The sequence below is a fragment of the Marmota monax genome, unplaced genomic scaffold (genome assembly GCF_021218885.2).
Source record: "Marmota monax isolate L192 unplaced genomic scaffold, Marmota_monax_Labrador192_F-V1.1 WCK01_AAM20220418_F8-fsc00011, whole genome shotgun sequence".
In the NCBI taxonomy this organism is placed as follows: Eukaryota; Metazoa; Chordata; class Mammalia; order Rodentia; family Sciuridae; genus Marmota; species Marmota monax.
The window spans coordinates 19344171-19416259 of record NW_026693082.1 but is presented as its reverse complement, the minus strand read 5'-3'; the positions used below and the strand labels follow the sequence as shown (position 1 = coordinate 19416259).

Genomic DNA, 72089 nt, shown 5'->3' with positions numbered 1-72089 from the left:
CAGTTTGACTTTTCTTTGTTAGCTCTCTCATCATTAAATCAGCTACACAGTTGAACCTCTTCCTGAGAGAACTACTTCCTCTCATGCGCAAATTCATATGCGATCCAGTTCTTGAATTCTATTGGTCACTTCGGCACCTGGGGAGTATTTTCAGATTCCTGTGTGCTCACCGTTACACAATGAAATGCAGGGAGTATTTTCAAATTCAAGCCAACACTGTTGATTATTGCAAGGTGGCCAGCACCTCACTAGGGTAATTCTTCCTGCTCAGGAGAGGTTAAGTCACCTGAGAAAAATATAGTCTGAAGTAATTAATGAAGAAATAAGAGACAAAGTCAGAGTTAGTTTTTAAAGCAGAGCCTAATAGATTCTTCCAGTCCTGGTAGGAGCTGGAACAGAGCAGTTAAAAATTGGCTCCTATTCTTTATTTAAGGGAGGGCCTTAAGCAGGGATAAGGTTTCAGCGGGTGGGGTCTTGCTTTGTAGTGTCTTGCAGTCAACAGATTGACTGGCATCTTAGCAAGTCACACCCATCTCTGGGAGGCTGTGTGGCTAGGTAGCTGCAGCAGGTCACCTATCTCTGGTGCTGTGTGGAAACTTCGGGCAGAACTGAATAGGAGCTCACATGTATCTGGGCAATCTCAACCAGCAGGATCAGTGCTGGAAGTTCCCAGATACTAGATTTTCCTATTCACTGGCTAAGATGCCATTTTGGTACATACACAGTTCACAGATGGCTCTCAACAGATGATTTTCCATATGCATTTATTTTTTAATTATTAAATATTTGAAACATTTAGATAAATACAAAATAATACAAAAATAAATGCAACAAGTACCTAGATTACATTGTTTCACCCTGTTGACATCCCGATACTGTACCATATCTTCTTCAGATTATTTTTTTTTAATCAACAAAATTAGGCTCTTTGTACTTCCCTTCCTTCTCCTTTCTGCTGTATCTCACTACAAAAATAACAAAACAAACATAATTCGGTGTTGATCAATCTTCTTCATATTTGTTTTACTCTCTATCTAGAGTTCTTTTGTGGCTATATAAACTTTATATACATGCTCAAATGCAATATGCAATTTTCTATAATGCTTTTTCACTCAATACCATGTTTGGAATTTATTTTCACTGCTATACGGTATTTCATCTTCCGAATATATTCTAAATTATGGTCCCAATCTCCTCTTAATAAATACAGAAACAACCTATGTACTATCACTAAAAATGACAGAGTAAATATGCTTATATCCTTCTCCCTGGCCACACACACCTAAATATTACTAGGATATATTTCTACAAGTGGAATTGCAGAGTTGTAGAATATGAATACCTTCAGCTTTAGCATACATTGCAAATTACTCTTTAAAAATAATTGCAAACTTCTTCTGCTAGATAGATGGATGTGATAGTTTTCGTTTCTGTACATTCTTCCCAGCAGGTAGGGAGGTCAAACTACTTTTTCCCATTTTATTGATGTGAAATGGTATTATATCATGGTTTTAATTTACAGTTCTCATTGCTAATGAATTAGAACTTCTTTTCATGTTTTTTGATCATGTATGTTTCCTCCTCCATGAAGCTGCTGATTATATGGAACTCGGTGAATGTATTATACTACTGCATGGAGAATATATATCATTCACATTTCAAAGTGTGTCGCTTAGAATTAGAAAACAGCAGACTTTCCATCTTTCATATTAATAGTAAAAGATGGTCCCTAAACTAATAGACACTGAATTCATCCACTTTTTGCTACTGCAACAAAATACCTGAATTAAGCTAATTTTATTTTTAAAAGAGGTTTATTTAGGTCACAGTTTTAGAGGCTAAACGTCCAAATAGAATAGTGGCACATCCAATGAGGGCACCACAGCAGATGGAGGGAATGCACACATAGAAGCAAGAGACACACAGCCAAAACAGGAAGCTAGAGAACTCCTGGGACCCCAGGATCCCTTCTTAGGTCCCCAGTTGATCTAATGACCTCCCACTCAGCTCCACCTCTTAATGTTCTCACCTCCCAAAATCTTCATGCTGAGGACCAAGCTCCCAACACATGAAACCTCTGGGGACTAACTAATGTCTGAACATCTCGGGCACCATTTCAATTTCCAATTCAGAAGAAGTATGAATATAAACAAAATGTAAACAATACCATCTCTACCCATTTACAAAACATAATAGCCTTCCATGAATCTCTACAAACAAGACCTCTATTTGGCCTCACTGATCAGAATTATGCCACATGGGCACACCCGCAGTAGTGAATATTGGGTACACATTATTTACTACTATGTAATGCAATGAATTACATTAATATAAATATAAATAGAAGACATTAATGCAAATAGAAATGTTAGTGATATATTAATATAAATAGAAATATAAGTAAGAATGGCTCCTTCTTTCAAGTTCATCTGGGCCAGTAAACTCTGTCCCAACACCTCTATGGATCTTATGAATGCATTTGTATGTAAAGACATATCCACAAATTGTTACTTAACAGTAGGTACATTGTACCTTAACTACTTTAACTTTGTTATACGTTTGTCTTTTCTCCAGCTATTCACTAATATAAATATTGCTTTGGTGAACATACGGGTAAATACAATTAATTTTAGATACAGAGGTGACTATATCCTTACAGTATACAGAGATACTTTTGCACTAGTTATGGTCTATAAGTCACCATTAACACTAAATTAACAAATTCTGTGACAGTGCTTCTGGGCAAACATAGGACATACAAGATTCTAGGCACTTTTTTGACAATGAATACACAATCTTATTTTCTGTGTGTTTCTGTTTTAAAGACACCTTATTGACATTGAATTCATGGCCAGTAGCACTACAGTTCATATCTGAAAGAAGTTCATCTAACACACACATCTTCTCTGTAGGGCACAGCCAGCTTGAGGGGCCCTTTTAAATATTAAAATCACCACCAACAACAATAAAAATGCTACTAAACAGAGCATGGAAAGGACATTTGTTTACAGTATGAAAGTTAAAATAAGAAGACAGTATCACCTTGTTCAACTTCCATTGGGAATTTTCCACCTGTCTGTACATGTCCATAAATGACCAGAAAGCAGGATGGGTTTTGACTTGGAGCTTACAAATGATTTTAATGAGTATAAGAAATCACAGGTTTAGAACCTGCAAATAATGAACATTATTTGTACAATCAAAATGATTATATATTGAGGTATGAATAATTTTGTACTCCATACCTCCATTAGAATATTTATGAGTTATGTTACTCAGATTGTTAATAACAGAAACCAATATTGAACAGGCAAAAAGAAAAAAAAAAGAATACTGATTCTAGTAAGCAAACCCTGGGAAGGGCCAAGATGCTTAGATGCAGAAACCAAATTTGTCAGGACCCTCTATTTCTTGACTCTGTCTGCTTTGAGATCTCCATTGTGTCAAACCAGCTTTATGGTATATGGCCAGGGGCATGCCTATACTCAGCTCTGAACTCTGAACTCACATTCTATTACCAAATATTCCAGAATGAAAGGAAGCTATTCTGACTTTAAGTTTGAGAAATGTTAGGGAAGGAGCTCCGTAAACCTGCCCTGAGTCCTGTGTTATCGCCTATGTTTTGCAGAGGCAGGATTTATTACCACAAGGTTAGAGGCCCAGTTTTGGCCTCTACAGAGGTGCTATCTACTGTCTACCCAACATCGTATCTGTGTCATTTGTTCTTTCCCTAGTAGACTGATTTTTTCCTTAAAGCAGAAGGCATGATAATATTCACCTAATATTTTCACCACCTAAAAAGGAACCGGGAGTCAGTGCTTAATGTTTATTAAATAAGTATTACCAGATCGCACTCCACAGGAATGCTTTCTTAATATTTACCCAGAGTTCTGCCAACAATGAGTTATATCATTTTAATCCAAATTTTCTAAATACTAACAAAGAACACCTCCAATAGAAAAAGAGCTCCAAAAGATAAACATACCATAAGAAGATCACATGGGAGTAAAAATATGAATTTTAGGCCTTGGTTATAACACTTATTTAAAAAGAACAGTTCTGTAAAAACCTGAAATTTTGGATACTTTATGTGCAACAAAGAAAAACAACCCGGTATAATACCTGTTGACTTTCCAGATATTAAAGTGATTTAAGAAGTTTTTCCCCAAGCGTTAGTAAATGTAAAGCTTTACTGTTTAGAGGACTTCCTATTCTAGAAACACCACTTCCATAGTCAATCCTTGGACTTGTGGGTCTATCTATAGTCAATTAAATTAACAAGCTGCCTTCAAAATCATCAAGTTCAGAAACAATTCCCTTCTTCAGCCACTCATTTGTAAACACCCAGGGAAAACAGACTATGAATGATGGATACTATTCCTGCCTAGCGGAGATAATCACAAAATGTATTACAAACTGGTTATTAATTGCTTTCCCATTATCACTGCTTCCCACATCAGAAAGAATAATTAGAAATTAGTACATTTATACAGACTTTCATACCTTCTAAAGTACTTCCAGATGGTATCACATTGTTATAGAAGAGAAGCCTGATATTGTTCCTGTTTTATTTAAGATTCCATCTTAAGGCCATATAATTAAATTTATTAGCATGAGGCAGAGGGCCCCCGGATCTTACCAAAATATACCTTTCAAGGGCATTTAAAAGGACATTCTGTAGCCAAAGTTATTAGCCTTAAGCAACCAAGCATTCTGACACTGCTTGTCAGAAGTCTCTGTTTTGACAGTCAATCCTGTGGTCTTCATTTAAGGAGGAAAGAATTCCCTAGGAAGTTTTCACTTGAAAGGTGTTCAGTACAGTCATGGTGTGATAGGAGGAAAGGGGCACAAGGTTTGAGTTTGAGAGCTGAATTCTGTTCATACTCTGTTGCCTGGGAGACCTTGACCAAGTTGTTCAATTTCCTTGGGATTTTTTTTTTCTTTCTTTAACAAATGGTGAAATAATTTGAAATATATAACTCTATTACAAAAGGTTCTTATAAAGATTAACTGAGATAATGCATGTGAAAAGCAGAATTATAAACTACTATTTATAATTACATGACAACTCTATTTGTGTACCTCACTAAAAACTCTACTAGACAAATGCTTCATGAAGATAGATTCTGTGTTTCTTTTTTAAATCTTAATTATTCCAATTAAGGTAGATCATCATAACTGTTATATATATTTCTAGTAAATGCTGTCAGTAAATATTTATGTAAAATAATTATGTAAAAGCAGAGGAAGTAATCTAAACACAGGAGAAACTATTTTCCCAGTATTCCAAATTTAACCCTGGAAAGGTTGAGAAAAGGCTTTGGAGAAGAGAAGCTAAAAAAATTTTATAAATATGTTCCAAGCACTATTCTAAGTCTTTGCAGAATTATCTTATTCATGAGAATATAACTAACAAATAATAATTACCCCTGTTTTTATAGGCAAAGCAACACCCTGAGGCTGATGTATTTGCTAATCTCACCCAGTATGGTTCAAATCCAGATCTTCTTCTCTTCAAGGCCCTTTCTGTTTGGATTCCACTGCCTTTCCCTAAATGCAGTGGATTTCCTTGGATCTATTAGTCATGATTAAATAAAGGGAACCCACTTTCTATTTGGCCCAAGATTGAGGCCTGCTCTGTCAGCTATCTGTCCTTATGTCTGCAATCATCACTGTTAGTTTGAAGTTTTTAGAGCAGTGTGTCTCAAATTGTGTTCCATGGAAAAGTGGTTCCATGCTGTGCTCCAGGAAAAACTCACATATTATATCTTTCCATGGACAGTCAGAATATTACTTTTAATTTTTTAAATTTTTATTTGTTCTTTTTAGTTTTACGTGACAGTAGAGTCTCTTTTTGACATATTTGTACAAACATGGATTATATCTTATTCTAATTAAGATCCAGTCATATCTGGATGTACACAAATGGTGAGATTCATTGTGGTGCATTAACGTATGTACATAAGAAAGTTATGTCAGAGTCATTCCACTGTTTTTCTTTTCCTATTCTCTCCCTTCCCTTTATTTCTCTTTGTCTAATTCACTGAACTTCTGTTCTTCCCCTCCCACCTTGTAGTGGGTTAACATTCACATATCAGAATATTCCACCTTTGTTTTGGGGGGACTTGCTTATTTCACTTAGCATCATAGTCTCCAAATCCATCCATTTGCCAGCAAATGTCATAAAATCATTCTTCTTTATGGCTGAGTAATATTCTATTGCATATATTTACCACATTTTATTTATCCATTCTTCTATTGGAGGATACCTTCCGTAACTTAGCTATTGTGAATTGTACTGTTATAAACACTGATGTGGCTGCATCACTGTAGCATCCTGATTTTTAAATCCTTTGTATATATACTAAGGAATGGTCAATTGGTGTTCCATCCCTAGTTTTTGAGGAATCTCCATACTGCTTTCCATGATGGTTGCATCAATTTTCAGTCCCAACAGCAACGTATGTATACGTATATACGTATGTATACGTATATATGTATATATACATATATATATGTATATGTATACGTATATATGTATATATACATATATATATGTATATGTATACGTATATATGTATATATACATATATATATGTATATGTATACGTATATATGTATATATACATATATATATGTATATGTATACGTATATGTATATATACATATATATATGTATATGTATACGTATATATGTATACATACATATATACATACATACATATATACATACATATATATATACATACATATATACATACATATATATGTATATATACATATATATACATATACATATATATACATACATATATATATGTATGTATATATATATAAATAAATCAATGGATGAAAGGGGGTCTGGGAAGATGGCTCAGTGCTAAGTGCTCCTCGGTTCAATCCTCAACACCAAAATAATAATAACGATGATGATGATGATGATGATAACAACATTTACTCATATTAGGAAAGAGCTTTTTCTCTCCCATTCAACAATTTGTTTTCTTAATCTGATTTTGGCAATCGTATTATATATTCTGGGAAAGTGGACAAGTAAAATAAAGTTGCTCAACTAGAATGACATCTTGGTTCTGTACACTATTTTTAACAGACTCACAGGCACTAAGTTTTTAACAACAAGCTCAGGATCTCTTTTTCTGCTCTATGAGAAGAGAGCTCATGCCCAACTTATGCACTCACTCTCTCTCTGGTACCTCTACTTTATGGGACACTAGGAAATATGTTGAATAAACAAATCACAGGAGCATTATCGGCCACCCTTGGGTTAGTTGCTAGTCAACTCCTGGGCCTACAACACCAGGGCCTACAAATTCTACCTAGTTCTCTTCCTTATTCCTGAAGTAATATTCCCAGAGAATGTGGCCAGGAAAATGATATTCTTATGATAGGGTTTGGGCTCAAATCCCACATAGTTCCCTAAAGAGTGGAGTTCGACATAGTGAAACAACCAAGATTTCTGCCTAGGAAGGGCAGCCCTAGGGACACTAGCTCATGATGCATACCTTTTTGATCCCACCCATTCCAGTTATTCACTCTAACACAATTTGCAGGAGTGGTTAAGAGAAACAGAGGTGGAGGAAAGTATTAATTTATCCCCAAATGGGATCCAATCTGTGAACTATTTCATAGTACCAATCCCACAGACAAAATTCAAAAGTGGATGTAAAGATTAATTTTATTTTCCAACTTGACTGGCCTACGTGGTGCCCAGATATTGGGTTCAACCTTTTTCTGGGTATTTCTGTGTGGATTTTTCTATAAGAGATTAACATTAGAATCAGAAGGATAGACTGCTCCCTTCAGCATGGGTGTCCCCATTCATTTCACTGAAGTCTTGAATAAAATAAAAGCTAAGAATTTGCTCTGTCTTTCTGACTATCTTCAAGCTGGGATATTGACCTTCCTCTGCTTTTAGACTCAAACAGACTGAAGTTTACACCTTTGGCTCTCCTGGTTCCCAGACCTTCAGACTTGAACTAGAAATATATCACTGTCTATCCTGAGTCTCCAGTTTATCAACTGCAGATCTTAAGACTTCTCAGCTCCATAATTATATGAGCCATCTTTTAAAAAAATTAGTGGAGGGGGAAAGGAAAAGGAAAGAATAGAAAGAGAGAGGGTACATGCAAGAATACTTTCTCAATGGTTCTATCTTTCTAGAAAACCCTAATACATGGGCCAAGAGCCAAAGGACTCCAAGTGAGAGAACACAACACAAATTTTTTTTATCTCAATCAACACACAAAAAATGAAACCTTCCAGTACCATGCCTACCTTATATCCATGTTCTTGAATCGCACCAAAATGCTTAGTTTCTAATAAGGTTACCATTATTAGCCTAGCAACTGGAAACCTACTGCTTGGCCCTTAGAAGGAGTTAGAAGCAAATGAGGCATTACCTCTATTTGGGAAAAATAAAACATTCCCTTCAGCTGACTGGTTCAGCTCAGGCTGCTTACGCTATATGCACAGAATGGGACTCTTCACAAGGGAGCTATTACATTGCACAAGGAGGATTTCTGACAGGTCTACTCCCTTACGACCACGATCCTAATTAGAATTACTAATTTGTAAATGTAACAGGTTGGACTTAAGGAATTTTAAGGTTCCACCAAATGTCATCAAAATATATTTTCTTCTGTTCAAAATTGATTTAATTTGCAGCTATTTAATTCTAATAGAAAAGAGTCCCATATCAAAGTCTAAAACTAATACTGGTAATATGTGTGGCAAATTTTTTTAGTCATGTTTAAAATACAGATATTGCAAAGCATTTTGATGCTTTAAAGGAAGATTTAAGCTTTGAACACTTTGATGTCCTAAATACAGATCTATGCTTTTTGGAGATGTGAGGAATTACTAAGATAACACTATGCAAAAATAAATCAGTAAGACAGTATTTGAGAAGTAATTTTAGAAAAAGTAGTAATTTTCAGAAAAAGAGAACATCTTAGAGAATATCCATTTCAGTATTTCTACCTGCATAAATTACTAAACACCTTGATCCCTCAGTTCTTACAAGTTCAATAATAATAATAAATTAGTCTATCTCACAATTTCTTCTGCAATGGCATTGTAGGAACTCAGTGATACCTTATCTTATGGTCCACATCTCTTCTAAAATATTTTAAACCTTAAGTTTTAAAAAGATGGCCTCTGATGGTTTGGCTGTTCTTGGGATCTTTGAGGGTGTCTCCATTGGTTAAGAGATAATGTTCTGAACATACTCTGTAAGTTTCTTAAAATATTGCATCTCCCTTTGCTTAATCTAGCCTAAAAATAGGTGTGTTAGTACATTGCACAGGGCCATTTTCGTAAGTGTGGGAATTTCCCAGTAAATTTAGGATGGTAAGAGAATTTACAGTAACTTTAAGATTTGGAGATTTCCCAGATATCTGGGAGTGTCAGGCCTGGGGAAAAACTGACTTAGGGAGAAAAGGGATGTAGCACTTTAGCACAGGCTTTCCCATTAAAGTTAATCTCCCTGTTCTTCCTTTTTGTCTCTCTTTTACCCATATTTTATTTCTTTTCTATCCTGCCTCATATTTATGAAAAGCCAGTGTTTCTGAAGCAGCCAATTAAAGATCTGCTTTGAGCAGTTTCTTAAGATGAAATGAAAACTTCAAAAGTACTTTTTCTTTTGTAATTGTTCAGTTACCATTGCCATCTTTCCTTTTAATTCTCTGCTTTCCCATTAGAGATAGTATGCTTCTTCATGGTCTAATTCTTATAAGTCTAATTATCTTCTGATTTCTTTATTCCCTCCCTTTATATCTATTCAGGGATGCACTCCTAGTCTGGAACTAAATTTGGGAACTCTTCTCATGTCCAGGGTGTTTCCTATTTTCCATTGGGTGGACACATCTTTTCCATTAGGTGTTCTGTGTGCTCTGATGACCCTTAAGAATCACAAGCACAATTTCAGAATCCATGTTGAATTGCAACTTATTAAATAAATGACTCTTCCTTTCTCTCTCCCTCCCTCCCTTGTCCCACCCCGTCTTAGTGTAAAACTTGGTTTTCTTCTTGGCTCTGACTGAGTAATCTTGTGTATATTTTATTTTTTTTCACTATGCTTTTTGTTTGTTCTTTTTAGATATACAGGACAGTAGAATATAATTTAACATCATGCATACATGGAGTTTTAAAAGGATAAAATAACTAGAAGACAGTTTATATTTCAGGTAATAAATTATCTGGAGTGCCCCATTGGAGGAAAAAAAAATGAACAGTAGGATCTGCGGGTGGAAAGAACCCTAATCAGTACCATTCATCCTCCTGTCATAACCCCACTGAACCATCATAAAACATGCCAAGAGGAAGGATTCATAAATTTGCTAGGTGATAATTTTAGGGTCCTTTCATTATCCAGGGTTCTTACCAAAGGTCTCACCTGAATTCCACAGAATGTGACTTAAATTTTAAATTTCTTTCACTTTTGGTTGAACAACTCTCTGAGGGACAAAGACCAGGAAGTCCTTCCATCCCAAAAGCAAGGAGACATTGGTTTTCCATTTAAATCCCATCTACTGAGTTGGAAAAATTGGGACGATAGATGCAAAATACTGTAAGTTGTGAAAAATGCCAGCCTCAAACAAATCGAAATTGTTTTCTTGAAAAAGAAAAAAAAAAAAAAAACACTTAAAACTAAACCTTTCTTTTTCTAAAAAATATGTACAGTAGCAAAACTAGGGCCCTGCAGCCATTCTTCCCAGCAAAACCAATTATACCCTCTCTCTTCAAACTTCCCTTTCTGGAGAGCAGGAGCAACAATTAAGCCCTTTGCAGCTGCATCATTAGCAGCTCAATGTCATTATCCGTGGAGTACAGTGTTACCGGAAATCTTCCATCTTAGGTTGTAAAGGGATTTGGGTTTTAATTTGCACCTGTGCATTTTTTCAATAAAACAATCTCAAATTAAACAATGACAGGGTTCAGACTGCACAGGTAGATGAAACTTATTGCGTACAATGCATTGTCTACTCAAGAGCCCCCTTCTCCAGCAAATCTGTCCTCATGGGACCAAGGTGCTATAGGTCATATAGTCAGAGGAGATGGCCATGTATGTCACATGATCAAAGAGAATGCAAGGGAAGCAGATGGTTTAAGCTATTCTGATTTTTAAAGCCATAATTTTCTGTTCTACGTTGAAAGAGGTGGCTATAGTTTAGTGAACTAGGTGGAAGATCTGACTTCAAATTTCTAGTCTGCTGATTGCTCAGACTTCCCTGAGATTATTTTCGTCATCTATCAAAACTGGGAATAATGGAAGAAAAATAGACACAAGATAAATGAATCAGAACAGTCAGCTGAGAAATACCTTCACACAAACATAGCAAGATAGATCTTTGAAAAAGGTGCAGAGTCAATTCAATAGAGAAAAGTTAATCTTGGTCTTTTCAACAAATCATACTGAACAATTGGACATCCACGTGTAGAAAAATGAACATGGTCATAGCCTTACATCAGACACAAAAAATTAATTCACCAAATGGATAATATGTGTAAGTGTAAAAATGAAAATCCCTAAAACTCCAAGAAAATAAAGGAGAGATTTGGGATGTGGCCCAGTGGTAGTCTGGTAGCTGAGTTAGTGTTTAGCATGCACAAGGACCTGGGTTCAATCCCCAGTACCCCCCCCCCCAAAAAAAAAAAAGAAAGCAAAGGAGAAAATTTAAGTGACCTTTACGTGGGCCATGAGTTTTTAGATAATAACACCAAAAGCGCAATCTCTCTGCCAAAACAAAATGATATGACTTTAGTAAATGAAGAACATATTCTTTTAATGTCTTTCACAGAGCAGATTGGTAGAAAATATTTGCAAAAACAAATCTGATAAAAGACTTGTTTCCAAAATATAAAATCAATGAAATTTATCTCGTACTGATGTTAAATGAGATTACAATTGTTTGAGAGATTGGAATTCAAAAATGGTTTTATTAAACTTAATTGCACATGTACAGAGGTTGTGTTGTAGATATGAAACTATATGCAAATATCCACATATATTTAATTTTCTAAGCACTTCATACAGTGACTCATAAGAAACTGTGGAACTAATATTGGTGGGTGTTTTTATTATTGCCTCAATGATCTAGCATTTTTTCCTAAAGAAAGAAACAGTCCCAAAGAATTCCCAACTTACAACAGATTTGATTCTGTGCCTACTCTAAGACTAAATTAATAATGATTCATTCTTTCTGGAAAAGACAGAAAATGACAATAAATGCTTATGAAAAACACATTTAAGATTACATACAAAAGCATGACTTAGACAAATGTAGCAAATTGTTCCAAAACTTATTACCCATGAAGCCTAAATCCTTTGCACAAATAGGATGAAGGATAAAAATTTACTTGTAGAATTACTTAGTAATATCTGATTATAACTTTCATGATTGAAGAAAATCAAATTGATAAAATTATCATAATGTATTTCTATCATGTTCTAACCCCAAAGTAGTAAGTTAAAGGGACGTTTTATTAATATCTTAGGCTTTTCCTTTTGGTAGTATGTTGTGTTCTAAAGTATTCTGCTTTGTTGACTTCTGTAAACACAGGCTGACTGATTTGCATGAAGGGACCCAATCTACTCTGATCCATCTCTTCTCTGAGCAGCTATCACTGTTTATTTAGAGCTAGCTCCAAGCAGACTGGACATTTACTATTTAATGTGTCTAAGCTTTCTCTTCCCTGATGAAATACAAATTTCAATGAATAGCAGGGTGTTGTTTTACATTTTGATAAAGCCCTCAGACGAAGGTCCAGGAGACAGGTAGACCAAAAGAGAATTACAGAAGCAGCAAAAACCATGGACCCTAATAGGAAAATGAAAGCAGGTATCCAGAACAACATAGAAAGTTGTTGAGCATCTTTCTCTTCTGGCAATGAAATATTGGTTACATCCTAAAAGCCAACAACATACTTAAATGTAATGATTTTTAAAAATAACAATAATTTTCAGAAAGAAAGTTCCTTGTTCTACCTTGTATTTAAAAAAAAAAAAAAAAAAGGAAACCACCTGAAGTGACTTTGGATGGAATTTATGTTGTGCTCACTGTGGCTCCATGGATTTGAATAGATGGTATAAGAAAACCTGGAGAGAGTTGGCAACTGTGAAGTTAAATCTCAAATCCAGAGAGGCTATGAGGGATGACACAGCAGATGGTGCCACGGGGGTTGGGTGCCATTAAGCAATGGCACAAAGTGTGTGAGAAATCCTAGAGCTAAAATGGGGAGGCCCTTTTAGCAAATGGAAAGTAGGTAGAAAGAATTAAATTGACAGCACGCAGGCGAGTCTGCTGGCAGCACACTCTCAATTTAAACTTTCCTCACTGCCACTTACAGCATGTAGAAGAGATGTCATCTCGGCTGCTCCAGCTTGCCCTGGTGTTTGTTGAAACTAGGCCCTTTCCTAGCAAAAGACTTGAGGAATACCCCCTTCTCAGTCGGCAGCTGGGAGAAGAACCTGAACTTGTTACTACCTGAATCTGGGAAAAAGGAGGGACCAAGTTGGCCTCTTGTGGAAGAGGCTGGTACCAAAGGGTCATGAACTTCATGCCAAGGACACATGCATCCTAATCCTTGGCCCCAAACCACCCTTCCACCCCCAGATTGAAAACCATAGCTTTTATTATAGGAAAAATAAAATCAGGTCTGAAAGCAAGATTAAAAATAGATCTGTTTCTTCAAAACTGATTAGCATTCTGGGTCTGGTTCCTGGGTGGTTTTGTTCTTTTCCACTAATAATTCCTCCCAGTCCCAATACTGTCCAGAGGAGAAGATAAAGTTTGAAGAGTGTCGTCTTTCCTACCAGATGATTGTGGGAAGCAAATTTGCTCTAAATATAATCAGACTATCATCTAGCTTAAGGGGTAAATCATTCTTTATAATTTGATTATCACAGCATAAGAAGAGCATCCTCCATATGCTAAAGTGCTATAACCTGTGGGCTGCAGCTTGCTTCTGCACTGTAGATTTTTCAATGTAATTGCATGTAACACTTTATTTATAGTCATGAAAAAGTACTTAAAATCCAATTACGTAGTTGGAAATTGCATATCTCTAAACAGATGTAGAATAATTAAAAAGAAATCCAGTGCATATCTATAGAAACTCTTTGGAATTACCAAAATGACTTATTTCAACATCCTCCCAGCAGCATTCTGGTTCCATCTCCAGCCTACATTAGGCACATTAGCCTAATACTCATTTACATGGCTTAATGGGAATGAAGATGTGGTTTCCATGCATTTGTTTTTCTTTTTTCCTCATGGTCATGATCACTTGCTTAGCAGCAATATGCTTTTGTGAATTTCCTTTGCCCAGAAATGGTTTTGATGAGTAAAATTCCTTGGTGGAAACATCCCTTGAGGTATTTATTGGTAGACAGTAAAGGGATCATGTTCTCACTGTGGATAAGAAAAGTGTGCCTTTATGTTTCTATTATTCACTGACTGCACCAAGTTTCTCATTTCACATTCAAAAGAACCAGAATTAGAAATCCCACTCCACCTGAGAAATGCATGGTCAATCTCCATTCATTGTGAGAGCAGATAAGAATAGCAAGGACTGGGCATGGTGGCACACGCCTGTAATCCCAGTAGCTTGGGAGGCTGAGTGAGGTGCTAAGCAACTCAGTGAGACCCTGTCTCTAAATAAAATACAAAATAGGGCTGGGGATGTGGCTCAGTGGTTGAGTGCCCCCGAGTTCAATCCCCAGTACCCCATCACCACCAAAAAGAGTAGCATGGATAACAGAAATCCATGCCAAGTGTTATTAACCTATCACATATCATCGTCCTATAGGTGTTCTCTAAAATTTTATAGGTTCTTTTTAGGTGTCCTATATAAAGGACAATGGGGCATAATGGGTCTTAATTATTCTTCTTTAAACTGCCTCAAACACAAATATACAAACCATTTATCTATACAGCAAGTTGAAAGGTATCTCTTTGATAATGAAATCATTGTTACACCCTAAAAGCTAACAATTTACATGAATCAAATAATTTTAAAATAAGAATATTTTACCCAGAAGATACTTTTTTGCAGTTAAAAATAATTACTCTCAGAACTCCTGGGCTTAACAAAAAGCCATTTCTTTGATAACTCACATTAATAACTTTACTATCACATTAATATGATTTTCAGTCTTTAACATATCTGGCATAATTGAGAGAATTTTCAATAATAAAAAATAAATATGTATATTATTTATAACTAGGACAGAAGTTGAACTTTCTCTGGAAATGATGGATTTATCTGTTAACATTCACTTTTTTCTTCTTGACGGAAATCACTATCCTAGTATTTAAAAAAAAAATTAATAATTTACAAACGTTCAGAAGATTGGCATGGCTCTCTTCGTTATTCTCAAATTGTCAGGAGCCTCAACAAATTTAGAAACTTGTTCCCAATATAAATAAGGTGACTCTAGGTTCTCATGGTCCCTATCTTCCTGTTTGTCCCTCCAGCTCTGCCACATCTTTTAGTTTGGGTTATTTTTTCCCTTTCATTTGGTACCCTCTTCTTCTCTCCCTTGCCTCCCTCCTTATCAAAACATTCTCCCAAGAATAGACCTGGTATGAGTCATTTTCATAGGAATGATGATTAGTTGCTGTATTATCTTGTTTTCAGGCAAATGAGTTACAAATATCAGGAAATGGGGTTGTTTTCAGGAAGCAAGTTCTTTATAGCCCTCTGGAATCACGCCATAGTTTCATCTTATTATCCCCCAAAGATACCCACTAACAATGGAGAAGAAAGGATGGGCCCTCAGTGTTATGGATTAAATAAATCTACATAGGGCTCCACAGTCCCTATGACCCTGGTGGCTCACATGTTTGGCAGGTGATCACATTTCCCTTTGGTTTGGTGAATATGATCCACCAATTTAAAACCTGTCAACTCATCTCTTCCTACTCTGTACCCCTTCTGTTCCTTTCTTTCTGTTCTCCGATTAAAGGATTTCAACTCATACTTTTCTATACCCAATTTCTTCCTTTCTGTTTTTCCAAGTGCATTTGTCTGGTGCTTTATTTCAAAAGAGCTAAGTCTATCTATTGCTCCTATTAACCAGCTTTATCACTAATATAAAAGGTAATTTTAAAACTATGTGGTTAACCAGGTGTATTGTTACTACTTCCCTTCCTGGATGAGGAAGTCCAATCAGAGGGTGGGTGACTTATATCAGAGTCACATGCCAGGTTACAGGTAGTCAGTAGCCATTTGCTTCACATTACAGGAGTTTCCAGTCATTGGACTATCATGTCCCTGGTCAAAGAAGCCAAGAGAATGGACAGGTGGCCAGGTCAAGACAGACACCAGGTGCCATAGAGAGGGGAACTTCTGCAAAGATGGTCAGCTAGGTCAGGCAGTCTATGCTGAATGATTCGACTTTGAATGTTTCCTTCTGTGAGGAAACAGGTAGGAACAAATTCTTCCTCTACTTTTCAGGCATCCCTTTACTAAACATCTACTAGGAGCCTACTCTTTGCTTGTCACCCTTAACCTTAGGGTTGGGGAAAGGATTTGTCATACAGAGATGAATAGGACTCATCACTGTTGCTAAGGACTCACTGCATGGCAGCAGAGAGTTGTGTGGGCCACGAGATTAGAACACCAGAGTGCTGGGATACAGAAAGGCAAAAACCTTTTAACTTCTTTGGGGGATTTTCAATGCCTTCACAGAAGAGGTCAGATTTAAGCTAGAAAGTGAAAGATGAAGCGGTTCAACTCAAAAGACAAGTGGAGAAAAATATTCTGGGCAAAGAGAAAAGCCTAGGTCCAATCTTCAATGGGTAAAAATGGACAGTGCTTTCTGGGTATCACCAACTGTGGGACTTGTACATTGGATAGACAGGAAATGAGGCTAGAAAGCTAAGTCTGAACAAACTTTTGAAATGAATGGAGTGCTACAAATAGCAGTTTGAATTTTACCCTCTAAGCCATATGAATTTTTATTCAAGGAAACAGAACTGTACGATCTGCATCTTATGATCCAAAGTCAGAGTGTAAGGAATAGAAAAAAAATGAACCCAAGGTAGGAAGATTGGTTATGGACTACTACTATAAACTAGGCACAAATGTCAAAAACTAGATCGGTGTAATAGAAATGAAAGAGAGGAGAGAGAAAGACAATGGTGGCAAAATCTAAAGAAAAACAATTTATTAAATGTCCATACTGCCTTTAATGTAGTCCTTGGAGTTTCCTTCAAGGAAGACTCTGAGATCAGTAGGACTAGAAATCAGAGAGTAGAAGCTGGGATCAGAGGTCCTGCACATTAAAAATCTCAGCCTCCTCCAGATGGTGTAGATGGTGTGCTTCAGTCCTCATATTCTGACCCTATGGAAGGGAGGGTAACAGACTAGAGAGCATGAAGAGGCCATCTTTGCAATAGAATTTTCACACCTAAGTCAAAGAGAATGAGAGTTGCCACAGTCTACCAAACATTATTGTTGACTCACTCTTCCTGGAGGCCCAAGAAGGCATTTATTGGAAGTTTTAGGCTGGATTCCATGAATCTGAGGCATGTTTCTGCATAATGAGCCCAGAGCATTCTAAACTCCAAGTGGAAACAACAATCAGGATCCCAGACTGCACCAGTTGGAGCCCAGGAAGCCTCCACACCTGTCAGTTTCCCTGAGTATATATATGTTGCCAATATGTATATGTAGATGCAGCTCATCTAGTAAGTCCAGGGGAAAAAGCAGCCAGGTAATGGACATGAGGGAGTGGACATGAAGGAAGACAAAAGCATTGGAACTCCAAATTGAGGGTCAGGACAGGAAGCTGATGAAGCAACTGAACACAGGGATCAAGTAGAAGGAAAGCGTCCTGGTAGCTAGTGCAAAAGCTCAGCCTCTGGTTTCCCCTTTGTACTTTCCCAATTTGCATGCATTTCCCAATATGCATGCATTTCCCAATACTTTCCACCCACATGAGAAGTTAAGGTTAAAGGACCCTGGCTGGTCTCCCTTTCAATACCTCCACATATGACTCTGCATTCCCCACATTCTAAGCTCTTTCTCTTTAAGCATGGTCACATGAGAGCAGGACTAGGTTGGGGTGGGGGAGCTAGAATAGGCTGAGGAGCAAGAGAGGCCTGGTAGAAGGTACCTGTAACCTCCTTCAGAGGGGAGGCCATTTTTTCAAAGTTCAAGAGAGGTTTAGCCTCTTTTCCCTACCAACGCCAAGCAGCTGTGCTGACAGACACCTCTCAAGGTGAGCCACAGAGTGAAAGAGAGCATGTAGGCACCATAATTTTTATGGGGGAAGAGTCTTGAACTTGAAACTTTAGGAAAATGAACAGTCATCTTCATACTCTCTTTCTAAAATCAGAACTCTGTATTTTGTATCATATTGTGATCAAAAAAATTATATTCCCTTTTTATCTAGCAGCTCCTAGATTCAGAAAACCCATTCTAGGTAAGTGGAGATCTCACTGGTCTCTATCATCTTGCTCATATAATTCCTCCCCCTTGTTCTCCTCTCATTCCCCACTTGCTCACTAACTGGGATGTCATTAGAAATTTCTGCCCTGAGAGTAGTAAGCAAATGGAAACTGGACCTGCTCATGTATGAACTGCATGCCATGAGTCTTCAGTGCTCGGCTGCTCACTGGGGAGGTGAGTCTGGCTTTATCAGTGGGCAATGCTGGAAGATTCCTCTGTCCCATACCAGTATTTGCAGTACATCCACATCGTCTTCTATTTAGGTCCATGATACTCAGAGTCCATGGACATCTCTCCTAATAATTTAAACCATCACAGCCTGCAGTTTCATATTAACAGACAATTAATTTCTCAGTCCCCTGAATCTAAAGCTACTTCTAGATTTGAGAGGTTCCTATCATCCGCAAGAAAGGTCACCATCATGAGTCTGAATTACAGCAGAGTGATGAGCTAGACCCTTCCTGAGACCTCACTGTCTATGTCACCAATGACATACCCCAAGATCCACACATATATGAAACCAGAGTACCTCAGAAGAGAAATAGATGTCTGTGAGTTCTGAGCAAGAGAAAAAAGAATTGTGGGGATGAGAGGCTATTGTGAAGCCTACAATTCCATTTCCTCTGTGACCTCTTTTGTTTGCCATTGTAAATTGAACACGACTAAAGGTTTCCTAAGGAAAGGGAGATTACACTGCAGGAAATAGGATCCCTATGAATTATTGAATCCTTTGTGGTCACTTTACTTTCATCATTTCACCTTTAAATAAAGGCTGTAACATTTATAAAGCACTGTGTGACTTGCATGCCTGAGTACTCTGCCTGACTATTTACAGTACCAGATTGCCTTGAGAAAAGGGAGCAAAATACACTCACATTAAAATGCTCAAAAGCAATTAGCTCTGCTGCATGTAGTATAATCTAAGTATGATCATAAAGGAAAATAAGAATTATGTTCAAACTGAATCAAAATATCCTAAGTAGGAGTAGGTTTGTGTTGACATAAATAAAAATATTTTGGTAGATGAACTGCTTGATTTCTAGACTTTAAAAAAAAATATGGACTGCATTTGTTTAAAAATGCATGGAAAGTGTTGAAAATACCCAATTCTTAAAATTTAATGGCCCAGTGAAGCCATGATTCAGATGAATTTTAATTTCCTCATAGGCTAATCACAAAACAAAAATTCAGTTAATAAATATAAATAACCTTTTTTACTCTCATAGTAAATATCTGAAATCTTTAACTTGTGTGCCATATTTACACAGTATGCATTTTTATTTGTAATACTGGAGAGCAAACCATATTAAACTCATTTTGAAAATGGATTTGGTTCATTTCATAATATTGACCATATCATTTGAAAGACAGGGAAACCAAACACTTCCTGACAAAATCCTACACTTGCTATGATGCTAAGCTATCTATCATCCCTGTCATTAACTCTTACCCCAGTTCCACCATATCCATCAACCTGGTGAGCTCTGCCTGGGGCCTTAAATGATTCTGCTTTGCATTATAACTATCTATATAGTTTTCCAATGCACACACAACTTCATGTGTCAGTGCAAACTTTACATCTAATTTCCTAACTTACAGCATCTAGTTCAGAGCTTCATGCCTAGTGGGCTCTCAGGGAATTAATATATCACTCCATACTCAGGGAAATCATAAAAATATGTGGTATTAACTTACACTACCACAAAGTATCCCATTTTCCTTTTTTGTTCTTCTACAAAACTCAATATAAGCACATATACACATCATCATTACACACATGTTTAAGACTGTTTCCCCTGGCTCTTCAGCTGGGGAAAAAAACTGACCAGGAAGATGCAAGTAAACTTCACCACGTCCAAATCACGGCTTTTTCTGCCAAATCTACAGATTATATATATATATATATATATATTATATATATATATTATATATATATATATTATATATTATATTATATATATAATATATATATTATATATATATTATATATTATATTATATATTATATATATTATATATATATATATATATATATATATATATATATATATATATATATAAGTTGAACTATTCAACTTGACAGTCAAAGGATGGGCAATAGCTAGAGAGGAAAACAAGATTTCACACACACACTAACCAGAGACTTAGGGAAGAATGGAGTGTGTTTCAGTGACTAGAGTTTAAAGAGAGACAGAGAATGGCTTTTCTGGAGAGGAAAGCAAGTATCCAATTATGCTGAGCCATAGGTGCCATGGAGCGGGACCTGAAAAAGTTAAATATGGTCACCATGAGGAGAATGGTTGTTCTGGATTAGAATGGGAGCAAAATTAATGGGAATAAGAATTGAACTACAATACCAGTAGGGGACAGAGAAAAATGGACAGGTTGAAGATATATTCTGAAGAAAGAAATCTGAGATTTGGTGTTAATGTGAATATACAAGATGAGGAAAAACCAAAATTGCTTTTTAGATTTCAAATTAGAAATCAAACAAAGTTGCCATTTACTCAAAGGGAAAAGACTAGAAAACAGATTAACATATAATTATATAATATATTTTGCTAAGGTGTCTACTTAAATATGTAAGTTGTATAATATAACAGAATATATAAATTCTATTACAATAGTAGTTTACAATCATAGAATTAATTAATAAACATATTTTCCACACATTTAAGCAAGATTCATGTTTACACAGAAAGCAGCTCTTGGGGTTTCTTATTGGATAGCATACCATCCCAGGTTGCTCTGCGCATCCCAAACAGCCACAATCTCCAAACTGGAGAGAGACTGATGGGTCCCAGAAAAGGTAGGCACTTGAGTCTTGGGGAAAAGCATCCTGAAGAAGAGGGCCAAATGCCATGGACTGGGGAGAACCCAGGGCAATACTTCCTGAGGCTTCTCTTTTCTCTTCTGACCTCACCCTGTCTCGACCATCTGCAAAACTGCAAGGCAGGAAGTTATTTCTGTCAGCCTCGTGTGCCAGCCCTAGGTGACAGAGGATAGCAGGATATTCCCAGAGCTGCTTGGGGGAAAGATAAGGTACCAGCAGGTACACAGATGTGAACAGAGCGTTATCCTTGGTGTTCCTTCATCTTCTCACCTTCTTAATGCCAGATGAATGAAACAATCCAAGAAGACTGGGTTATTAGCAACCCAAGAAACTACCAGGTAATAAAGCCATAATTTCAACATTTTGAGGGAGAATGATTTGAAATATAAAATTACATCTCATGAAATCTATCAATCAATTGTGAAAGGAATAAGATATTTTCAGCCAAACAAAGTCTCACCGATCTTCCATCTACAGATTCTCTGTTGAGGAGAGCTGGAAGGTGCGCTCCACCACAGTAAGAATAAGCCAGAGAAGAGACAAAGAGAAACAGGAGCTTCACAGGAGAATAGGGATAGGGGAATCTTAGGAGGCTGTTTTTGTTTAAGTGCATATATCACAGGCCTAGAGCAACTCAGGCTCAAAATAAGTACAAAGACAATTTCTAACTGACAGAATATCTGATATGTTTCATCATATTGAAAGGAGTTTTACATTTCTAATAAACAGAAAGTGAGAAAATGAAGCAACTGTTTAACACAACCAAAAATACTTACTAAAGGATATATGATCACAGTATGCTATGCAGCTCAGCTATGGTCAATATAAACATTTGCCATGAAAGGAGAAAATGAGGAATGAGTAAGGAGTATCTATAGTGAGTGTCAAAAATAGTTACTAAAAAATCTCTAACATGAGCTCTAAAACACAAGCTTGTAATAGTGCACAGATTCTGCATTAATACCTGCTTGTGTGCCTTAGGGTGTGTGTACATACACATGCACATACACATTTTTCATAATCATTTTAGAACATTTGCAATATAATGGCCATATAATAACCATGAAGAAAGTATCAGTACTGTTCAAAGAAACATAGTCTTAGAGATTAGGCTTTCTAAGTTTATAGTATGTAACAAGCTGAGGAATGTATTTTAAAAAGATAACTTGTGGTTTAGATATGAGGTTGCCCCCAAAGCTCATGTGTGAGACAATGCAAGAAGGTTTAAAAGGTAAAATGATTGGGCTATGAAAGTCTTAACCTGATCAGCACATTAGACCCCAGATAGAGATCAATTGGATGGTATGTAGGCAGGAAGGGTATGGGCTGGAGGGGGGAGGTCCTTGGAGGTGTGCTTTGGGGGTATGTATTTTGTTCTTGTTGAGCAAAGTGCTCTCTCTGCTTCTTAATTATCATGTCTTGAGCCACTTTCCTTCAGAACACTCTTCTGCCATGATGCTCTGCCTTGCCTTGGGCCTTGAGGAATGGAGTCTGCTATGGACTGAGATCTCTAAAACCGTGAGGCCCCAAATAAACTTTTCTTCCTCTAATTGTTCTTGTTAGGTCTTTTGGTCACAGCAGCATAAAAAGCTGACTATAACAGCAACCAAAATGAAACACATATCTGGGAAACACAGCATCACCAAACAAAGCTTTTGCTAAAGAGGAAATAAATCAACAGTGCTATTAGAGAATTGGGATTAAATAATAGAGGTCCATATGTAAAAGTCTTGAGAGTGCAGCTAAAATAATACTTAGAAATTTGTACTTTCAAATACATTATTGGGGTGGGGGCAGATTAAGATTTCAACTGAAGCAGCTAGGAAAAAAAGAATCTCCTCAAACTCCCAACCAGAAAAAGGAAAGAGGAAAGACGGAATAAAGGCAGAAACAATGAATATGTAAACCAGGTAGTTAATCAAACCCAAAAGTTAGACTTTTAAAGACAGACTGGAATCTGATAAAGTCTGCATTCCCCCCAGTATCTGGACGTTTTATAGATAAACTTCATGAAATTTTTAAGGAGCATATTACTCCTTTTTCATGAGTATAAAACCTTAGAGGATTAAAGAATGAGTCGAGGCTATTCAACTCATGAGACTGAAATAAGCACTTGTCAAAAATCACACAAAAAATAATTATAGGCCTATTTTCCTTATGATTGTGGATATGAAAATTCTAAGCAATTTTAACTGATTTAAACAATATGTTAAAAAATGCATCATGATCAAGTAGATTTTACCAGGAGTAAGAAATTATCAAGACTTATTATTATAAGTCACCAGATTAAAGAAATAAAGGGAAATATTATTATAATAAATGGGCAAAAATAATTTTAAGTATATCAACATCTCTTTCATAAAAATTGCCTGAGAAAGTGAAATGTAAGGGATATTCCTTAATATAATTTACTGGAATATTGGGTGAGGATATTTACAAATTCAAAAAATTTAACAGGGAACTCTTATAAAACGGTGAGGAAAAAGATAGGCACTAAAGCAGAAAAAGCAGCACAGGATATCAATGGAGAAAAGTTGAATGTCTAACAAATAGATGAAGAAATGCTCAACTTATCTACCAGGGGAGAAGTAAAAAAAAAATGAAAACTTTATTAAAAGACCTCTTTCTTCCAACAAGTTGGCAAAAGTCAAAAAGCCAGATGGCAACATGTTAGTTAGAATGAGAAGAGTGGGAAAATCCCAAGCATCACAAATAAGATATGTAGAGAACATAACAGCAGCTCTTGGCATAATAAGGTATTCCTACACCCAGTAGCTTAGTAACTTCACTACTGCATATACCACCCAAGAAACCCCATAGCCCTTCAGAAGACGTAAAAAAAATTCATTATAGCATGTGTACATTACAGGAGATTAAAAGAAGTTGGGTGTCTATGTAAGTGGGGGATATATAGGTGAAATGCACTGGATGCATGCTATAAACTACTAAAAAAAATTCAGAAGCCAGGTCCATAAAGAAGATGGATGGGTCAAATAGCTATATAAAAATTTTTATGAAAATAATAGACCTCTCTAACTATGTGCCTTTGTGTAAATTAAATATACCTTGAAATAGCTTGTCTTTCCATTATACTTACCATATGCTAGTCACTGTTCTAAGTACTTTTGATGCATTTTAGTCTGCTCAACTATCCATTGAGATGAGTTCTATTACTATTCTCATTGTCCAGATGAGGATTCTGAGGCACAAATATACTGACTAATAAGCCCCAGGTACATGTGCCCAGTATGTGAAGAGAGAGTTTCAACCAAGGCCAGTGGTCCATGATCCGTACTCTTAACCACTGTACTTGCCACCTATGTAGTCTTTATGGATATACATTTCTCTGAAAATGTTTACTAAGTAAACACATGGATCAAGGACTTATTAAACACATAAAAGAAACTGCTCAAGAAGAGGTGAGGCTGGGTACATGGGGTAATCACAATGGAGACCAGAGACTAAGAAAAAAAGAGTAAATGTTCTAGAGGAGCAATGAGGACAGTACCAATTAGCTATATATTAGTCAGTTCAGAGCCGTGAGTGATTAATTCAACTCTCCACCCCTATATAGAAAAATAAATGTAAAAACAAATGTAAAGAGAAAATATAGAATGCTAATTAAAAGAAGGATATGCTGAAGATGGACATACAGCTTCCCAGTGAGTTCAAAACAGCTAGTTTTACTTCCAATATTGGGAGAAATTGTGGTTTTTCTATGCTTGAACTCCAGAGGACATAGTTGTCTTTCTTGATCAAAGAAAAAGACAGATGTGTACCAACTAATGGCTCACTCAGCCCAGCAAAAGATGAAACATGTGTCTCTGAGAACCCTCCTTTCTCCTGTTAGATGTAAGGGCTTTTAAGGACTAGACTGTTTTTTTTTTTTCTCCTTAGGACTGGACATTCAGAAGCATGTATTATGCTACATCGTTTCAAAGGCACTCAGCTGACAGTGAGTCATTCCAACTCCAGTGAACACTAGTCCTATAAAGGCAAACAGTACTTACTCTTCTACAAAGTCCACACAATTCCATTTCTGTTTTGAACCTCACTAGCCTTTGCATTTCTTTTGGCCAGAAACCACAGCTGGTATTATGCATATTAGAAATAGATGCCAAGTGGGTTACTATGACTCATAAAGAGAAAAATTAAATATGCCAGTGATGTCTACACCACACATTTCAGAACACCACTACTTCCTGCCACCAAATCCTAGTATCAAATAACAATTGTAAAGCAAAATGCTATTAAAAGTAGTAGATGAATATCAGGCTAAAAGAAAAAGTGAATACAAAATATCAACCACTCACCCGGCACAGTTTCACATGCCTGTAATCTCAATGGCTTGGTAGGCTGAAACAGAAGGATCATGAGTTCAAAGCCAGCCTTAAACAAAAGTGAGGCACTAAGCAACTCAGTGAGACCCTGTCTAAATAAAATACAAAATAGGGATGTGGCTCAGTGGTCTAGTGCCCCCGAGTTCAATCTCCAGTACCAAAAAAAAAAAAAAATACAAAATATAAAACACTCCACTTAAGAACAAAGGAAAGAAGGTCATATGCAGCTACACTGACATAAGACATACTAGATTCACATCATCCAAAGGCATAAAGAGGGACAGTCCTCATTCCAAAGCACTGTGTGCAAAGAATAGGGAGGAGAGAAACCATTACTAGCAAAATTACTCCACTAAAAATAGCAATCTTTAACTGTGTGTGTACACATACATATCCATACAAGCACATATCTATACACATACAGTAACACGATGTCCATCTGTTTTCCAGTAATTAAGTTGCATCTTTTTGGAGGACAGAAATAGCCTAACAGATAAATTGGGCAGCAAACTCTGGAGTTGTTTTCAATATATAGTCCTGTTTGGGTCTGTTGGGAGGTGCCCTGCATTCAGATATCCATAAGTCCTTATGCACACAGGGTTCTGAATAATTATTGCATTCAGTCTGGCAGGGTGTTCCAGATCACAGTAACTTGGGCATTTCCCCAACTTGGATAACAAGGCATGGCTCCAGGAATGGGTGTCACCCACTGGGGTTGAGTTACACTTACCTGTTCATTTTTAATCCTACCCCTTTGTCCTTTTGGGGACAGAATGTTCCATGGAATCTCCCCTTGTGTGCCCCCTATTATAAGAATAAAGAATTCCAGTGGCTCTCTCTTTCCATGGACCCTTAAGGTCAGAGAGCCATCTCAGATTTTGAAAAGGTACTTCTGTGTGTTTGCGTGCTTTCTTTGTCATTTTCTTAAGTTATCGGAATAGTCAGATTTTGTGAACCCAGCATTAGGTCGTCAGCTAGGACAGATAGCGATACAGGTCCATGTTAGGTCATAAGGCACAGGATTTTAGAATCCCACTGTGATTCTGAATTTTGACATTTGAGTCACTAGGTTAAAAATTACACTGTTGTCTATTTTCTACCCCTTCAACTACCCAGAGTACCTGGCACAGCAGCTTGAAAGCTCTGGGTGCAGGACCTCAGGGCATTTGGAGAGGTGTAAGTGAGAGAGAAACGCTTGGCTTGATTTCACCATTCTTCCACTTATTTTATGAAGGCAACCGCAAAATTCTCATTGAATGAATTGAGCAGCTGTCTGGTTTGATTGTAGCTTCAGTGAATGTGTGCCTCTGACCTCTGCTGAATTGCTATTTTATTGCTATTTGCAGCAATGTTCCCCAGAAAAATCACAACTGCTGTCCCTATAGCAACCACATATACCTGCGATGTTGCTGCCTCTCTTTCTGCCAGTAGAAAAATAGTTATAAGAAAATAATAAATCTGGATAGTGACCTTTTCTACATTATTATGCCTGAATCTTGCTCCAAGTTGTGCAGTTTCAATTAGGGAGCCCCAAACTGAAGTCAGCAGTTGCAGGCACAAGCTTGCCATTTCTTCAGCAACTGCAAATGAAAGACAAATGTGTAAATTGCATGTGTGACTACCACCTTCTGGGTGTCAACTGAAGAATGTATGTCATGGATGTACAGAATAGATAAAGGACATTTTCTGGTTAGGTATAATTGCCAATAATTCTGAGATAAAATACTTCTTTTGCCCTGTTCATCATTATTTCTCCTACTTTCTTTTTGTTGGTTATTGGATTTGCAGGTTCCTCCCATTAGATTGGCACTTTACAGAGTATGATTCTTGAACAGGATTACCCAGGGACTTATGTTAAAAATGCAGAGTCCTAAATTCCACCAGGATGGACTAAAATAGAATCAGGAAAGGCTGGCATAAGCACACGTTACAAACAACTTGCCATTTGATTATTATGGATGTTAAATTTTGAGAACCACTGCAGTAGACAACCATTGAAAGAAAGAATACTGTATTTCTCATTTTTTTTAATTCATGGCATCTTCACAGTACCAGTCAGGTTTAAAAGTAGGTATGATGGACTTTATGATACTGACCGGCATTGTATCACCACTAAAATATGAGAGTCCATCTACCAGGCTGGTCTTTTTCCTCTTCAATAGGCTACAGAATATATTCAAGGAGGATTCAAAAACTAGATGGGATGTCACTTCTAAGATCGGTTCTGAATATAACTGTTATGGTTTGGATGAGAGGTATTCCCCAAAGGCTCATGTGCCAGACAAGGAGAGACAGTTCAGAGGGGAAATGATTGGGTTATGAGAGCCTTAATCCAATCAGTGAAATAATCACCCAATGGGATTGAGTGGTGACTGAAGGCAGTTGGGAGACGCTTCCCTCCACCACACCCTTCCACCATGATGTTCTGCCTCACCTTGAGCCCTAAGGAATGAAGCCCGCTGTCTGTCCATTGAGACCTCTGAAACCATGAGCCCCCAAATAAAACATTTCCTCCTGTACAGTTGTTCTGCTTAGGTTCTTTTAGTCATAGTGGCAAAAACATTGACTAAAACAATAACCAAAAATTTTAAAGTAATAATGCCTTTGATCCCAGACCATGTTTGAAGTTTTTGATAGTCCTTATACTAAAATCTTATGACTAGGTCTCACTTTTACCTTTGGCTTTGATATGACAACTGTAGAGATCACTGGAGGGAGACAGTGAGAATAGCCTCCAGGCTGTGCAAATAGGGGTAAACCTGTTTGCAAAGAGCATGGTGTCTCTGATCCATGCATGTCTCTAGCTAAGTGGAACCAGCCCATTTCACAGATATTCCTCCTGAACTGACTGAACAATGAGACCTGGGGCACACAGTCAAGAGTTTATCCCCTCAAGGAGAGAAATTACTAGGTCCCAAATATCAGCTCCAGACACTAAAAAAGTCTCCATATATTCACTACTAAGCATGATCTTTACTCTCTCTTTAAGTGATCCTATATCTTTTTATATAGGGTGATTTCATTTTTTTCCTTATCATTTCAACATGTTTTTCCATATAGGTATATACTATGATCAGGGCATAAAATAAAACTAAAGAGATTTAAATTAGTGCATTATTTTTTAAGAGTATCCATTGATTAAAAATGAGAAAAAACGTTGCTTTGTGTGTTAATAGGGATGGGGGAGAAGAGAGAAAAATGGAGTGATGTGGTATTTTCTTTCCCTTAAAAATCTTCAGAATTCTGGGTTGCCAAGCCAAAAGCAGACAGCTTTTTTGTATGATGGATTTTTAGAAGGAAAAAAATGGTGAAGATGAGTTAAGGCCCAGAGGTAGATATTTGAATGCCAGGATTAAGGTTTTTTTGAACAACAAAAGGCATAAGGACCTCTGAGAATCCCTGGAAGATTAAGGGAACCTCAGAGGAATCAGAAGAGAAGGTCAGGCAACGAGCATCAACTATCTGAGACAAGATTTCTGGAAAAAATGAACTGTGTAGGACTGGAATACCTGCCCTTTCTTGGCATTGACGTGGCCATCCAGGTACTTATCCCCTGTTATAAGCATAGAAATGCTCTCTGGAGCCTAAGATGCAAGATGAAAGAAAAGGGTGGGTCGGTTAAAGTTGAGGATGGCAGGATCATAGGGAATGCAGAACTAAAAGCAGAGTCTATATAAGAGTTATAGATAAAGGGATCAGGGCTCAATATAGCAGGTGACACAGGAGGAGTCAGTATGTGGAGGACAGTCCCTAAGGAGCCACCCAGAAACAAGTTTCATCACTGGTACAACGGGAAGGCTCCCAAGACCAAGAATTTTCAAGAAGTGCTACTTTTTGAGATATAGGCTGTGGCCTTAACCCACATTGCTTTTTTTCTGTATTGACCTCAGTTGGTCTCAAATACATGTGACTTTATCATCATTATGGTCAAAGAGCAGGTACCTAATTACACCACTGTAGTCCAATAAAAGCAAACTGAAACAATTGAGATATAAGTGAAATTTGTCATCAAGACCCCTATGGCCCCTTTCTACTACAGTCTTACCCTCCTCCTGTACAACTGATTTAAAAAATAAAAGAAGTTATCCAATATAACACCCCACAAAATAGAAATAGAGTCATAAGGCATAATAGGCAATGTTACTTTTTTAAAATATTTTTGATTTTTTAGTTGTAGGTGGACATAATACCTTTGTTTTATTTTTATGTGATGCTGAGGATTGAACCCAGTGCCCTGCACGTACTAGGCAAGCGCTCTACCGCTAAGCCTAAGTCCCAGCCCCAGACTCAGCCCCAGCCTCAGCCCCAGCCTCAGCCCTGCTAATGTTACTTTCATTATATCCCCTTATGTGCCAGCACATTTGAAAGGGAATAAATGTTCTATATTTGCCATTTGTTACATTTACTTTGTCATGTAAAATTATTCTGTTTTTCTTTTGTTGTCTCCTGTGGCCTTCAGGAACAGATGTTTCTTTTGAGCATCTGGCAGTTCTAGTTCTGAAGTGTCAACTAAGAGGAACATGATTTTGTCTAGCAGCTTAGACTACCAGATAAATAAAAAACACAGCCTGGGGGCACTTTATATGCACACAGCAAGCACATGCGTGTGCATGTGCGTGCGCACACACATTTATAAACCACAAGCATGGAGCTGTAAAGATGCATGAGTCCCCCAGTAGGATAAGAAAAAAATACGGAAACAGTTCTTTTTCTCCTAACATTTCTGTTTTCAAAGTGATTTGTTTAAATAATGGCTTTGGCTATGGATAATTTCAATAAGTGTGTCACAATTAGACAATACAAGATCATTTGTGCCATGTCTGTCTAAAGTGAGGCAAACCTTCTATGCTTTGTGTTTAGTATCCTTTGTTAATCTTCCGTCTATTATGAATCTATATTGTCCTGGCTGTCCATCTGCCTGATGATTCGGGGAAGGTAAAAAGTTATTCTTAGGGTCTTTGCTGAGATCCAGAATATAATGACCAATATCATTTGAGTATACTTTGCAATATTTTCCTGAATACATCATTCTGTGTATTCTAATATTGAAATATTAGTTACCATAGTTTGACTCTCAGGCACAAGCTCTTAATTCATAGACAATGCTTCTTCCAGTGGGGTTATTTTAAACCATAAATTATTACTCAAGGATAATGGATGTTTTTCTTGTAGCAGTTAACATTTTATGTAGCAGTTAACATTTGAGCTACAACTGTAAGCAAATGGGTCTTCTTGTTTCAATTTCAGAAAATATCTCCCTGCATATTAATTGCATAATGAAGAAATAAAATATCAGAAAGGATTTTATACCTACTACTTGCAGACTTGAATAGTTTTCTGTATATCCTTCCCTTTCCTTCAGTTTAACCTCATTGGGGTCAGGTTCTTTACCAGTAATCCCTTCTGTTTACAGATAATTGACAGGTTTTACTTTGAAACTTCTGCCCACATAGAGGCTACATTTCCTAACTTGCCATGTTCTTAAGAGGCGAAGAACCTTAGTTGTGGTCAATGAAATGTCAGTGGCAAAGACATCCCCATTTGTAAGCATGGTCAAAAACTTTCTGTGTGATCTTCTCAGTTCTCTCTCCTAGATCTCAGCTGGAATTCAGTGACCCAGGGAACTCTGAAGATCCCAGGCTGAAGGTGCAGCTCTCCCTCAGTCTAGATCACAGGATGACAGGACAGAGCCATTCTCCCAAGGACTGATTAGACTTTAAATGAGCAAGAACTAGATCTGCATTAAGTCTTTCTCTGTCTACAAGTTTTAGGTTTAAAGATTTGGCATTTTTTAAAACAATGATTTTTTAAATCTCTCAATCCTATCTTAAGCATTTTTCATAAAAAGATTTGCATGGTTTATTACAATAATATGCTCATTACCTTAGAGTTGTCTTCAAAAGAACTTGATAAATCCCTAGGGTACTTATTCCCTGTATTGCAAGCACAGGAATGTAGTCCTCTAGTTCTCTGGAATCTAAAGAATGATTAACCAAAGGAGCTTAAAAACAATTCTTCAGTGATCTGGAAGTTTTCAGAGTTGTTAAATCAAAATTACCAAGTAGCACTAGCCTGGGCCATTCTTATTTTCCATCATAGGACATATTCCAAACATGTTTTAATTATGTTGAAAATAGTCAATATGTTGCAAATGGAAAACAGATGTTCAGAAGTGGAGGCAAGCATGTACACCCAGGTTAACACCCCTATCTTTCTTTCTGCCTTCATATTTTTATCTATATTCACACCAAGACCTCATCCTCTTATAGTTGTTCCTAAACTTTGAGTAAAATGTTTATCATTAGGGTAAATGATGCACTGTCTTCAAAAAATGATGTGTATTTTAAAATAAATAATAATAATAATATTTCATTAGAGAAGTATTGTGGATTGGCTAACACCATAAGCTGTGGAATTTCAAGGCAGGTTTTAAATAATGTTACCTCCACTTACTTGTGACCTTGGCCAAATTATTTAATCTTGGAGGCTGCAAAACTGCAATAACTTAATCATTGGTTGCCATGAGGATTAAATTTTAAAATACCTCTAAAAGTGTCCAGTAAAATTCCCAGTACTGTGGTAGATGTGTTTATTATCTAAATGATTTGACATATATAACTGTAAGTGCCATATCACACACATCAAAAAAGATCAACTCAGTATTTGCTTTTCATAAGCAAAAGCAAAACCAAAAATTCTATCAAAAGAAAGAAAAGTGCCTTCCCCCAAATTGGAGCAGAATCCAAAAGAACAGAAGAACTCTCCAAAAAATGCACACCAGAAATAGGCAATACTGTTACAAGGTCTGTGATTTACTTTCAAGTTACTCAGTATCATTGTAAAATTATATTTGTGCCAGTTAAAGTTTAATTTTAGAGGCAGTCATCTGGCATTATACCTGTAGGGCCATAATCCAGAGGCAGCTCCTGCTATTTCTATCTCAAGTTTATTGCTTTCTCAACAAACAAGTGACACTTTGCTAATGAGTGAAATAAAAGAGAAAATTATTCTCATTGATACAAGCAGTGACATCATTCAGTGTGATGAATACTAGAAATGAATTCCATTAGAAGAAAATAAAGATATTCTAGTTGTGTGTGTTGCCTAAAATCATTTAGAAACCCCCTCCACCCTTGTGGTAAAAGGATATAAGAAACCACTCAGGCTTCCAAGCCTTCCCCTTGGGAATGGGGTCCTTGACCCAATCCCTAAATGGTTCTATATCTAGCCATTGGTTTAGGAGAAATCTGACTTTAGGATGTCTACTATATAGAGATACAGAATTGTCTCTCAGAAAGTTTGTTCATCTACTTAAGTGAAATTTTCAAGCAAGGGCAGACAGCCAGTATTTCATTGAGGTTACAAAATATGATGTAGGAAATATACATTGTTTATTTTTTCAAGAGACACAAATAGGATTTTCTAGGAAAGCAGAGACAGTCAAGGGAGAACGTGGACTATCTAGAAAGTGAGAAGCATTGGAGGTAACAGGAGTACACTATGAAGGGAGAATGTGGACCATTTCTGGAGGAAAGATAGATATTTTGTACAGTTTTTGCCAATGAATGTTTATCAGATAATTGTATGCACTAGAAGAGCAGGTAGCCAGCTTTTGGGTTATGGGGAGTAGCTAGATACCAGGATAAACCTCATAGCTCTAGGACCAAAGTGTCTAAGATAAGTTCACAACAAGCATCTGCTACCTCATTTTTTTTTAAAGTCCCCTCTTCAATAGCCAGAGATGGCCATGATAGTTACCTGGACTTGGACATGGATGCCCATTTACTAGATTGAAACCTGTCAAGCAACATCTTAGGGGTTCACATTTCAAGGCCTACAAGTTAAAACCATCTGAAAATTGCCAAGTTGATTAACCTTCCTGAATGCCTAGTTTCTACATCAGAAAAATGATCTTTAAAAAGTAACTACCTCTGAGATTGTATCTCACTGCTGTCAGAATGGCAATTATTAAGAATACAAGTAGCAATAAATGTTGGTGAGGATGTGGGGAAAAGGTATACATTACTGGTGGAACTGCAAATTGGTACAAACACTCTGGAAAGCAGTATGGAGATTCCTCAGAAAACTTGAAATGGAACCACCATTTGATCCAGTTATCCCACTCCTCAGAATTTACCCAAAAGACTTAAAATCAGTGTATTACAGTGACACAGTCACATTAATGTTTAAAGCAGTACAATTCACAACACATATGAATGGATAAAGAAAATATAGTACATATACACAATGGAATATTACTCAGACATAAAGATGAAAGACATTATGGCATTTGCTGGTAAATGAATGGAACGAGAAACTGTCAGACTATGTGAAATAAGCCAATCCCCCTAAACAAAAAGCCAAATGTTCTCTCTGATTTGCAGATGCTAACACACAATAAGGGTAGGGAGGGAAGAATAGAAGTTCATTAGATTAGACAAAGGGAATGAAGAGAAGGGAGGGTCATGGCAATAGGAAAGACAGAATGAATCAGACAAAATTTTTCAATGAACATATATGAATATACCAGCAGTGTAACTCCACATCATGTACAATCACAAAAATGGGAAGTTCTAATACTTCATGTATGTATATCAAAATACACTCACTCTTCTGTCATGTATAACTAAAAAGAATAAAAATTTAAAAGTACCTACCGTCATAGATTATAATGATTAAATAAAATGATACACATAAAGAATTTGTTATAAGTTCTGCCACATCTCAAGAAGTGCTATCTGATTTCCCAAATTCAGCACCAGAGACTTAGCTTGAGCTAGTAATGACTTTGAGAGAGATCCTCCAAATACTCAGTAAAAGATATTTTGAATGGCCATTATGTCACAAGTTTATCTGTGCTTGGAAAACCCTACTTGGGCTCAGTATGGAATTTGTCACTTAGATATAAAGTGGCTCTATCTAGCATATGCTACCTAAAACTTGAGGCTAGACAAGTTAGATATTCTAATTGGAAATTCTCTACTTTTCTCCTTGGTACAGATGCAACCAACTCGTTCATACTCATTCATAAAAGAATCCTAATGATCTAAGAAGTCAGTAGAGTGGACTTAAGCAATCACCAAGCCATGCACTTTTTCTTTAAGAGTTTTTTCTTCATGTACTTGGCTGAGCAGGGAAACAAGCCTTTCTTCTGCTTCATGTGTGTGCCAGACAGACAAGCCCCACAACATTCCATCGAGTGAGATAGTAACATAACCCCCCTTTATAGACATGAACCCTGCACTCTGAGAGATAATCTGGACACAAGCCACAAGAGGCAGAGGATTCATTCAGAATTTGAGGCCATAACCCTACAAACAAACCACTCTGCTTCCAAGATGTCCTTCACTAGCAACTGCATCCAGTGACATTCCTTTGCTTAGTGTCAATTAACCCTTCTGCAAGGTTTACACCTTCATTTTCACCAGAACTGAGGAGGAGTCTGGTGGAGGGAAGCATTGGCCATGGCATCAGCTAAGGGGTTTCCTACCTCTGCATAATGGTCAGAATATTTTCTAAAACTGGACACTCAGGGTAGAAGCAATGTGTCCTAATCACAGATCCCCCTGACCAGAGATCCACCAAGAAGCACAAAAGCAAAGTCTAGACACCAGTGAGAAAAGATGAGTTCTAAAAATAACATCATCTCTGAAAGAGCGCTGTTGTTCAGGAGGTAATGAAATGGGCTCTTGAAAGCATTTGTGAGGAGTGACAGGCTTTGAAAGTGCAGTGATCAAAATGCACAATGAAGTTTGCCAGAGAGAATTGGATTTAGAAAGAGGAATTATGAAGAAAGGGACCATTTTGAGTGACCAGCTTTTCCCATGTCCTCCTTGACAGTAACGTGTGCCAGCTTCTGAGGCAGTTAACAAAAAGTCCTCACAGATATTTTTAATACCATGAACCCTTGGAGCTCTGATTTGTCAGAACCAAGGAAAACAGCGGGACGTGTTGATTTGAGGCAGCTCCTGGGTGATCTGAAAGTATCTGGGCCTACAGGGAGCAGCTGTAGAGTTGCTTTGAGTCTTTTGAACACTTAATTACTTTATCCTTTTGTTTATAAATATGTTAAAAAATAAAAAATGCATTGTATATATCAAATCATACCAAAAAAATCAAATACAGAAAAATATAAAGAAGAAAGTAAAGTTCACTTGAACATCCACTACAAAGAGATAGCCCCAAACCTTGTTTACATTTTGACATATTTCAGTGCAAGTTTCTTTTTTGGAATGTCATTATGCTACCCATTTCTGATGCAGCACCTATTCATTAATTCATTCAAAAATACTTCTTTGGTACTATGTGGAGTTACTGTTACCAGGTGCTGGAAATGTCACATCATAATAAATGAAGGAAGATAGATCATTAAATAGTCAAGGATAAATCAAACTACAAAGCTAGAGTAATGGTGACATTCTGTGTTTTGATTCCTCATTGTCTAGGCAGGTAAGTATACATTGACCAGATATTTGCTGATAGAATGAGTAACGTTTTGAATATGGATGAATATGATGTGCCAAATACAAACAGGGGTAGTTCATAGAAGCACCAAGGAGAATCACATCAATTTGGCCACTATAAGTTGTCAGAGGTTGCATCTGAACCACATCCTGAGGCATGAGTGAGAATTAATCTGGTAGCTAAAACAGCAGACGCAAAGGCCAGATGGAAAAAAAAAATATGTATGTTGTATGGAGGAAGGAAAGGAATTCAGAATGACAAGAACTTAGAATTGGAGGAGAAATATGGCAAGAGGACTATGGAATGGTAATTCTGACAGAGACATGATAAGTCATCTCTACCAGCCATCTAATGATGGGGTTTAACTCAAGGGTGGTAGGAAGCCACAAAAACTTTGATCATTAGATTAAGATTTCCATTTGAAGAGTCAACATCCTATTCTCCTGTACTTTAGTCTCTCCAATTCAGCAAATTGCCTTGTAGAAAAAAAGTTGTCATTTAAGCCTCTAGTAAACATAGCCTGTGTTAAATACATTGGATGAGATAAAATCACATATTCTTTTACAATTTAATTGACAAATAATTGTGTACATTTCCAGAGTACAATGTTCTGTTTGGATCTGTGTGTGCATTATAGACAGATTAAATCAAGCTAATATCTGTCACCTCATCAACTTATTTTATCTGTGGTAAAAAGGTTAAAGAGTTTTTTTTTTTTTTTTTTTTTTTTAGCAATTTTGAAATGTAGAACATATTATTATCAACCATGGTCACTGTGCAATACAGTAGATCACTGAAACTTATTCTTCCAGTCTAAGGGAAACTGGACCCTTTGCTCAACATCTTCCCTTTCCCCAAAATTCCAACCACTGGCCTTTGGAAACCACCTTAGTGTTGTGATTCTATGAGACTGATGTTGTTTTTCCACCTGTAAGTGACAATATTTGTCTTTCTGTGCCTGGCTCGTTTCACTTACTTAGCTTAAAGCCTCTGGATTCATCTGTTGTTGGAAGCAACAGATATATTCTTAAAAGCATTCAGGATTAGGGGCTGGGGTTGTGGCTCAGCAGTAGGGCGCTCACCTAGTACAAGGCTCTGAGTTCAATCCTCAGCAACAGATAAAAATAAATTTTAAAAAGTTATTGTATCCAACTACAACTTAAAAAAAAGAATCCATGATTAGATAGAACAGGTGCCTGATGGATTCTTGGGAAAGTCATCTACAGTAAAGTGTCAGAGCACTCACTGAGAAACCACTCTCTAGGGTGCCTTTGGAAACTGCCCCTGAGCTGGGGACATCCAGCAAAGCTATTCAAGGAGACATTAGGCAAAGCTATTAATGGAACTTTGTAAAAAGGCACCAGAGGGATGCCAGGGGAAGTAGATTGTGGATAAATCCTAATTTCTGCTGGCCAGTGGCCACTGTAGAGCTATGTGCTGTCAAAGTCAAATGCATTTCAGAAACCTTCCTAGAAAAACCACAGAATCGGTTGAGAGAAAACCCTTCCTCCCCCTGTATGTATTTAGCACTGTTTACAGAAAAAGTACTACCCTGCCACCTGGTAAAGGAAAAATAGTCACAGGTCCCAGCTCTGTAACTGCAAAGATGGTAATGAAGGATGTTTTGGACTTTCGAAGGCAATAAATAACTGGAAAAGATGATTTTTTAAAAATGGCCAAGGAAGGCAATTTGAAGATGATATTGCAATGAGTTCTTTTTTCCATCTTGGGAAATCTTTATTATTGTTGTTGTTATACTTTGTAGAGTGAAATGAAAAGATATTGAAATCTAAATATTCATAGCTTATGATATAAGCTATGAAATGCCTGGGGGATGCTCTCTGTAGTGGACTGAACCCAAAAGTTACATGAATACGGAGATCAACTAAAAGTAGGTGAGGGCTGAGCGTGTGGCTCACTGTTGAGTGCCTGCCTAGCATGTATAAGCCCTGCTTCAGTGCCCAGCACAGAAAAAGAAAGAAAAGTGAGACCTAACATAAAATTCAAGCCCAGGCCTGATTTGCCTCTCATTCATGAAACATCTATAACTTTGACCCCAATTTAAAGTGATACTAGACTGATTATACACCCAGTTGTGAAGAAACTGGTCATATATTTTAAGCCCTTAAACCTCCAGTTTTGTCACACAGCCTTTTGAAACAGTTAAAAACTGTTGGATTTTCAGTCTCTAAACTATGAAGGTCACTATGTGCCTAGGAAAGATTCTCATCCTCTAGCCTATGGCAAAATAATAACATATATGCACCTAGCTTTAAAAAATCCTGTGCATTTTGACTCCATTAAGTTTATGAACATGGAGGAAAACATGAACATGTTAGGGAGAGAAGTGCGGTTATGAAAATTATATAGAATAAAATATATCTTCTAGATATGAAGTATATATAAATGAAAAACACTCAGAATGGAGCAGCATATTAGACACTAATGGACGACTAGGGACCTTGATCATATAGCAATAAAAAGTCCTCAAAATGAAACAAAGAGAAAAAGAAGCAAAACTGAATAGATTATCAGTGGTCTTTGGAGTAATATAATCTTGTTAGAAACTGAAGTTCCCCAAGGACAAAGTGGTGGAGAGAAAATATTTGAAGAGGTAATGATTAAACTTTTTTAAAAAATTTGATGAAAACTATAAACACAATTCAAAAGTTTTAAGAATCCCAAGTAAATACATGAAAAATAATGCTAAAGAATATTATAATCTAAAATCCATCATCAGAGAAACTAAAGATGGCCTAAATATATGGGTAAGAGATACCATGTTCATGGATTAGAAGACTAAATAATGTTAAGATATCAATTCTCTAATTGATGTGAAGATTCAATTGTCCTCCCAATCAAAACCTCAGAATTTTTAGAAATTGAAAAACTGATTATATTTTTTTGTGGAAATTAAACCATCTTAGAACAACTGAGGTAATTTTTAAAACAACTTTAAAGTTAGAGAACTTAAATGTCCTGATCTCAAAATTGGCAAAATAGTGTCATACATGCATAACATGACCATATATGGAACAGAATAGAAAATACTATCATAGCTGTATTAGGGTAAAAATATCTTTTGACCAAGGTGCTAAGGCAATCCACTGGAGAAATAATAAACTTTTCAACACTTTTCTAATTGTTGGTGAGCTATAGATTAAAAAAAAAAAGAACCTCAATTTATACACATAACATACACAAAACTCAATACTGATTATGGATTTAAGAGGTAAAACTATGAAATGTCTAGAAGAAAACATAGTGTTAGTAAATTTTAGCAGCACTGATTTGAGAAAAGATTTTTTTCAGTGCAACACATACTAAAGAAAACTTATCAAGGAAAACTCCAGAAATACTGCCAAGATAACTTTTGTTCTTAAAAAGACATCATCACAAGAATGAGAAGACAAGTCACAGACTTGGAAAAATATGTTTGTATGAAAAAATTATATATATATATATATATATATATATATATATATATATGAAAATACATATTTCATATATTTCATTTACGTAAATTTCTAGAAAATGCTAACTAATTAAAAATCAGGAATTGGTTCAGTGATCACCTAGAGGTGGTGCTGGGATAGGTAGATGGGGCAGGAAGGGGCCTGAAAGAGGATTACAACAAGGTGTGACTCTGGGGGTGATGGTCATGCACATTATCTTGGTTGTGGTGATGGCTCTATGGGTGTGTACCTGTGTCAAAATTTATCAAATTTTAAAGATATACAGTCTACTATCAAGAAATTATGTATTGAAACTGCTATAAAAATAAACAAGACTAAATGATATCGATAGAAATGCATACAAAGAAATAAAACTACAAAGAACAACAAAAAAAATAATGATACTGATTAGTCAGTATAATGATGTTCCTAAGTGAGTTGGGAACAGAGAAGCCTTGCCGATCAGGTAGAAACACAGGGTGGCTTCTGAGAGGCTAGATATGTTCTACTTCTTGACCTGGGTGGTAATTTATGTGAGTCGGCTCCATAAGTTGTGTGTTTGTGTGTGTGTGTGTGTGTGTGTGAGAGAGAGAGAGAGAGAGAGAGAGAAGCACTTTTCCACATCCTAGTTATACTGCATATAAATATACAAGGTGAAAAACAAACAAAAAAAAGTGAATAAGAAAGGACACAGAAGGCACAGAAGGAGGAAAATAAAAAGAAAGAAACAACTTTGAAGTGGAAAGAAGCCCACACTAAGTATGTGGAGATCTGAGTTACATCATGTTTCTGCTCAGGACTTGATGGGATATAGGGAAAGTAAATCAATCTCTTTGAGCCTCATTAGTTTTCCTATCTGAGACTTATTAGGTGCTGAATGAAGAGTCTGAAATAGTTGACTTCAAACAGTTCTTCCATCACTTCAAATGGTTAAGATCAATTCCTCTGCAAATAGCTGGAAATGGGCTAATGTTGCTACTCAGAGCAGAGGCAAAAAGTCTTATAAATCCAAAAGAATAAATTCCTGATTATCACCAGGGAAGGGCAAGGGCCCTTTAGTCATAAGAGAAGAGCAACTCCATGAGATTGTCCCTTTGTTCTTTCCTCAGTGCTGCAATTGAAACAGGACTGTAATTAGAATCAAATCCTTTGGGATGAAGTCATGCTTTCCGCCCCATTGGTTGAAAGTTTCTTCAATTTCAAAGCAAGAATCAGGACAGCTAACACTTGTGTGTGTGTGCAATGTATTAAGCATCATTCTAAGCTTGTCTTCTATGTTAACTCTAATTTTCAGAACTTGGGAGAAGATATTGTGATCACTTCCATTTTATAAGAGAGGAAATTAAAGTGGATACCAATGGCGAAGGATTATTTTGAGCATCGCATAACATAGTATATGTCAAACTCCTCTTACTTAAAAACCATATGTACATACATTTATAGAGTACTTTATAATACGCTAACATCAAGAGAATGAGAAGTAACAGTAGGACAATATATTTGCAAAAGACATGTATGATAAAGGATTATTATTCAAACATAAAATAAGCTCTTAAATTCAATGGTAAGAAAACAACCAACCCTATTAAAAACAGGGGAAAGATCTGAACAGACATCTCAGCAGAGAAGATATCCCAGTGGCAAATAAGTATGTGAATAGAAATTCAATGTTGCATGTTATTAAGGAACTACAAATCAAAACACCAGGAAATACCACCACATAACTATGAGAATGGCAAAAAATCCCAAACTCTGACAATATCATTACCATCCTGATGTGATAATAGGGGAGGCTATATGTGTGTGGACAGAAGTTCATGGGAACTCTATTTTCCACCCAATTTTTCTATGAACCTAAAACTGCTCTAAAAAAATAAAGATTACTTATATACATACCTTTTGCCATGATTTAAATAACTTGTGATCAGATGAAAATAGTAAGATACAAACCCCTTCATGTCTTGAGAATTACGATTTTCAGGAGTGTTTTTATTCATTTCCCACCCTAAAAGATTCCACACTACTCCAGAAATTACAAAACAAGCATTTGCACTAAATACATGCAACATTTGAGTTGAAAAGGAAAGACCCCAAAATAACAACTCTCTTCTCCCTCGCCCCTATCCAGCTCTGCAGGTTGCACACTGTATCCTCTTGTTTAGGAAGACAATGCATTTCCCATAGTTTGAGTATAGACAGAGTCCCCCAAACATCATGTATTAAAGACTTGGTCCCCAAGGTGGTGTTCCTGGGAAGTGCTAGGGAACTTAAGGTCTTGACACTAGGTGCTGTGACCTAAGGTCATTGGCAGCGTGCCCTCAGGGGGAATTGTGAGAACCTCATCTCTCAGTCTCTGCTTTCTGGATCATAATATAAGTGGTTGGCTTTGTCACGTGTTCATGCCATTATAAACTATCCTCAGTGGGGATTAAAAGGCATGGGCTTCCCAATCATAGACTAGGTCTTTTAGCACTATGAGCCACAAAATAAGTCTTTACTCTTCATAAATTGCCTCGGGTCCTTTGGTAATGAACCACTAACAGTATTGCAACCATTTCTTTTTTTTTTATTGGTTGTTCAAAACATTACAAAGCTCATGACATATCATATTTCATACATTAGATTCAAGTGGGTTATGAACTCCCATTTTTACCCCAATTACAGATTGCAGAATCACATCGGTTACACATCCACATTTTTACATGATGCCATATTAGTGACTGCTGTGTTCTGCTACCTTTCCTATCCTCTACTATCCCGCCTCCCCTCCCCTCCCATCTTCTCTCTCTACCCCATCTACTATACTTCATTTCTCTCCTTGTTTTTTCCCCATTCCCCTCACAACCTCTTATATGTAATTTTGTGTAACAATGACGGTCTCCTTCCATTTCCATGCAATTTCCCTTTTCTCTCCCTTTCCCTCCCACCTCATGTCTCTGTTTAATGTTAGTCTTTTCCTCCTGCTCTTCCTCCCTGCTCTGTTCTTAGTTGCTCTCTTTATATCAAAGAAGACATTTGGCATTTGTTTTTTAGGGATTGGCTAGCTTCACTTAGCATAATCTGCTCTAATGCCATCCATTCCCTGCAAATTCCATGATTTTGTCATTTTTTAGTGCTGTGTAATACTCCATTGTGTATAAATGCCACAGTTTTTTTTATCCATTCATCTATTGAAGGGCATCTGGGTTGGTTCCACAGTCTAGCTATTGTGAATTGTGCTGCTATGAACATCCATGTGGCAGTATCCCTGTAGTATACTCTTTTAAGGTCTTTAGGGAATAGTCCGAGAAGGGCAATAGCTGGGTCAAATGGTGGTTCCATTCCCAGCTTTCCCAGGAATCTCCATACAGCTTTCCAAATTGGCCGCACCAATTTGCAGTCCCACCAGCAATGTATAAGTGTACCCTTTTCCCCACATCCTCGCCAGCACTTGTTGTTGTTTGACTTCATAATGGCTGCCAATCTTACTGGAGTGAGATGGTATCTTAGGGTGGTTTTGATTTGCATTTCTCTGACTGCTAGAGATGGTGAGCATTTTTTCATGTACTTGTTGATTGATTGTATGTCCTCCTCTGAGAATTATCTGTTCAGGTCTTTGGCCCATTTGTTGATTGGGTTATTTGTTCTCTTATTGTCTAATTTTTTGAGTTCTTTGTATACTCTGGATATTAGGGCTCTATCTGAAGTGTGGGGAGTAAAGTTTTGTTCCCAGGATGTAGGCTCCCTATTTACCTCTCTTATTGTTTCTTTTGGTGAGAAAAAACTTTTTAGTTTGAGTAAGTCCCATTTGTTGATTCTAGTTATTAACTCTTGTGCTATGGGTGTCCTATTAAGGAATTTGGAGCCCAACCCCACAGTATGTAGATCGTAGCCAATTTTTTCTTCTATCAGTTGCAGAGTCTCTGATTTGATATCAAGCTCTTTGATCCATTTTGAGTTAACTTTTGTGCATGGCGAGAGAAAGGGATTCAGTTTCATTTTATTGCATATGGATTTCCAGTTTTCCCAGCACCATTTGTTGAAGATGCTATCCTTCCTCCATTGCATGCTTTTAGCCCCTTTATCAAATATAAGATAGTTCTAATTTTGTGGATTGGTCTCTGTGTCCTCTATTCTGTACCATTGGTCCACCCGCCTGTTTTGGTACCAGTACCATGCTGTTTTTGTTACTATTGCTCTGTAGTATAGCTCAAAATCTGGTATTGCTATACCGCCTGACTCACACTTCCTGCTTAGAATTGCTTTTGCTATTCTGGGTCTTTTGTTTTTCCATATGAATTTCATAATTGCTTTATCTATTTCTACAAGAAATGCCCTTGGGATTTTGATTGGCATTGCATTAAACCTATAGAGAACTTTGGGTAATATTGCCATTTTGATGATGTTAGTTCCTCCTATCCATGAACAGGGTATATTTTTCCATCTTCTAAGGTCTTCTTCTATTTCTCTTTAGGATTCTGTAGTTTTCATTGTATAAATCTTTCACGTCTTTTGTTAGGTTGATTCCCAAGTATTTTTTTTTTGAGGATATTGTGAATGGGGTGGTTGTCCTCATTTCCATTTCAGAAGATTTGTCGCTGATATACAGGAATGCCTTTGATTTATGCGTGTTGATTTTATATCCTGCCACTTTGCTGAATTCATTTATTAACTCTAGTAGTTTCTTTGTAGACCCTTTTGGGTCTGTTAGATATAGTATCATATCATCCACAAATAGTGATAATTTAAGTTCTTCTTTTCCTATTTTTATGCCTTTAATTTCTTTCATCTGTCTAATTGCTCTGGCCAGTGTTTCGAGAACTATATTGAATATAAGTGGCGATAGAGGGCATCCCTGTCTTGTTCCAGATTTTAGAGGGAATTCCTTCTGTTTTTCTCCATTCAGAATAATGCTAGCCTGAGGCTTAGCATATATAGCTTTTATGATGTTGAGGTAAGATCCTGTTATCCCTAGTTTTTCTAGTATTTTGAACATAAAGGGATGTTGTACTTTGTCGAATGCGTTTTCTGCATCTATCGGGATGATCATGTGGTTCTTATTTTTAAGTCTATTGATGTGGTGAATAACATTTATTGATTTCCATATATTGAACCAGCCTTGCATCCCAGGGATGAATCCTACTTGATCATGGTGCACTTTTTTTTTTTTGATATGCTTTTGTATTCGATTCGCCAGGGTTTTGAGGATTTTTTGCAAACATTTCTTCAGGAACTTAGACATCTAATGAATGATGAGAATTTTTTCAGTAAATTTTCATTTCTTATAAATCATGAAATTTAAGAAAAGCACAGAACTGTGCTTTTTATTATAAACAAAAACTATAGTAAACTCACCTAAAAAATTGTAGCCCAAGTATAAGTCTATATAAAAATGCTTTGCTCTTAATTCAAATAGACCAAGATCCACAATGAAAACTTACATACATTTTATAAAACACAACCCGCTCCTTGAAAAGAATCAGAATTCCTTCTGTGTATATCATATAAGTTTCACAAGCATAAGAAATCCATTTGTCTTCATTTAGCCTTCAACCTTCATTCCTAAGGAATTGCTTGGCCATTTAAATATAACTTATTTCTGGGGTGGTACAACTCAGCACAGTGTTATGCTTCCCAGAAACCTGAAGCTTGAAGGGAAAATGTGGACATCCTAGGGGGTTATGGATATGCACATGGGCAATTTTTGCCAAATGTCCTGAGGATATAAAGAACCCCACCCAGAAATAATATCAGTGCAAAAGGGGCAAGGAGAGGTCATTAGTTCCTGCCTCCGGGTAGGATTGCACCATCAACTGGCCTGGGTCATGGAAGGGCCAACCTGTGGGAGGGCTTTTGAGTGGGACACAAAGGGAGAATTTTGACTGTTATCGGGCAGGTGACAATCAGGATACTGAAACAACCTATTTATTTTAACAGAAATTTAATATGAACGATTGTAGACTAAGTTTTTAGAGAACTGCGAAGACCCTGAGTTGTGACAGAAGCCCTGGGGCTGAGGAACAGAGTGGAGGAGAGCTGGAATTTAAAATCTCAGGAGAAGGGGTCATGCAGAGTTGGAATCCAGCCACCATGCCAGGAGGGGTGTGGCACGGGGAGGCCATCGCAGGAGCTGGCTGCACTGAGGGCTGCAGTGCTTCTGAGAGTGCATGAAAATGCCAAGCCAGACTGGTTGCCACATCCAGAGTGGAGAACTGACACTGGGTGATGTTGACAGCAACAGGAAGCAAAGCAAGAAGGAGTGAATTCCTTCTCCTTCCTTCCTCTTCGTCTTCTCTAGTGAGCCACATGGAAAAACTATGGAATGCAGTTTACAGGATCTCAGCCCTGCATCCAAAAGCAGAGTAGGGAGGATAGGTTTGAGTGCCAATGGCCTAATCGTCAACATGCTATCTGAATAGAATTCAGTGAGACTTGACAACTGGGACATATAAATGCAAAAAGAGACTGTATGGGTACAACCCGGCAGGACAGAAGCTGTGAAGTCAGTTGAGAGCTTAGAGTTGGGTTAGGGGGGTTGATGAAGGAAGTAGAGACCACTGAAAGCCTCCTGCACCACATCAACATCACTGGAAGGCTCCCTTACAACCCCTTTGTGAAATCTAGTATCTTGAAATGGGTGAAAATTGCAGCAAATGAGTTTGACAAAGGTATCTGCCCTGCAAGTCACATAAGGAACAGCTCTGTCACCTATTAAGACCAAGACCTTGCTAGGGCCTTGAAATTACTGCTCAAGGGTCTACTGTGGTTCTCGACTGACTGCATTTTTTCTCCTATCTTTGGAACAGAGAACTGACTTTAATATTCTAGCTGCAATTAGAAGACCACATTAGAGACATGAGAATTTTGCTCTGGTTTTCCCAAATACAGGACTCTGGATACAGCATGTCTGCGAGGAACATCCCTTGGAACAAAATGTTCTGTCCTTGATGACCTGGAGTTCCTCACATTTATACCAGAAAATGAATCACGTATTCAAATGTCATCATCATTTTGTTTTCTCCTAAGCATATGCCCATTATGGATTTAATCATAGCTTTCCTCCTGAGCAGCAATGAAAGAGGAGTGAGGGAGGAATTCTACACCCTACTGTGATTGGAGTTAGATAGCTGTGTTTGGCTGTCAAACCTTTCCTTGTGGAAAAAGGTGACATGTTGTTCCAATCAATATCTATTCCACTTTCCCTGTGTGTACACACACTCACACACACATAGTATAACTCTCTAAAAAGAGTAAGAAATAAAAGAATATTGTCAGAAAATATAAAAATGAAGACATAACAGCATCACAAAAAAATGCACATGCACTCAGCTGTTTATAAATGTCAGAGGCAAAGAAATAAAGTGGAACTCATAGCCTGCCTCATTCATTCACGTCAGAGTAGAATGAATCATAGCAACAGCCAGGGTGGTGACTCAAACCGTAATTTAAGAAGACCTTTGAGAAGAGCAAGGATGAAAGGAAGAGCCAGCAACTCTGTAAACCTGGTGAGTATCTATTCATGCAAAACTAGTGGGCCACAGTGTGGCCAAATTACTTCCTATCATAAGCCATCACTGGGTGTCTCTACAATTTGATATTATAGAAACCTTCCTCCTCACACTACAGATGAATAAGATAAGTTGATTAACCAGATTTTAGTCTCTTTAACCAATTCCTAAAAGAGATGCTGAGACCTCCTGGCTTGGAATTATAAATTTGGAGACATGACTAGTTAAGAGGAAGTCACATCCTAAAGACTGGTTATTGTTAGTAATCCTGAGGGGGTTAAAAAAAAGAAAGAAAAATCAAATTTAACAGAAGCTAGTAGTTTCTGGAAAGAATATAGAAATACAAAAAAGCAAAGTATATGTAAATCACTAAGAGCTCAAATCAAACTGATTAGCCCAGGTATCTTCAATCAATATGAAGAGATGCTTCAGCATTTCCAGGATCTAGCAGACTGTGGAGCAAACCAGAACCAGAAAATGAATGTTCCCAACCATTTGTCCCCTTTTCAAGACCTGGAAGGACACATTTTAGGTGGGTGGGGGAAACACATAAAGGCCATGTTCAAAGACAAATGCCTCTGGTTGTAGGTTTATTTCTAACTGAAGATGTTTCATGAGGAAACCCTTTAGGAGCAGGGGTTAGGGCTCTCTGCTTGGTCCCACAGAAAACAGGCAATCCCCTGGGAGAGAGAATGGGTTCATGAGTAGCAGCTGACAGCCACTCAGTAGAGTACATTTCATTGCTACATCCTGGGCATTGAGGCTTGAAAGGGCATCCTTGAGCATTTGACCCAGACAGCTACTTCCTCTTCCTTGAAAATACCTTTTGTTCCCATGACATTAACAATTTCCCTAACACATGGCAGCTTTTGTCCAGTCTGCTGCCATCCTCCTCTTCCTATGGCCATGAAGGATGAACTTCTCCAGAGTCAGGTTTCAGGCCGGCTTTTCAATTTTCCTGGCCTCCTACTACCAGAGAAGTGATCTCCTCCTGTCCTGCGGCTTTAGACAGATCCCATAGGCCAACAATTCCAAATGTGTCTGAACTCAACTTCTATCCAACAAATTCACATCAATAACTAACAGATCTCTCATCTGTCCACAATGTTCCCATTTCCCTCCCAACATGTCCCTAGGACGCTTTTCCAGACTCAGTAAATGATCCTATGCTTGCTCAAGGTAGAGGCTGACAATCTGTTTCTCACTCCATGATCAATCTAGCAGCGAATTCTGCCAGCTATACAAATATATATCTCCAGCCCACCCATTCCTCCCATCTCCACTGCTCTCCCTCTCATCTTAGCATCACCACTGCCATGATGGTAGTGATCTTAAAATGATGTCACTGTTTCCAGGCACAATGGCATGTGCCTGGAATCCCAGTGACTCTGGAGGTTTCAACAGGAGGATGGCAAGTTCAAGTTCAGCCTGGACATCTTAGTGAGATTCTGTCTTAAAATTTTAAAAAGGACTGTAGATGTAGCTCAGTGGGAAAGCACCCCAAGGTTCAATCCCTGTTATCTAATTTTTTTAAATGATGTAACTGCTTGTACTCCTATAACCCTATCGCCCCTGCTCCATACAGCTCTGCTTCAGTGATTGTTTAAAACATAAATCAAATGGCATCACTCATGCTTAATACTTGCCAATGACTATCACACTAAAAACTAAAATCAATTACTCCTCCTGTGGTTTACAAAGCTCTATGTAAAGCTCCCTTTCCAGCCTCTTCTCACATTTCTTCATTCTAGGAAATCACTACACTCTGGTCCCATGGTCTACTTTTCTTGCTCTAAAGCTCCAAGCTCATTCCCCCTCAGAGCCTTGGGCCATGTTTAACTTCTTTGCCCAGAACACCTTTCCCCCCAGTCACTGCACAGTCAGCTCCTTGTTTCCATTCTTGCCTCAGACTGAGTCACCTCATCCAAGACGACTTCCCCAACAAAACTGCTAAATCTTTTAGAGTCAACAAGACCCTATAAAAACAGAATCACAAGGCAGAGAGAAGCTTCTGAATACCTTGTTCCTAGGGAGGGGACATAAGGATCCCTGGTAAACCCAGAAAGCATCTGCTACACCTAGGCTAGAGTTCAGAGGATCTTCCTTATCTTGGGAAGTCTTCAGAAAGTGTCACAATTGCAATGCCAGGATCTCTCTCAATAAAATTTCTGGAAAACCTGAAACCAGGTAGGTATTATGCTGGTATTGCTCAAGGGCAGACTTTGTAATGATTTGCATTACAAAGAAGTCCTCCTATGCAGGGTTGGAATGAAAATAAAAATAGGAGATACAGGCAGGAAGAACTACAAGAAGATTTTTTTTTTTTTAATGGGATTACAGAGGACCAGGATAAAGACAGCATAAAAGGTCTGACATGTTTATGTCCTGGTTTCTGGAGGAGTGGAAATGTACCAAAAGGAAGAGGAAGAAATTCAGAAAACAGGGAGGAAGCCCAGGAAGGAGAGAGGAAGAGGAAGAGGAAGAGGAAGAAGAGGAGGAGGAGGAGGAGGAGGAGGAGGAGGAGGAGGAAAAAAAAATTAAAACAGGGCATTGAAGATGAGCCCTCCAAAAATATCAGATAATTGGTATAAATGTTCTTTTCAGTCCCTTTTGGTGCTAAAGGTAAATAAATGACAGCTTTGCTGGCTGAAAAGAATTGCTGGCAGCTGAAAAGCAAAGAAGGAATCTCAAAGAGCAGTTCTCCAAACGGGACCAGCTCCTAAGCAAAAGCCTGTCACACTGAATTAGCTTGGCAAATTTATTTGCCATCCAAATAATATGCTAGAGGCGCCAAAAAAAGCTGCCTAAATCACTAGACTAGACTTAGCATAGTTAATGAGGCTTGAGGGTTAATTATGAAAACCCTCTTAGGAGGCCTTGCTAGAGAGATAGGAGAGGACCCATCAGGGTCTCCACAGAAAGTGACTGAGATTCTTAAGAGATAGGGACAGTTGGGTAGCAAATGGCCCTGTGGAGGTGCAGTACTGGGTCTCTATATGGCTGGGTACTACAGTTAGGCACACCAAAATGGTGATGGTAATTGATCCACAAATGGAATTTGTGATCCCCGGCCTCTTAGAATGCCCAAGTCAAGGACCTCACTCAAGGTGCCTGGTTCTGAGACCAAGGACCAGGGAAAGAAAAGGCAGCTACCCTCAAGACTACCCCTGAAGAGCAACTAAAAACTTCACCTGTAAGTGGTTGGTCATTTCAATACCAGCAAGCACTCCACCACTGAGCCACAACCCCAGCCAGTGGAGGTAGGAACTTTACAGCCCTTCTCTACTGAAAGCAGGCAGAGTAGGAAGGAATTTTTTGAGGATTATTTCATACTTTTTTTCCTAAACAAAAAGTAAAAGGTGATGAAGCATATGGTACACTATCTGGAGAATCTTCCTTGATGATTGTAATTTAAGCAGAAAGAAATTTGTCAGTATATTGTTTCTTCAATTCTTTGAGGTAAAAATGTGTTATTACCTCATTCTCACTGTGGGAACTACCTTAAAATGTACAATTGTGGGTAATGTATATTGTGCCTCAAGCCACAAAAAAGGGGATATTTGTTTTCCAGCAAAAGTAATTTCCTAACTTTGAACATGTCTCCTTATGAAAATTTAGCCACCTCCTAAAATTCCTGAAAGAGTCATGAATATCTGAATGTATTCGTAAAGTGAATATGAAGCTGTAACTGAAATGACCTATTTATACTTTTGTTCTCCAATTTGATCTTTGAGAACTCAGGCCACATTTTAAAAGTTCACAAGGAAACTGTCAAATATCAATTTTCTGGTGAGAGTTTTTAATATTATAAGCTTATACACAGTTTTTATGTTTTTTAAAACATGTATTCAATTTTACCTCTTAAGAGTCTATAAATATTTATGTTAAAGTAAATAGTATCTCAAAAACCTCCATTTCCTAGAGAACTAGTAGAAATACTGCTTTGATTGAGGCTCTTCATGAAAAAATATTCAGAACTGCAGCTCCTTTGCCTAATAAGTCTCATTTTCTTATCTTACATTTGAAACTAGAATTTCTTCAAAACAATCTTATTTTATGATTATGTATCTCAACATCAGAATAAAAATGCAATATTCACAAAAGGGAAAATGTCAAGTAGAAACCTATTAGTACCTGAAAGTCTTGAATCAGGCTTGAAGGAAAGGAAGCATTTCTATAGAGTAGGTTTTTAAAACCTAACAGATTTTTTGGAGCAATTATGATAATATTTTTTAAAATGGGGGATTACCAACACAATCTTTCTGGAACAAAATCTACATTCAAAAGATCAATGATCTCATATGAAGGGGACAGTACAAAAATAGACTCGCAAGTAAGGAATCCAAGTTACCTGCCGAGGCCTGAATTCTAAGGGGTTGCTGGGGTAAAGTCAGGATTTCTTCTTCTTCTTTCCAGGCAACCAGTATTTACTCTGATGGTGCCAACATGGAAGATGATTTGAATCTCTCTGTTTGGAGTTAATTCCAGTATGTAGGGAGAGAATCAAAAGGAAGGGAAAAAAAAGAGAAACAATTCACAACCACCCACTCACTCTGTCTTCACCAAGGTTTTATCTATGTTATCTGCCTTTAATCACGTTAGACCCACACAGCCCCCAAATGGGATAATACAATCTAAGTGTTTCATTAATAAGTGTGCAGATCATAGCAAAAACATTTAAACACATGTTTGGTGCTGACAACAAATATCAAATATAGTAGGAAGAGCTATCTATGTAAATGAGCATGAAATCAGGGATTGGAAACTTCATATTAGAAAAAAAAAGAAAAAAGATAAAAGCAAAATAAAGATTTCAGAGGGTCTGTCTGAATCTCAGGTTGTACATCTGCACTCAGTCCCATAGATTAGGGCATTTGTTCCCTGCAGTGGGGACAATGAAACCCAAGGCAGTGCAGAGGAGAACTATCTTGAGCACAGTAGCCCCCACCTACCGTCACAGCACTCTGTTCAGTATTTCTATATCTACTGCTAATGGAAATGACCTTCAGTATGTATGTATGCATGAGTGTATGCCATGTCCCCTGATTACAGGATATAGGATCTGAGGAGGAAGAATTTTATCTCTCAGGAATGCCATTGGATCTTCAACAGCCAGGACAATGAGACAATGATTAGGACAGAGTAGGTAGAATATTTGCTGACTGAATCAATGGATTCTGGAGAAATCCAGAATCACTCCATAGTGGAGAGAGGCACTCCATACTGCCAAAAGAGATGTGAAACCCATTTTTAAAATCCTGATTTATATGTGAAATTAAGATAAGGCAAGACTGGTTGCTGACAGAAAATACCCTTGCAGCTCTTTTGCATAACAGGCTAAATGCAGGTTTTGAATATCATAGATGGTGTGAAGAGTGGGTTAAAGTGGGAAAAAAGGTGAAATGAGAGAATTGTATGCTATCTAAAGTTAGAACTCATTCGATGTGATAGTCAGCTTTGTGTTGCTATGACTAAAACACAAGACAGAAATGATTTAGAGGAGGAAATATTTATTTTGGCTCACAGGTTCAATCCATGGTCAGCTGACTACATCACTCTGGGATCAAAATGAGGCAGAACATCATGGTGGTAGAAGATGTTGGAGTAACTCTGCTCCACTCATAGCATCCAGGAAGCATAGACAGAGAAGAAGCCAGAGGGAATAAGATGTGATTCCCATGGAACATAAGACATACTTCCTCCAACCTTGACCCACCTGCCTACAGTTACCATTCAGTCAATTCAAATGGGGGAGGGACTGATGAGGTTACTCCTGTCATAATCTTATAATTTCACCTTCTGCATTAACACAGGAGCATTTGGCAGGAACAGCTCACATTCAAACTGTCACAATCAAATTATAAGTTGCTGATGTTCTAGGAAGGCAAGACCAACCAATAACCATTGCCTCTTCTCACTGTTTGACATGGGGAACTTACTTCAGTTACTCTGTTAAACAATTGCAAGACAAAGGGTTGTTTTTCTGGGTAAATTGCTCAATTTTGATGAAGAAATCTACCTGCACTGACATTTTCAAGGTGTGTACTAAATGTTAGTAGGACATGTCTAGGTCTTAAGACATTTGTAGCCATAATACTACAATGCCCTATTTTTTTTTTAAATTTGTTATATATGACAACAGAATGCATTCAATTCATATTACACATATAGAGCATAATTTTTCATATCTAGGTTGTACACAAAGTCACATCCTTAGTGTCTTCATATATGTACTTAGGGTAATGATGACCATCGCATCCACCGTCTTTCATACCCCTGTGCCCCCTTCCTTCCCCTCCCACCCCTTTTCCCCTTTTCCCTATCTAGAGTTTATTTAATCCTCCCATCCCCTCCCCTCAGCATATTATAAATCAGCATCCTTAAATCAGAGAAATAATTCAATGTTTGTTTTTTGGGGATTGGTTAATTTCACTTAGCATTATATTCTCCAGCTCCATCCATTTACCTACAAATGCCATGATTTTATTCTCTTTTATTGCTGAGTGGTATTCCATTGTGCATATATGCCACATTTTCATTATCCATTTATCTACTGAAGGGCATCTAGGTTGGTTCCACAGTTTAGCTATTATGAATTGTGCTGCTATAAACATTGATGTGGCTGTGACCCTATAGTGTGCTGTTTTTAAGTCCTTTGGGTATAGACTGAGAAGTGGGATAGCTGGGTCAAATAGAGGTTCCATTCCCAGTTTTCCAAGGATTCTCCATACTGCTTTCTATATTGGCTACACCAATTTATAGTCCCACCAGCAATACAAAAGACAACTCTAGATTACCCCTAAGTCAGAATTTTCTTACAGGTAAACTGGTTAATCTCCTTTTCAAATGATATGTCCTGATAAACAGCAAAATAAAAAACATTAAAATCATTGTAAGACACTTATTAAAAAATAATACTGTTAATGACTTTGTAGGAAACTTCCGTGTTCTAATACATAATATCATGAAATGAGAGTGTTAGGGATAATGTTTCCTTTCTATACTTTTTAGTATTTTTAAAATATTTCCCCCCAAAAAAACATTATTTTTGAAAGAATGATTCAAATTGTTTTATTAAAATTTTATTACTGTTTTATTAAAGTTTTGACTCATGTCTTTTGCTGATTGAAGGTAATAATAAACAGTTCTTTATAAGTTCTCATTAACATTGCCTAATTTCAGCAAACTATTTCTTTTGTTGTTCTTTGTCATGTATTATGCACTGTTTCATAATCTCATCAACAGTGGGTAAATAAAATCTATTTCTTTCAATACAATGTTCTTCTTAAATGCTTTTAGTTTTAATTGCAATATTTTTCATATTAGATTTGCTTAAGCCACATATTTTGTACTCAAGCAGATGTTCAAGAAATAAATATTCATATCAAGTTTATGTGGCTCATAATTCCATGTATTACAGATTGTTTCAGATGAGTCTACAGATTTAAATTTCTCACTTAAAAAGACACCCAGAATATTTAAAGTAAATTTACACATATAATAAAGATGTACAGTCATTTTAACAACCTCTGCACTGTCAATCACTGATAGGAAAATATAACCTGATGTGCTCTGAATTTATTCCAACAGGCTACAATTCTGTGCTAGAACAGGTTTTTCCCTAGCATGTCATACCATCAATGTGGGTTTATTCCTAGATGCTTGGTCCTTTGTGAGGTAAGAATCTGGCACAAAAGTATGTGTCTCTCTCCTCTTAGCAGTTAGGTGTAGAGCTCAATTTGAAGCAGGTCAATCTAAGTTAATGACATGATGGTTCTCAAATATGTTATAAATAGAATATGAACTCACAAGATTAAAATTTAGTCCATTAATTCCCAACTCTTCAATTCTTCAAATATTTCAATAAAATTGACACAGGTCCATTAATCTAAATTAGAAACTATCATCAAGAGCTTATTGTATGATCTATTATCATTAATGTTGATGAATATTTTCACCAATTGTTCGATTACTTCTCAAAATAATAGAACTCTAAAAACAATTACTTTAAAGTTACCAGGAATTATAGATTTTTTTTGTTCAATTTAAGATTTTATGGGTGTCCCATATGAGATAATGAGATATAATGGGCTAAAGTAAACCAAAGGACATGTTGTTTCTATGGGCTGAAATGCCATCCTCTCTGTGTTGACATATTTATTTTAATCATAATTAGCACTCAATGAGCACTAAACTAGGTAGAAGGCATATTTAAAGTGTTTTCTGACTAGTATCTCATTAAGTCCTCATGAGACAGACTCTCTCCTTATTCCCATTTTATAGATTACAAAATAGAGGAGTAAGGAAGTAATGTACTGGGCAATGTTGGAATTTTAACTCAGGAAGACTGCTTTCTATTAACCATTATTCTATACTTTAACATAAACTATAACTTTAGAAGTAGCCAAAACACATTTCTATTTCTCTGCTTTCCTTGCTTCCTAAATAGTCTCATTTTTGCTGGTAATAAGGTTATGCATTAGTCAGCTTTCTGTTGGTGTGACATAATACCTGAGATAATCAATTTAAAATAAGGAAAGGTTTATTTAAGCTCACAGTTTCAGAGATTTCAGTGCATAGTTGATTGGCCCTTTTGCTGTGGGCCTACAGCATCATTGTACAAAATGGCAGGAATGCATGGCCAAGGACAATGTTCAACTCCAGACAGCCAGGAAGCAAGATAAACAGAAGGGAACCAGAGTCCAAATATCCCCATTAAGGGTGTGCCACCAAGGGACTAACTTCCTTCCACTAGCCACCCCCCCACACCTCTCAGTAGTTCCATGGACTGTGGACAAAGCCTTTAATACATGGGCCTTTGAAGATGTTCTAGCTCCAAACTATAGCAGAGTTTTGTGCACTATCAAAATATAGAGTCCAGTCCAAGGCTTCCTTATCAGCTATAGGAAATATATTTTCATATTTCTATTAACAAATTGTTATCAAACACTTACACTGCAGCACTCTAGGTTCTCATTTTTGATTTTCCATGAAATTTCTCCTTCTCAAGGACCCTAAGAGATGGGCAAAGGGTTCTCTATTATTAGTACAACAGCAAAACTTTCAATAGAACTCACTCAAAATATGCAGTCTCCAAATTGAATTTGTTAAGAAAACTAAAACATTTTAAAATGTTTTTTGTTTTGTCCTCCAGGATGCACTGAGAGAAGAAAACAATCTTTTCTTTAACCAGGTACCTGCTAGATGCCTCATGACTTAAAACATGGTTCTCACCCAGCATCATCTCTACCATCCAGGAGCTTGTTGGAAATGTAGAATCTCAGGCCATACCCCAGATCTACTGAATTATAAACAGCATCTTAGCACCAATCCCCAGGAAATGTACATAAGCTATAAAGCTTAAGAAGTACTATAAGCAGAGAACCATAGTATAAGGCTGTACTCCCAGTTTCATAATTCAGAGCCACCATATTTCCCAGCATAGACACCACCTGATGCCATGCAGACAGACAGAAGTTAGCACCATCAACCTGCTTAAGCTCATCCTTATTCTGCTAGGTCAGAAGAGGCCTGTCTGCCTGCCTATTATAAGGTGCACAGTTGAAAATAGATCTGTGCCAAAAGATCTGACTAAACTATAAGTTAAAGATTCTCCTTTTATATAAAGACAATGAGAATCCATTAAGGACTCTATGATCATATTGATCAAATTCTACAAGCACACAATAAACCCAAAGACCACATTGCATTTTCAAAAACTCACTCTGGCTGTATGTAGAGTATGGAATGAATGATAGGGGGGCAAGCTTGGAATTAGGGTGATGAATTAGTGCAGCAAAGAGGTGTTGGTGGCCTGAGGGAGCAGTAGCAGGAACAGCATAAAGACAGAGGAATTCAAAAGCATTTCCAAAGGTAGCTTGTCAGGTCTCAGAGATTGAGATGTGAACAGTGTGAGGAAGTAAAGGCTACTTTTCTTGCCAAAAACTATTTTTCTCTAAGAAAAATGACTTGAACTGAATAGTCAGAATGAACAGACAGATCAGCAAAACTACAGAAGCAAACTTCATGCCTTTGTATAACGGTGCATTAGTGGAAAGCCAACATTTAACCCATTAAGGAAAGGATGGATTGTTCAATGCATCATATTGAGATGAATGGTTAACTACTAAAGAAGTTGTCTCCTTGTCTTAAGCCAAAATGAGATTGAAGAGTTGCAGGTAAAAGCACTTTTTAAAAAATAGATGAAAGGTAAATTGATCTCTGGAAGAGAAAGCTATTGTAAAGCACAAGAGGAACAGATAAAAACCACAAAGGAAAAGATTGCCAAACGATGACTGAAGGTGAAAAACACTTGGATTGCAAACAACAAAAATCCATCTGGGGATAAAGAGGTCTTAATAAGTAAAAGAAATTTCACACTTCAAATTAAGACAGATGTTTCTGGAAGATGATTTGGCAATCTGTTATAAATGGGTTAAGAAACATTCATTCTCTTTGACCCCAAAATTTTACTGTAGGAACTTACCTAAGACAATTAGAAGTATGTATAATGATTTATTAAGTCAAAGGGGGGCTCATTCAAGAAAATCAGAAATAAAAATTTTAAAAAACAAATGATTAATAGTAGGAAGGTGGTTAAGCAAATTATTATTAAACATTTAAAAATTGGCAGCCATTTCTAAATCATATTTTTCAAGGCATATTTAATAATAGCATATATAATAAAATACATTTTAAAAGACTTCCAATATTTATTAAATGCCAACTCTCTGTACTGTTCTGTAGTATAATAGTAGCATATTTTATTTTATATATAAGAAAGATCCATATGAATTCCAACATTGTAAAAACTATATATAGCCATTAAAAATTTTATGTAGAAGTCCAGGTATGGTGGTGCATACCTGTAACTCCAGATACTTGGGAGATTAAGGCATGAGGATTTCAAGTTCAAGGTCAGTCTCAGCAATTTAGCAAGATCCTGTTTCAAATAAAGAGAGCTGAGGATTTAGCTCACTGTTAGACTGCCTCTAGGACCATTCCCCAGTAACCACAAACACACACATGAGCACATACACAAATTTATGCAGAAAAAAAAAACAATGAGATGCTAACAATGAGGATACCAGCCTGATGAGATATTCATTAACGTTTTCTTATTTATCATTATGCTCTCCAACTTTCTATAATGAGCATGTGCTACATATTTTTCAAATAATCAATTTTCACTCCAAACAAAGGGAAAGTAACTTTATTTAGGTACCTTTAGTTTGAAGGAGACAGGCTGACATTTTCAAGACAAATTGACTTGTTGAAAAAGAATGAAGATATAATTACCAAAACAACAAAAATAGTCTTTTTTATTAGACATGGCAGAATAAAAGTCCCTACTCCTCCTGTCAAAGCCTCTCAGGGAGGTCACCAGGCTCCTTCCCTCCCAAGTGGGCACCTTAGGGTCCGTGTTTGAGTAGGGCTTTGAGGTGCACCTTGACCTTCTCACATCAGGGTCAAAGGCTCAGAGTCAAGCACTTCAGGTGTCCTTTGTCAGATGGTAAATGATATGAAATAGTTTAATTTGGGCTTTTGAATAAATGGCTTTATAACAGCTAATTCTGTACTATGGACAAATTTGTCTTATTTCTTCAGAAGAAACCTTAACTAAACTGACTCACTATGGAAAAATGTAGAAAGTCTACAGTTTTACCAAACAGAATCTTACAAAATTCAAGGACTGGGATGACCCTGTGGAATTAAAGTTTTAATTTTATGATTAACAATTTGATGTTTATGTTTTCTTGCCCACGACCTGACAGCTGGAGTCACCATGAGCTACTTAAAATGAACTTACTGTGCAGACACTTGATTGTGTCACTGCCCCCTCTTCCAATACAGGGTTATTAACACCATTGCACACATTTGGATACCAAGGACAGGACAGAATTAATGAGTTGTCAAACGTCACACAAATGGCAGATAGGATGGCACTCTGAGCCCCATGGACCTCATGTTCTGCGTTCTTCAGAAACCCTAAGCACATGATAGTCACCATTCAGGGAGTATTACTATGTGCTGGACACAGTGCTCATCATGTGTTTTTTTTTCCCCTAATCTTCATCTAATCCTTCAACCTGCTATGAGACTGATCTTTATTTATTGATGAGAACGTTCAAATATGGTGAAAGTAAGCAATTATCCTAATCTCATTCAACTAACAGATGCCAAGATGAGACAACTTCTACATATCATGTGTGAAAAATCCCAACATTTTTAAAGTTTCCCCAGCAGTTTGTTGCTTCAGGAAACAATGATACCACTACACATGTGCAAGTTCAGGCTGCTGTAACATGCACAATTACAGCCTGTTCAAGCTAATTCAGAATTTCCACATATTCTCCCCAAGTCTATTTGCCTTCAGTAAAACATACATTAATCCTGCTCTCAGACATAAAATGTCAGTTTTTCTGCATTGGAGTATGACATACACTATGAATCACTGTTTACATATGATGAGACTTGCACTATAGTTCATCCCAGGGTAATCAAGTGTGTTTCTAATATTTATTGACATCCTGGTTCAGGATTTATTTGGTTTTATAACATTTCTTCTTTGACACTAAAATAAACCTGAGTCAGACCTGAAAGTAGCATTCATTAAAGTGACATTTTAATTTTAATTTTTTTAGTGGTCATGGGAGAGGAGATGAAGCATAAAAAGTTGTAGATAAAAGCAATTTTAATAATGAGTTTTATTTAATCAAGTACATCTAAAATATCATTTGGGCTATCACCAATACAAAAATATTAGTGAATTAATTTTCTTTTTCATACAAACCCCTCAAAATCTACTATGTATTTCATACTTATAACACACTTCCATTCAGATGGGCGACATTCCAAGTGCTCAATGGCTATATATGGCTAGTGTCCACTGTACATTTTACAAAGTTGTTCTGAGAATAGGTAGATATTGAGGAAATAACTTCAGTGATGGATTGGAGTGTTAATCTAATATTTGCTCCATTGAATTTCACTGAAACAATACTTTATCTTTCAGCCTCAGTCTTCAAAAATGTTGATAAACTCCCATGAGATCCCCTGAGACCCAGCAGTCACTTGATTCTTACTTAGTATTCTGAGATAGGCTTAGGAAGGCAAAAAGTTACAATGTAAAAAGTAGTAGAAATGCATTTAATAAATTAGTATGCTATCTCAAAAACATATCAACCCAAACATCCAATAGTAAAGTGATGGTTCAAATACATTTTTTAAAGAAAAAATAATTTATTTTAAAAAGAATATTTATAAAAGCAGGCTTTCTAACTGGAAGTAACAAAGTAAAAAAAATTACAACTCATTTTTCTTGAAACAGTACTTACTAAGAACCTAGTAAAATGTATTTCTGTTTTGCTCACATGATCCTGCCATCCAATGGTGAGCCCTGCTGGCTCACATGATTCTGCATATTTATAGAGCTGGGAGTGGTTTGACAGTTATGACAGTTTAATGGTTGAATGGTTTGATAGTTGGCTGGGGTGCTTTCTGATTGGTGGGTAAGGATCATGTGAAGCCAGCAGGGCTAGTCTGATTGGTGGGTAAGGATCATGTGAGCCAGCAGAGATCACCATTGGATGTCAGGATCATGTGAGCCAGCAGGGCTCATCATTGGACGGTTCTTCTTGGGGGATGGGGAAGTAAGTCTTTGGAGCCAAGGCGACTCCCAACATTTCTTCTGTGAAGTGTCTGTTCAGTTTACATATTTAATGCAATTCCTATTTAAATGCCAATAACATTCTTCATAGAAATAGAAAAAGCAATCATAAAATTCATTTGAAAAAAATAGAGACCCAGAATAGCCAAAGCAATCCTTAGGAAGAAGAGTGGAGCAGGTGGTTTCACAATACTAGATCTTAAACTACATTACAGAGCTATAGTAACAAAAATGATATGGTAATGGCACCAAAACAGACATGTAGATCAATGGTACAAAATAAAAGACTAATACAAAAACCCACACAAATTCAGGACAAAGTTGCCAAAAACATTCACTGGAGAAAAGATAGCCTATTAAAAAAATGGTGCTCGCAAAACTGGAAATCCATATGTAGCAAAATGAAATTAAACCCCTGTCTCTCACCCTGCACAAAAAACAACTCAAAGTTGATCAAAGACTCAGGCACTAGAACAGAGACCCTGTGCCTAATAGAAAAAAAAGTAGGCCCAAATCTTCACCATGTTGGCCTAGCATCTGACTTCCTTAACAAGACCCCAAGAAGTAAAATCACGAATAAATGGAACGGATTCAAACTCAAAACCTTCTTCTCAGCAAATGAAACAATAATGTGATGAGAGAGCCTATAGATTGGGAGAAAATCTTTACCACATGAAACTCAGATAAAGCATTAATCTCTAGGATATATAAAGAACTCAAAAAATTTAACATCAAAAAAAATCAAATACATTTATAAGTCTAATCAGTGCATTATTAAGCACTATTTAGCAAACAAACATGCATATTATGGATAAGGTAACAATGGAAATTAACAATATAAAAATAACTGTTAAGCACATAAGTATACAAGTTTCCAAACTGATACTTCAATATAGTGGCGATTTTATTATATAGCTCAGTGGAAGAGTACTTGTCTAGCTTGTTCAGAGATTTAATCCCGGGTTTAAATCTGGGTTTAATCCCAAGCATTGCCAAAAAAGAAAAAGAAAAAATATATTGAATATGTTCCTATCACTTAAAATAATACACCCTCAAAACTGAGAACAAAACTAACATATCTTGGCTGTGTAGAGCCCTCTACGGATTTCGCAAGCATTATCTTGAGTATCAAGATTAAACTTTGAGAGAGGGTGAGATTAGCAGAACAGTGGAATAGGAGAACCTAGTCTTTATTCCCCCTATAAAGTATCATGAAAAAGATACAGAGAACAAAGTAACTCTGCAAGAGCCAAGGAATCTTCTTATAAAGCAACAGCAATACTGTGGAAGAAAAAGACTGAAGAACACATCACAAAAAGGGTAGAACTGTTTCATTTTTGTCTGTGTCTTCCCATTTCCCAAGTTGCCACAGCTCAGTATACAGAAGGAACTCCATACCTCACAAGTTCTTCTCACAGGGAGGAGGAGAAAAGGTGAACTACCAGTGTCCCCAGCTTTTTAGGGCACTGTCCAAGTGACCAACTATAATTTCACCCCTCCCTGACTTCTAGGAAGATTGGCATAGCTCAACATCTAGACGTGACCAAGAACATGTCTCAGTTTAGAAGCTTGTATACTTTCATGATAAGAATAAATGAAGGGGATGCATGGCCCCTAAACAAGCATTATAGAAGATGCTTCAGGGACTCCTACATTAAGAAGCAGCAGAAAGATAACCAATCATTAAAGCATGGGAAAGAATAAATTTCACTAGAAGTGTGGATATACAACTGATCATTAGGAAAACAATGTTCATCAACTAAGGCAGCTATGACAGGGCCCTGGGGGTGATTGAGGGGGAGTTGCTGCTGTGCCCAGGGCTGTCCCTGCCCTCCAGGCTGACCCCTACGTCAGGGCTGAGGGGGCGAGGGAAGCTTCCCCAGCTGCAGTGGGTACCTGGCAGTGGGTTGAAACCATGCAAGAGGCCTTGCAAGAAGAGGTGCCCCAGGCCAGCCTGCTCAGCCCCCACAAGGAGGAAGAAAATGAAGAAGTTTTCAAAGTGAAGAAATCAAGTTACAGCAAAAAAGATAGTAAAATTGTTCAAGAAAGAATATAACAAGGATCTTGAAAAATCCAAGATTAAGACAGAACTCATCAGCGATGAACAACCTCTGGACAAAACAGAGCATGTCAAAGACAAAAATGAGGACGATGGAGTTATCTCCAGTGAGCACGGTGAAGATGAAACGGACATGGAGGGTGAGGAGGAGGAGGAGGAGGAGGAAGAAGAGGAGGAGGAAGAGGAGGAGGAGGAGGAGGAGGAGGAGGAAGAGGAGGAGGAAGAGGAGGAGGAGGAGGAGGAGGAGGAGGAGGAGGAGGAGAAGCCAAAGGCTGGTGGAACATTCTCAAATGTTTATCTTTGAATGGTCTCTGTCCAGGAGAAATTCCAGATGAAGCTTTTATACATGCTGCAAGGGAAAAGCATCAAATGGCTCTGGAATTGGGAGATTTCACTGCTCATGACAATGAGCCTGGTTAAGGCTGCCTCCTTAAGATGGAAATGATACCAGCGATGGTAAAGATAATGATGAGAAGTGCCCTGTAGTTTTTTGTTTTTTTTTCTGTGAAAGAAAAGTCACAAAGACAAAAACTTGCCAAGGACATAGGTATTGAGGGGAATGACGAAGATGTTTTAGTAACTGGAGAGCAGGACAAAGAGCTCAGCAGATGGGAACAGGAGGAGGTAAGAAAAGGAATTACTATCCCTCAGGTTCAAGTGAGTCATCCCGCAGAAGTGAGTATGTACTAGCAGAACAATTACCAGGCAATGCCTGATGGTTCATCCTATGGAATTCCTTATAGTTACATGACCTATGGATGGTCAGATGCCAAAACTCAAAAAACAGATAATCCAGCCCCTTTTAAAACTCCCAGTAATGAGATGACTCCTGTTACTGTTGATTTGGTAAAGAAACAGCTGTGAAGACATAGCTCAGTGGAAGAGTACTTATCTAGCTTGTTCAGAGGCTCTGGGTTTAATCTCCAGCATTGCCAAAAAAGAAAAAGAAAAATATATTGAATATGTTCCTATCATTTTAAATGGACTCCATGAAAGAATTGCACAAAACAAATCAACAGCAGCATAGAAAGCATCTGCAAGCCGAATGGATTCTTCCAGGGCTATTGAAAGATTAGGAGGGTCTTCGGGGGTATTGGTGAATGGTGTGAATTTTTGCAAGAAATGCGACGGTATGTCCAAGACTTGCTTGAGTGTTTCAGTGAACAGGTGTCACTGATTAATGAACTTGAATCAGCAATACATCAGCTGTACAAACAACGAGCTTCCTGCCTTCCTGTCCAAAGACGTCAAGATTTTCTGCAACTTGTATTTGGGGTAAAAATGGGAGTTCATAACCCACTTGAATCAAATGTATGAAAGATGATATGTCATGAGCTTTGTAATGTTTTGAACAACCAATTAAAAAAAAAGATGAATTGTGGGAGTTTTCAAGCCATTCAAATAAAGCACCCATCACACCAAATCTTGATGTCTTGGGGCATGATTGGGCACTGTATCAAAAGCATGCCAAATGTCAGATTACAGAGCAGGAGGCCAGGAAGACCCATCATAGACAAGCCAGAAGACGGCAGATCACCTTAAAGGCCTTTCTAGTAATGATAAAGAAACTTCTACAGATATTACTAATTTCAATCTGTCAGAGTCCAGCAAGACTTTCTGTAGATGTCCTTGAGGGTTTCTATTTAATTGACTGCATTAAATCACAATGTAAAGCGTGGTGTTAAAATACTACATGTCCTACACAGACACATTGGCCTTTGTTTGCCAAAGCTGTTCAACCTCTCATCAGATTGCAGCTCCTCACATGGACTCCTCTTGAGAATATAGTTTTGCTCTTCAGTGAAGCTATTAGGAAATTTTATTCCGTGGTATGGCATTTTCTCAAATAAAACTCTTCAGGAGTTATCAATGGACTGTTTATTAAATAGATACATTCTCATGGCTTTTCAGAACTTAAAATATGGAGATGACAGCATCAAAAAAGCCCAAAATGTAATCAACTGTTTCCCAAAACCATGGTTTATGGAATCTGAAAGTAGAAAGAACTATTTCTCTGTTAGAAAACTTCTGCCAAGGGGCTGAGGTTGTGGCTCAGTGGTAGACTGCTTGCCTCATACGTGTGAGGCACTTGGTTCAATCCTCAGCACCATATAAAAATAAACAAAATAAAGGTATTGTGTCCATCTGTAACTAAAATATTTTAAAAAAAGAAAAGAGAACTTCTGCCAATACCTAGCAGATACAATTTATAGGAATAGTATTGGGTGCTCTAATGTGGATAAAAGAAATGCAAGGGAAAATGTAAAACTTATTGCAAGTATTCAAGCTTTGAATCATGCTATGTCTGCTGTAAGTGACCACGATGTGAAAGAATTTAAATCTTTGATTGAAGGAAAATAGACCTATGAGATTGAAAAGCCTATCTGCTTTAATATTATTCCCATAATTTAGTATATACGCAAAGTTATACTATCAAATACTGATTTTTATTTTAATGCAAAAAACATTATATTCATATATTCAAAAAAAGAAGATGCAGACTAGCTGATTCGATTTAACAAGACCCAATAATCTGCTATCTGTAAGAAACTCACCTCATTGGAAGATATATACAGATTAAAAGTGAAAGGATGGAAAGTTATGTTCTAAGAATGTGGACTCCTAAAGCAAGTACTAGTAGTTACACTCACACCTGATAGAACAGACTTCAAACAAAAACCAGAAGACACAAAGAAAGTCACCACATATTGGTAAAGGGAGGAATTCATCAGGAAAATATAATAGTTGTTATAAATATATACCAAAAATTAGAGCTCCCAATTTTACTAAAACAAACACTATTAAAGGGAGAGTTGAATTCTAGTATAATTGTAGTGGGTGATTTCAATACCCAATATAGATTGATTATCCAATTCCCCCCAATCAAAAAAGAAACAGTTAAATTATGTGATAGATAAAATGGATTTAACAGACTTCTGCAGAACAGACTTCTGCAGAACACTCCATTTAATAGTTGCAGAATATACATTCTTTTCATCAGAATATAGAACATTTTCCAAAACAGACCATGTATTAGTCCATAAAGCAAATCTTAAATTCATAAAACCTTAAATAATTCCATGCATCTTATCAGATCACAATGGAATGAAACTAGAAATCAACAGCAAGAGAAACTATGAAAAATATACAAATGTGAATACTGAACAACACACTTTTGCATGAACAATGTGTTATTGAAGAAATGGGGGCGGGAACATGCCCAGAATCAAATGAAAATGAAAACATACCAGAATCTCTGGGTCACAGCAAAAACAGAACTTAAAAGACAAGTTCATAGCTATAAGTACCAATATTTAAAAAAATATATTTCAAATAAATAACCTAATGATGCATCTCAAGGTCTTAGGGGAAAAAAAAAACAAGAACAAACCAAATCTAACATCAGTAGGAAGAAAGAAAATCAGAACAAAAATAAACAAAACAGAGTAAAAAAATACAGTCTCAATGAAGCAAAGAGCCAGTTCTTTGAAAAGATAAAATTGGCAAAGCCTTAATTAAACTACTCAAAAGAACAAGACCTAAATAATAGGCAAAACGGGAGATCTTACAACAAACACAACTGAAATTCACAGGATCATTAGGAAATATTTTGAAAAACTATATGCCAACAAATTAGAAAATCCATAAGTAGAAAATTTTCTGGAGACATATGATCTTCCCAAACTGGACCAATTGGGATATGAAAACCTAAGTAAATAAGTAATGAGACTGAAACAGCAATAAAAAGTCTCCCAACAAAGAAAACTCCAGAACCAGACAGACTCACTGCCGAATTTTATCAGATTCTTAATAAACTAATCCTCAAACCATTCCATAAAATAAAAAGGAAGGAATCCTTCCAAACTCATTCTATGAGACCAATATCAACCTGCTACAAAAGCTGGTAAGGACATATCAAAGATGAAAAAAGAAGAGAAAAGAAGAAAGGAGAAAGAGAAGACAATTTTACACCAATACCTTGTGAACAAAGATGTAAAGATTCTCAATAAAATACATGGAAGTCAAATTTAACCATACATTTAAAAGACTATGGACTACAATCAAGCTGGTTTTATTCCAGGAATACAAGGATGCTTGAATAGTGCATATCAATAAACATGATAGAGCACATAAATAGAATCAAGGATGATATCACATAATTATTTTAATAAATACAGAAGAGGGTGTTTCGCAGCCCAGAGCATTTGCAGCTGGTCATTCCAGCTTCGGGAGACTTTGGTGTTAACCACCGCGTTCCTGCCGAGGGTTGTCAGGAGATGTCGCTTGGCAGCCTTCTACGAGGAGTTTAACCCGTCCCGCCGCCGCCCGGATGGGACCGCCGGAGTTCTGAGATGGTGCTTCAAAAGAATTCAAACTTGGGATCCAACATGGCGGCGAGAGGGGAGGCAGCGCTTTCAGTACCTCCTCAACAAAGGGGTCAGAGAGACGCATGGATACGCTTAGATATGACCTGCTGAGAAACTCCTAGCAAAATTCCACTAAAGAGAGACCGGCCGGGAATTGGAAGGATTTTTGGAGGTGACAGTCTGCGCTAGACGAGTGAATCTCCGCCACGCAGCGCAGAGGTCCAGACCCGCCAGCCGCTGCCCGCGCGACTCGGCGACTGTCGCTGCCTGCACGCGGCCCCCGCGTCAGGGCGGATAGCCTCCGAGACGCAGCGCAGCAGGAGCGGTGCAGGGACTCTAGGAAGAGGTCTCTCGCCAAGCCTTCATGAAATAGCAAACCGGGAGCTGAAACCAACCAGAGACAGACCAGTCCCACCCCTCCCTTCGGACACTCTGGCAAGGAGCCTGGGGCCTGCCATAGCAGAGTGGTGACATCACCAGAGTTCCGCCGACAGAATTCCTTCCCAGTGGAATCCACGTTAGCAGGTGTGTGACTCCCACCCCCTCCAGATACAAGCAGCCAGGAAACCACCGGGGGCGTGTCTGTAGGGAAGCAGAGGGGATTCCAGATCCCCACCTCCCCTTAACACCAGCGGCGACACCCAAGATCTTAGCCGCCAGTTTCTGGGGGCGTGCCCACCAAAGGGGTCCTGAAAAATTAAACTGTTGGTTCCCAGATCACCCCACCACAGCACTGGGGCTTAATTGAATGACAGAGAGGGTGTTCATCGTTCGGGATATAGGACACGCGGTGGGGCTGCAAGTGTAATCAGATCCTTGGGGAACCGCCTCTGGTGAACAGGACCTGGCTGGCTGGCTGGGAGGAGGAACAGGGGGAGGGGCCGGATAAGTGAAAGGGCTCTGGACTAACAGGATTGAGAGACTCCCAGGAGCCACCGTACAGGGATTTCTGTCAGCACATAGAGGGCAGAAGCTCAGCTCAGAGGGCACAGCTCCGCCTATTGGAAGAGAAGAAAATGGGATTCAGCCATAGAACAGGGGATGCCAGCATGGCAGAGATCTGATGTCATCGGAGAGCGGCCGAGGAGAAAACTTCATCGGTGCCAGCGGCGACGGAAACAGTTGGTCCCCTGGTAGGGAGGGTGAGTCACAGATACCCGAGTCTCTCTCGCTTTGTCGTCGAGCCAGAGGCGAGGAGAGGGGCCGCCGCCCACGCCCGCAAGGTAGGAAGACCTGCGACCAACCTGCAGATCAGGCCCAGCGGTCTGCAGGCGTGGTAAGAGGGGCAGGGCAGAGCCACCGCCCGCGCTGGCAAGGTAAGCAGACCTGCGACAGACCTGTGGATCAGGCCCAGCGGCCTGCCAGCGTGGTACACACTTCACCCCAACTGGAGTAGGGGCAGAGCAGAGCCTTAGCCCGCGCCCAGATCAGGCCCAGCGGCTCGCCTGTGTGGTGGTCAAGTGACCCCAATTGGAGTGGGGGCGGAGCGGAACTGACACCCTTGCCCACAAGGTGGGCAGACCTGCGACCAACCTGCAGATCAGGCCTAGCGGTCCCCGGGCGTGGTAGGAGGGGCAGGGCAGAGCCTTCGCCCCCACCTGCAAGGTAGGCAGACCTGCGACAGAACAGCGGATCAGGCCCAGGGGTCCGCGGGCGTGGTAGACACCTCACACCAATTGGAGGAGGGGCAGAGCAGAGCCCCTGCCCGCACCTGCAAGGGAGAATTTTCAACTATACAAGAGCAACATAAATATATAGGGGGGGGGGAAAATTTCAAAAACACAACAGTTTCACCAAGAAGAAAGAAACGCAAGCAGTATGAAAAGACAAGGAAAGAAAGGACTACAAGCAATGCAGGTCAGCTCAACTTTAGAAGAGGTAACAGCTGCAGCAGATGGAATGTCAGATAAAGAATTCAGGATATATATGCTTCAGATGATCTGGAGTATCAAGGAAGAAATTAGACAGCAAAATCAGACAATGAAAGATCACTTCGACAAGGAATTACACAAACAAATCCAGGAAGCAAAGGATCAACTATACAGGGAGATAGAGGTTATAAAAAACAAACAAACAGAAATCCTAGAAATGCAGGAAGCAATAAACCAACTTAAAAACTCAATTGAGAGTACTACCAGCAGAGTAGAACACTTAGAAGATAGAACATCAGACAATGAAGACAAAGTATTTCAACTTGAAAAGAACATAGACAGCTCAGCAAGACTGTTAAGAAACCATGAGCAGAACATCCAAGAAATATGGGATAACATTAAGAGACCAAACTTAAGAGTCATTGGGATACAGGAAGGTATAGAACTCCATACCAAAGGAATGAGCAATTTATTCAATGAAATAATACGAGAAAACTTCCCAGACTTGAAGAATGAGACAGAATCCCAAATTCTAGAAGCCTACAGGACGCCGAATGTGCAAAATTATAAGAGATCTACACCTAGACACATTATAATGAAGATGCCCAACATACAGAATAAGGAGAGAATTTTAAAAGCTACAAGAGAAAGGAAGCAGATTACATTTAGGGGCAAGCCAATCAGGATAACAGCTGATCTTTCAACACAGACTCTGAAAGCTAGAAGATCCTGGAATAACATATTTCAAACACTGAAAGAAAATGGGTTCCAACCAAGAATTGTGTATCCAGCGAAATTAAGCTTCAGGATGGAAGATGAAATTAAAACCTTCCACGACAAACAAAAGTTAAAAGAATATGCAGCTAGAAAACCATCTCTTCAAAACATCCTCAGCAAAACATTACAGGAAGAGGAAATGGAAAATAACAATGAAAACCAACAGTGGGAGGTAGGACAGTAAAGGGGGGGGAATAATCAAAGAGGAAAACAAACCATGTTTAGTAACATAAATAAACAAATATGGCTGGAACAACAACCCATATCTCAATAATAACCCTAAATGTTAATGGCTTAAACTCACCAATTAAGAGACACAGGCTAGTAGAATGGATCTCAAAACAAGACCCAACAATATGCTGCCTACAGGAGACGCATTTGATAGGAAAAGACATACATAGGCTGAAGGTGAAAGGTTGGGAAAAATCATATCACTCATATGGACTTCGGAAAAAAGCAGGAGTGTCCATACTCATATCAAATAAAATAGATTTCAAGCCAAAGTTAATCAAAAGGGATAAAGAGGGACACTACATACTGCTTAAGGGAACCATACACCAACAAGACATAACAATCATAAATATATATGCCCCAAACAATGGTGCAGCTATGTTCATCAAACAAACTCTTCTCAAGTTCAAGAGTCTAATAGACCACCATACAATAATCATGGGAGACTTCAACACACCTCTCTCGCCACTGGACAGATCTTCCAAACAAAAGTTGAATAAGGAAACTATAGAACTCAATAACACAATTAATAACCTAGACTTAATTGACATATATAGAATATACCACCCAACATCAAGCAGTTACACTTTTTTCTCAGCAGCACATGGATCCTTCTCAAAAATAGATCATATATTATGTCACAGGGCAACGCTTAGACAATATAAAGGAGTAGAGATAATACCATGCATCCTATCTGACCATAATGGAATGAAACTGAAAATCAACGATAAAAGAAGGAAGGAAAAAGCATACATCACTTGGAGAATGAACAATAGGTTACTGAATGATCAATGGGTTATAGAAGACATCAAGGAGGAAATTAAAAAATTCTTAGAGATTAATGAAAACACAGACACAACATATCGGAATCTGTGGGACACATTGAAAGCAGTTCTAAGAGGAAAATTCATTGCTTGGAGTTCATTCCTTAAAAAAAGAAAAAACCAACAAATAAATGATCTCATGCTTCATCTCAAAATCCTAGAAAAAGAAGAGCAAAACAACAGCAAAAGAAGTAGAAGGCAAGAAATAATTAAAATCAGAGCTGAAATTAATGAAATCGAAACAAAAGAAACAATTGAAAAAATTGACAAAACTAAAAGTTGGTTCTTTGAAAAAATAAACAAAATCGACAGACCCTTAGCGATGCTAGCGAAGAGAAGAAGAGAGAGAACTCAAATTACTAGCATACGGGATGAAAAAGGCAATATCACAACAGACACTTCAGAAATACAGAAGATAATCAAAAATTATTTTGAATCCTTATACTCCAATAAATTAGAAGATAGTGAAGGCATCGATAAATTTCTGAAGTCATATGATCTGCCCAGATTGAGTCAGGAGGATATAGACAACCTAAACAGACCAATATCAATTGAGGAAATAGAAGAAACCATCAAAAGACTACCAACTAAGAAAAGCCCAGGACCGGATGGGTATACAGCTGAATTTTACAAAACCTTTAAAGAGGAACTAATACCAATACTTTTCAAGCTACTTCAGGAAATAGAAAAAGAGGGAGAACTTCCAAATTCATTCTACGAGGCCAACATCACCCTGATACCTAAACCAGACAAAGACACTTCAAAGAAAGAAAACTTCAGACCAATATCTCTAATGAACCTAGATGCAAAAATCCTCAATAAAATTCTGGCGAATCGGATACAAAAACATATCAAAAAAATTGTGCACCATGATCAAGTAGGATTCATCCCTGGGATGCAAGGCTGGTTCAATATACGGAAATCAATAAATGTTATTCACCACATCAATAGACTTAAAAATAAGAACCATATGATCATCTCGATAGATGCGGAAAAAGCATTCGACAAAGTACAGCATCCCTTTATGTTCAAAACTCTAGAAAAACTAGGGATAACAGGAACATACCTCAATATTGTAAAAGCAATCTATGCTAAGCCTCAGGCTAGCATCATTCTGAATGGAGAAAAATTGAAGGCATTCCCTCTAAAATCTGGAACAAGACAGGGATGCCCTCTCTCACCACTTCTGTTCAACATAGTTCTCGAAACACTGGCCACAGCAATTAGACAGACGAA

At 37.7% G+C, this 72089-nt stretch overlaps 1 pseudogene; it reads left to right on the top strand.

Moving 5' to 3' along the window:
• Window positions 1–46085: 46085 nt before the first annotated feature.
• LOC124099013 (PAX3- and PAX7-binding protein 1-like) lies at window positions 46086–65130 on the top strand (annotated as a pseudogene).
• The last annotated feature ends 6959 nt before the right edge of the window (window positions 65131–72089 follow it).